The following is a 56,077-nucleotide window of genomic DNA, read 5'->3' as shown; positions in this document are numbered from 1 at the left end:
TCCTCCTGAAGGGAAATCAATCGACTTCACTCTGTGAAGGTGTTTATTAGGGTGAAAACAGAGATGGGATCCCAGTGAGGAGATTGTCCTGTATAACTGGTCATCCATCCATGGAAACTGTCAGTCCTCCTTCACTGCCCCTGCCCGGTGTTGACCTTTTGTTCTACCTTTGTTCTTATAGCCAAACCAGCCCGCTTGTCCGTCTCTCTTCTGGGATCACTGCACACTTCCAGCTATGATTATGAACATATTAAAAAAAGGTAAATATTAAAAAACAATGTTATACAATGCATAAACTTTAGCTGAATACTTTGTTAGTACCCCAGAAGAACAAACGCCTTAACCACTAGCCTACCAGGGACGGCTTAACAGCACTGTAATCTACATAGGCTACATAAATCAGGGCGACGAGAGATTTAATCTCGGTGGTCTTTAGTGGATACGGAAGATCCATCTTCCCACACGAGATGTCCATTTCCCTTGACACAGCTGACAATGCCAGCTCAATTGCCAAACGAGACATTTAGAGGCAGATGGTGTCTGTCAGAGAGTGGATTCCTCCTTTGGAAACGAAATAAGTGTTACGTCCGTGTCCCGGGCCGTCCCCAGCACATCGTCAGTTGGCACAGGTGGCAGTGCATTCCAGGCGGCGATGCACACCTGCTTCCAATGATTAGAGTAGTACTTAAGGAAAGCGTTACCAGATCATCTCTGCGGTAACGTTGATTCTATGTGATTGGACCGCTTTTCTGTTATTGAGCCTGACCTTATGTTTTTGCATTGCATGCCCTCCGTTTGTGATTACTTTCTCGTGATGCTTGCCCTTCTTGTTTTGTTGCGAAGGGTCGCCTTATGTTTGAACTGTGTTTCCCCGGACCGCGTTGGCCTCGACCATTTTTGTTTTTTCTCAGCTCAGTTTGGTGCCTACCGATTACTCTCTCTCATTCTCATCCTCTGCTCTTATTCAGCAGGCTGCGCCTCTCCTTCAGCCCCAGGTTACATCGCTAGCAGTCCCGAGATCGGCTGAAAAGACCGGCTCTGTCCACATGTCATTTCCGTAACTCATTAAAATACATTTACCTTGTCAAGCCTGCGTTTCTCTGAGTCCGAAGTAGCACAAATGTATGGTTCACCATTTCTCAAAGCTTTCTAAAGCTGGTGCCTCACATTTCTGGGTATTGTTTCATATATAGTCAAGTGAGATTAAGATTTCTTTTAGGTGAGGCCTTAACTGTAAAGCAGTATTTGTGAAGGTTTCAGATCAAGCACAATTTGGGCTACAAACAGTAAAAGCACAAATTCAAAGTAATTACCAGTAGAAATCCATTTTTGAATAAGAGGTAAGAGGAAACAGAAAGGGACCGAATTTTACAGCGCAAGATATTTTTTTGCACAGATGGCAACTCACTGTGATAGACCCCAAACAGCTGGCACATAACTTGTCCTTCCTCAGATAAGCTGTAATGTTGTTGGCGAATTTCCTATCGTAGGCATTATTCTGAAGGTTATTAGTTTAAATGAGGTTATTAGTGCATCAAGTTTTGGATGCATTTTGTGGAGTATTCACCCTGTGGGCTGCCTTTTGCATTGAACATTTGAAATCTTGTATTAGGGCGGCGCGGTGGGCATCGCTTCCCACCGGTGGCCCGGTGATAGCGCAGTTGTTGGAGAGTGAGAAGGTTTCGGGTTCGGTTTCGGCTGCTCCCCGTTACTCCCCACTCAATAAATACAGTGCAGAACAGGAATAAAATGGTCAGAGTCAACAAGTTGGAAACGCACCATTAAATAAACACCACAAGTCAATTAATCACAAATCAACAAACCATTGCCTCACAGCGAGAAGGTTCTGGGTTCGGGCCCCACCTGGGACCTTTCTGTGTGGAGTTTGCATGTTCTCCCCGTGCTTGCGTGGGTTCTCTCCGGGTACTCCGGCTTCCTCCCACAGTCCAAAGACATGCAGTTTAGGTTGATTGGTGTCTCTAAATTGCAAATAGGAGTGCGTGTGCGGGCGTGTGTGTGGTTGTTCGTCTATGTGTTAGCCCTGCGATGGATTGGCGACCTGTCCAGGGTGTACCCCGCCTTCGCCCGATTGGCTCCGGCCTCCCCCGTGACCCCCTTCAGGGACTAAGCGGTAGAAAATGAATGAATCAACAAACCAAATACAAAAGGGTCTTGTCTCCCTGTACATAAAACCATTCACAAACCATAAAATTGACTAAACTCCAGTGACGTGCGGTCAGGTGAGGCAGAGCCTCCCCTGTCAATCTTGAAAATAAAAAAAAGTTAACCATAACATATAATAAATGTTAATATTTGTCGGCTGGTGTGTGTTGTAGGCCCTTTTGCCCTTCGAATCCGATGTTGAAGGATTTTTTTTTTCAATAAAGAATAGAATTCCCGTATGTCCCGTTCAAATACATGGAGGAGATGTGCGATGAGGCAGCACTTTGCTGTGCCCCAGTAAAAAAGTTACTCGGTGAGGCAAACAGTACGCCTGCCTCAAGGCAGAGTGCGCTAGTGAGCCCACAGATTCTTGCGCTACCTACAATCTTCTTCGTGCTTGTTTATATTTCCTTTACAATCCCCTTATCAAAATGGAAGATTACATTTGCAAGCAGAGAAAATTCGCAAATCTGGACTTTCAATCAAAACATTTTAGACAGTCTGGACATTTTTGTCCAGAAGGATCTTCTTTATTGAAAACATTTGTTTTAATATTGGATTCGAACGGTAAAAGGGTTTGTAATACATACCAGCTGACAAATGGATTTCGTGTACAAGTAAAGGTAAGACCATAAAATTTTATTATTTCTAGTTAGAAATAAGCTTAATTAGAATAAATTTTAACCTCAAATTAAATACGGGTCACGTTTGTGTGAAGAATGCTGATATGAGATATAAAACATAACGCATTGTCTGTTAACAGACAATTTGTATTTGTAAATCTGACTGTAAAAGAGTCAGTGCCTCACCAGCTGTCAACCTCACCGCACGTCACTGCCTACAATGTGCACAACATAAAAACTACATAAATACACAAAATGTGCAGTACATTACAGTAACGTTAACGTGTCTAACCTTCACAAAATATACTAACGTTAATGCTATGAAGCTCCATTATTTGGTTCACACATGAACACAGAGATCACTCATTATTATAACGTTTATTAGTTATAGACAGACCCAGGATTATTAGCCATGTACCTGGCAGCAGCAATAAAAACAATGATCATGTTGCTCTCACAATGTAAGCACAAACTGTAATGACAGCACGCCACCGTATTTATAAATCTGTATGAAAGTACAGTACATTACAGTGACAACGTTAACGTGTCTAACCTTCGTCAAATATACCATCTTAATACATAATGAAAACACAGAATAAAAGAACAGTGTAGCCTACCTGAAAGACTTGGCTCGATGCTTACTTGTCACAAAAGCTAAGTAAAGGAACAGGTCTGTAATTTGTACATGCCACAATGCACAAACCAATATTCAAAATTTTGTGCCCAGTAGCTGTGGATGCGCCCATTCACACAGTGGGCACAGCAAATAGGTATAGCTGCATTTGGAGCTCGGCCCCTCTCACATTGAGGGTTTATGGCACACTGGCATAAAAAACATGAGTTTCTAGTTTGGTGAAACTGCCCTGCTCCTCAGACATCCACATGTGAGGCACTTCATAGTGGTAATGCTGGCATGCATTAGAGGGCCCAGGTTGAAGAGCATGTGGTAGAAGGCACGGACAGACAGGCCCCCAGTTTCATCAGCATATTTGAGCGCTACAATGGGCGAATACAAGGGGTTGGTCAGATTACGGAAACGTGGCTTGCTTGCTTCAATTACTTTCTTGGTGCACTGCAGAGAATGGGAGGATGGACAGAAACAACAAAAGATTTGTAGTCAGATCTACAAGATTAATCATAAATACAGACAAACGGATAAGCCATGGTGAGATTTACAGGCTCCATGAGAACTTACTCTGGCAATGTCATCAGGTGTTTGGCCCAGTATCTCAAAAATGTTGAGAGAAGAAGTCAGATAGACGTTCTTGAAGTAATGCACAGTCTCAGGATCCGCTCCAGGACACTCCTTCTGCTTCACCTCCTGAATCATCTTGGCCTCAAATTCTGTGTGCACTGGGCCTGGCTCAATCAGTGACAATCTGAGGAAAGAGATGCAAAAAAAGGTAAACATATGAAGACTGGACCTTAGCAGCAGAGCTTGGTTAAATTGAGGAAGAGTTCTATGGGCAAATGATTAACACCAGAGCTGAAATCATCAATCAATTGATTATTCAACAACATATTAATCAATAACAATTTAGATCATAGAATAATCCATTAGCAGCAGTCTGTTAAAATTCTACATAGTACACAGGCAGAACAGTGGCAGCATTTTGATCAAACTGAGGTGAAGTGCCAGTTCACTTTAACTGACTGAAAATATGGGAGGAATGCTAAACAATGTGTCGATTCCAGCTAGAGAAGAGCTACTAATAATGTTTCATCTAGTGCTAACATCAGGCCAAAATTTAAACTTGGTCCAAATTTTGTTTTATGACCTAATACCTGAAAAACTAATGACATTGTCATCAGCCTCACCTGTACTTTGTATTTAGTGACAATTAGCATTAGCATGCTAACACACTAAACTAAGATGGTTACCAAAGTAAACATTCTACCAGCTAAACATCAGAGTGTTAGCATTTAGCTCATGTAGCTTTGTCACTAGCATGGCTGTAGACTCTTAGGCTTGTATAACTGATGTCCAGACAAAAAATAAAAAAAAAAAAATGACGCACTGCACTTTGGGTTCTGGAAACTATTTTCTGACATAAACTACCCTAACAATTAATTGATTGAAACACTTAAATAATCAATGTAAAAATCACTAATGAAACAAAGGATTTTATGTCTAACCCTTGATAAAACTGTAAGGATCAGTCAGAACTGAAGAGGACATCAGTTAGCACAGTATTTAGACATGGTGTTAAATGTAAGACTTTTTATGTGTTATTGCTTTGATGGAAACAGTATAGTGAAGCTAACATGACATTAAACTTGAGGAGCTGCACAGCCAAACTCTCACAGAAGCCCTCCATGGCAAACTTGGAAGCTGCATACACATCATTGAACACCACACCTGAAAAGACAGAATACATGTTTAAATTCTACTTTCCAAGAACATAAAAAAAAGACATGCACTAGTGCTCCTTTAGTTGTCCTTAACCTTCTCCCACTCTTCCATTTGTCCATCATCCACCCATGTATCTATCATACTGAGGCAGGCAAACCTGTCATTCTCCCTGTAAAATTTAAGGTCCTACCCTGCCTTCATTCATCCCAGCACACCTCTGTCTCTGCTCACCTTGCAGTCCCATCACACTACTGACCACGATGATGTGTCCTCCTTTTCTTTTCTTCATATCGGGCATCACCTCTTTTATCATGCGAATCACCCCAAAGAAATTGGTCTCAAACACTTTCTTCATCTCTTCAATGGAGATGCTCTCCACTGGACCCACCAGGCCAATACCTGCATTATTGACTGGTTCAGAGAAGAACAGGTAATCAAAGAAGACAGGGAGAAAATGTATGATCGGTTCAGTGTGTTGAGGATGCATCCACTTACTAAGGACATCCACATGTCGACCTTTGATGCCATTAATACACTGTTTGACGGATTCATCGCTGCAGACATCCAGTACAGCCAGAGAAAGAGTTTTGCCATATGCATCCCCGGCAGCTTCGACCAGCTTATCTTTACGTTTCAGATCACGCATCGTGGCTATGACTGTGGACAGTTGGGTGACAAGAAGAAAAAAGGACCTGAGGACTTTGAAAGAGTCCATTTGACATGTATCTACTGTATTGTTTGACTTGTCTTGTCATTTATTTAGCCATTACTGTTGTTTTAAACTCCTGAGGTGTTCATATTTTACTGCCTAGTACAGTAGTAGACAGACATCCTTGTAGCTTAAGAACAGTTGTGCACTTTTCCACTAGCAACTCCATGACATTGACATTTGTGGTTTTAAGTGAATATTGTGCCAACTGCGTGTGCACAGCCATGAAATATGGTGCAGGAACATTTATGTCCCCCTCAGGATGAATTGTGAAATTTTGATATCCCCTGACTTGTTACAATTTTTTGTGTCCATTGTGTCCATTCACACGAAGGAAAATGTGTTCATGTACAACCCTCTTGGCTTAAACCATTGGTTGTTTTGTCTTGATTGCACCTTGTGAATAACTGAAATTCAATGACACACCAGTGGAAAAGCTTGTGCTAAAGATAGTCACAGCTACAACAACCAGGTTACTTATCAGCATTAGCTTATTACTGTGGTGTTCACGTCACCTGTCTGCTCCAGGAAAAGCCTTTCCCAGCCTGTCATCCACAGCGGAGACACACAGAAGGTTTCTGCCATGTTTTCCACATTACAATAAAGAACAATCACAGAGTTTTAACTCTCCACAGTGCATCATGGAAGTCTGATAGTTTTATTCCTTTATAAACCTAATTTAATGAGTTCAGTGAACTCTCAGCAGTTCATTATCTCTACTCATCATTTCAAGTGGAAACATCCCAAGTCACAACAACTCATGGTTATACTTTCTAAAATGACCTGAAAATTAAAACTAGACAACCTAATTAAACTCAAATGAATGTGAATAACAAATTTACACAATAAAAACAGCACAGACATTTCTTACATTGATTTCCTTTATTTATGCACTACCATAAATTCTACTACCATGTTGAACAGATTTATGCAAATGCCCCTTAAACTATAAACATTTACAACCTCTCAGTCTCACTTTATGGCTGAGAGGAGCAATTAATATTTTGTTGGTGTGCTGGAATTTCTTTTAAAAAAGCTAACTTGTCTTGATCATGTAGCCAAGTTGTAATCTTTAAATGTAGTCTAAATGGAACACGAATAAAAGCCCTACTGGATGTTTGTAGTATTCTCCATTTGTCTTGAAAGCTTTGAATGTTACAGTCTATTAAGTAAAAATGTTATTGCACATATAAAAAGCCTTTTAATGTGGCCACTGAGGTCCTAACTCACTTTTTTGTGGCTGAACCCCCAAAAAGCTCTGCCTCTTTCTCTTCAGTAGAGAGCACAGCCTTTAATTTACTCCAGTGTCTCCATGCATTTATTTCAGTTCATTTTCTAGGATCAGTTATGTTGTGGATTCCAAATTGTATCCAGATCAGTTCCTCATTTACTGTCTTGTGGTTCATAATTTTAGTATTTAAACCACTGTTCCAGTCAGAACTCTACTGCTCTGTGTTAGAAACAGTGACTGTGGCTTTAATCTCCATAATCTCCATGTGGACCAGTATATAATACCCTTATTGACACTCCAGTCACGATATAAACACCTTAGGCTTGGTGTAAACTATGTAATAGAAGTAGAGTGATTGTGGCAGTGTGTTTGTGAGATGTTTAGCAAATCGTGGAATTTCATGAAAATAAAGTAACTTTATTAAAAGTTTAATCTGTCTGTTAAACTGTGTTTGTTTACATTGTGCTTTGACAACACAAATGTAACATGCAAATTAACAAGCAAAATTAAACTGCAATTAAAAATTAATTTTCTCTTTTTCTTTCTCTCTGTCACACACACTCCTACCGTGATAGGGCTTCCGTTCATCCTTGGCCAGTATAACAGCCATCCTCAGACCGATACCGGAGGAGCAGCCGGTAATCAGCACCACTTTCTGTCCAGGACTTGCCATGACTCTGGCTCTGTTGCCTGTCTGCTCTGTGGGCAAACTGAGACAACAGCAGACAACCCGCTCTGCAGGATGAGAGGTGATAAAGGTGAGAGCCACTGTAAGAGGATAAGGGAGACAGAGAAAGTCACATGGACAGGGCACACAGCCGCAACCCAACAAGACTAAGATTATAAGGGCTTGTCTAATGGAGAAGTATAGAAATGGTCAGAAGGAGCTGCATTGTGTCTTTGTGGATTTAGAGAAAGCGTACGACAGAGTGCCAAGAGAGGAGCTATGGTACTGTATGAGGATGTCAGGAGTGGCAGAGAAGTACGTCAGAGTAGTTCAGGATATGTATGAGAAGAGTACGACAGTAGTGAGATGTGCTGTAGGTCAGACAGAGGAGTTCAAGGTGGAGGTGGGGCTACATCAAGGATCGGCTTTGAGTCCCTTCTTGTTTGCTATGGTGATGGACAGGTTGACAGATGAGGTCAGACAGGAATCTCCGTGGACAGTGAGGTTTGTGGATGACATTGTGATCTGTAGTGAGAGCAGAGAGCAGGTGGAGGAACCCCTGGAAAGGTGGAGGTCTGCTCTGGAAAGAAGAGGAATGAAAGTCAGTCGTAAAAACGAATACATGTGTATGAATGAGAGGGAGGGAAGTGGAACAGTGAGGTTACAGGGGGCTGAGGTCAAGAAGGTGCAGGAGTTTAAGTATTTGGGGTCAACAGTCCAGTGTGATGGGGAGTGTAGGAAAGAGGTGAAGAGGCGAGTGCAGGCAGGTTGGAGTGGGTGGAGAAAGGTGTCAGGAGTGTTGTGTGACAGAAGAGTGGCAGCAAGAATCAAAGGAAAGGTGTACAAGACAGTAGTGAGACCAGCTATGCTGTATGGGTTAGAGACTGTAGCAGTGAGGAAAAGACAAGAGGCAGAGATGGAGGTAGCAGAGATGAGGATGTTGAGGTTCTCTTTAGGAGGGACCAGGATGGACAGGATTAGGAATGAGCACATCAGAGGGACAGCTCAGGTTGGCTGTTTTGGGGACAAAGTCAGAGAGGCCAGATTGAGATGGTTTGGACATGTGCAGAGGAGGGATAGTGGTTATATTGGTAGAAGGATGTTGGAGATGGAGCTGCCAGACAAGAGGTCAAGAGGAAGGCCAAAGAGGAGATATATGGATGTGCTAAAAGAGGACATGAAGTTAACTGGGGTGAGAGTAGAGGATGCTGAGGATAGAGTTAGGTGGAAACAGATGATTCGCTGTGGTGACCCCCAACGGAAACAGCCGAAAGAAGAAGAAGAAGAAGAAGTCTGTAATTTCGAACTTTATTTTAATCCTTACCAGGAAAAGAAAACAAACTTCGGGCATAACTGTAAAATCTTCATCACTCTCAGTGACGTTTAGTTTCTGACCAGTAATATAGACTTAATATTTTAAAGCACCAATGGATAAGAAACACTGATATCGGTAGATAGAAGTCGGCCTTTGTAAACCTCTGTGAAGAGATTTGGCGCCACCCAGTGTTCAATGAGATAACAGTTCTCTGTAACTGTATGAACAGGATGTTTTCCCGTTATCCCAAGGCAACAGTAATTTGACTACATTATACATTATGATGCCTGAGGATGTTTTCTTTCTTTTTGTCAATAGGAGAGCCTGAAACATTATAATTAAAACTGGTGGAACAGACTAAACAAATCCTACACACAGACAAATGCAAAATTCTCTCTCTCTCTCTCTCTCTCTCTCTCTCACTCACTCACTCGCACATACACACTGGCACACAAGAGTATAGCTGCTGGTCATAAGTTAAAGACAGCCTACCTGGAGCTGAAGGTTGGGCCTTTGGAATTATGCCAGGACTCTACTTTTTTGTTCACCCAAAACAAAAAGTCAGTATGTAGCCTGCTGTATGTGCCTGGATGTCACTTACTTCTGTTACCAAAATGCGATTTTCTAATAATTATTGTGCACTGCATAAATACATTTGGTTATGACTTGAATACACACTTTTATTTAAAGTCTGACACAATTTACGTGCAATCACATATAAATTTATCCTTACTTAATACAGACTAATGGGGGCCTGAGGCCCATATAGACAGTCGTGCACATATGCATGTGTCTGCATGAGCTGAGCTCAGATTCTGTCTACCTTTTTCTGGCATATATGTCTCCTAAATGGGTTCTGATACCACCCAGTGAGCTGTTTTCTCCTTTTGACTTTCTTATATTAGAGATAAAGAAGGATAAAGCCTTGAAAAAAACGTAGGTAGGGAGGACATTTTGCTTTTCATTATGCCTATAGGAAGACTGGTGTGTGCATTTGAGGAGAGTGTGGGTGGGCAAAGACAGACAGGCACTGGAATTTGGAATCTGGAGCAGCATATTTTTATTAGTTGGGCAGCACAGATGTCCTGTCCTAGCATGCTTTGTGAGTGCTTTACAGAGAGAGAGAGAGCACTGTGAATGAAATGTGCCACAAGCCTTTATTGTTCATGATGTATATTTTGTATTAGGTCCTATAGAGAGAACAGTCCCTTGTTAGGTTCATATTCAGGCAATGAAATTTATTGCACATGTTCCCAGGCATTTGTCGGTGACAGAGTTGTAATGCGTGAGTGCTGGTGTAATGAGTGCCTGCATGCGCCAGAGGGACAGGCAGAGAGACACCACATAGTTCCTTAAATGAGACAATAAAGATGCCAATAAGGGCAGTGTCATTATTTTTGTTTCTGCACAGCCCCACAAGTCTCAGGAGTCTCCGGGGAGGGAGGGGTCACCCCAGAGAGGAGAGGAGGAGAGAGGGAGGTGGGAGAGAAGGGAAAGTTCTCTGAGGGTTAGGGAGGAAAGGCCACTCGAGATTACGGGATTTTTTAAACTGGTCTCGCGAAAAACCGTAAACACTGGAGGACATGGACTGCTGAATATAACCTATCATCGGTTAAACCAGCTTTTGAGCGCGCATTCTTGATTGTCAGGTGGCGGGGTGCGCGTAAAGACGCACAGGCGTGACTTCGCGTGTGCAGAGCCGAAGAGCCTTTGTCTGCAGGTGTCCCACAGAGCCCAGGGGAGCCACGGGGGAGTTACTGGCCGCGGCATCGATAGCTTCAAATGCAATATGATGGATCGATGGAGCGCAGTGCGCGAGACGTGGCTGCTGTTAGTGCTTGTTGCAGCGTTTTACACCTCAAGGGCAGGTATGCTATAATTGTTTATTGTTGTGCAAATCATTTACTATCTGAGCTCAGATGGTTAATTATATTCACTTGTAAAGGTTTAGATAGCCCACGGTTCCTGGCTCCTCTCTTGACCTGTATCACATCACTTGGCACCACCTGCCCTCCAGGCCCTCATGAGCTAATGAGGTTTAAATGTTGTCCCTAACCCTTAACATCATTGTCCTCCACATTTGTGTGTCTAGCCAATTTTTGTTTCTTTCATATAAGCTTGACTTGATATGGATAGGCCAGTTTCTCTCTATACTACATCCCCACACCCTTTCTCCTTCAGTGAAAACGTCTAGTAATTTTCCACATAACTTGCAGAAATATGACAGATGATTTTGTCATGCCAGGTCACGCAGCATAAAGCACACCAAAACGCCTCATTGTGGGCTCCTTGGGCCTACCTTAGACTATGGAAAGACATCGTTTAGACTTGTTCTGCCATACGTGCTGCATCAGTTTGTGCTGTCCTGCAGAGGAATAGAGGATATTTAACTGTCTAGTACTGGGGAGCACACGGAGGCTAATTAAAGTGAGCTGTGCTGAACTGTGGGGGCTCCCACAAGGGGCTGCAGCAGTGGCGCACAGCGCATGGAGGCAGTTAAGGCATCTGTATATCCCTTAGCAGGCATTGCTGCAAATACGTGTCAAAACTTAGTGAACGCTTTGTGGGAATGTTATTATCTCCGATCCCCATCGCCATACGTGCTGCATCAGTTTGTGCTGTCCTGCAGAGGAATAGAGGATATTTAACTGTCTAGTACTGGGGAGCACACGGAGGCTAATTAAAGTGAGCTGTGCTGAACTGTGGGGGCTCCCACAAGGGGCTGCAGCAGTGGCGCACAGCGCATGGAGGCAGTTAAGGCATCTGTATATCCCTTAGCAGGCATTGCTGCAAATACGTGTCAAAACTTAGTGAACGCTTTGTGGGAATGTTATTGTCTCCGATCCCCATCCCCAGTAAACGCCAGTAAACCCGTCTGGTGTCGGGGTAATTGAGACGGAGTTGTCAGTATACATCTGTGGTTAATTGCAAGCAGGAACTGCTGATAGCAAATTCAGCTAACTTGAGTTTTCCGAGTGTAAACAAGTGAAGCCTGAAAACTGTGACTCAAGGCAGTTAGTACGCGCGCCTGCGTGCGCACTGAGCTATCAGTTAATTAGGTACTTAGCTAAAACTAGCGCAGTCATCCAGCAGTAAATCAGCACCTCCATGAACATGATGATGTTCATGGAGGTGCTGATTTAACTGTATGATCAGTTTGTACTTTGTGCTGCTGTTGAACTGTACTGCATCATACAGAAATTTGTTTCTGTCATTTACCATATCTTCAATGATAAAAATAGGTTGGACAAAATAATAGAAACACCTGTCAGTATAAGGCAGTACAAGTCACATAATCACAAACTACACATCCCAGAAAACCCAAACAGTTGATTATTCAAATCTGGCAACACTGGGAACAGCAGCTTAGGTTTTACAAAATCAATAATTCATATAGTTATCTACAACAATATATGAAATAACACCACATTTCTTTATGAAAATAAAAAGGCAAACTGTTGTTGGGGTGCCAGATATTTTTCTTCAGGCATCAAGACAGATCATATGTGCCAGGATATTTGTTAAAGGTATATAGAGTAAAACTGACTTGACTTGACAGGACTATTCAGAAATTTATTATGAAAGAATCAGTGAGCAGGTGACTTGGCAGAGTCTCCACCATGTTGCCTCCACCTGCTCTGTATGAGAGGATGCTGAGAAAGCTTCAAAGTATTTATTATGCCTCGTTAACCTCTAAGCCATTATTAACTTATCTTTGTACTAAAGACTAAGGGAAAAACCTGTCTGCCAGCTGTCAGTCATAGTTTATCACATGTCAGTGATGTAAGAGTATAACAATTTGATTCCAAGTGTGTTTCAAAGGTTGTGGTATTATTACTAAACTACCCTCTGTCTCTGATGGCCATTACTACAGTGACTAATATGACCTCTGCAGCTTTAGGATCATCTGGGGTCAAACTAGGTGAGGGTGTGACCCCTGTAGCATCTCACATCTGGTGGTGTTAGAACACATTCCTGTAAAGAGAAACACAGACACACATAAAGTGAAGATAACACATATACTGTGCATAGATTGTACACCTTTGTGGATCCAAACAGTATAATGTGTTCTTCTGTTTTGCCTTTATCCTCTTCTTAATAACGCCTGTTATTAAACTTTCTTCAGTTACATGTCAATCTTAATTTTTTTATGTTTTCTTTATGTATTTAATTTTTGCTTACTGACAAATGCCATCACTTCATCTGGCTGTCAGCAAGTTAGGTGTGAATTATGATCAAAGACACCTGAGCAATGTGGTCAAGTTAAGGTCAAGCCCGTGATCTCGCCTTAGGTGTTTCAGTCATTTCCCTGGCTCCATGCCTGTCACTTTTGTGTTGAAGTAGTTATTAGTTGACCTAAGCTGTTTATTGCTTTTGAGGTATTCGGAGTATTCGGTGCTCAAAAACCGATTTTAAAACCCATGTAAAGAAGGACAAATTTCTTTAATTTACAGTCTTCCTACTACATTCTGAACAAGTTGCTTCCAAAATGACAGGAGTTGAGATATAATCAGAAGCCCAGTCTCAAATGCAGATGAACCCAATTTATGTCTTGCAGTGTGTCAATGCAGGAAGTGGTGTGAGGTTCACAGTAGATCATCAGACTTGGTTAAGGATCTGAGCCCTATATCTGGTGAGGTCTTCAGTCGGGTTGATATGTGGCATTACCTTTTCCAGTGTGTTTTATTTTGTTGTCTGGCATTAACAAAAACGTCAGCACAACATTAGGAGACTACAAGGAATCAAAATCTGTGGCTTTACAGGTCTGCAAAGATTGAATCTGTATAAAATGGTGCTTCTCTGCTCACACCCCAATCACTGCTGTTTAAACAGGTGTTTTTGATTTGACAGACAATGGGAAACACCTGCTTTTATTTCAGACTGGGGTATGGCCAGAAGCACAACATTAAATTTTGCTGTTTCAAAGCAGTTGTGCCACATGTGATGCAGTGTGGAAATTGTCTTTTTAGATATTTTTAACCAGACGTTGTCGATGTGCCCACCACTTTGGCCTCGACTGGAAACTTTCAACAACTGTTCAATGGATCACCAGGGAATTTCAGTAGCCTCGAGATATTCACGTTTTCCCACAAAATGAATCATAATACCTTGTCATCATGTTCCTTTTCATCAAACACTAATGACAGTCACATCAGCCTAAGCTGTACTTTGTTTTTGTTTGTGCTAATTATAAAATGTTAGCATGCTAACATGCTAAACTAAAGTGCTGCCCTCTTGTTTTAACACTTTAAGTGGTTTCTCACCAATTTCAAATGTCAAGTCAGTTTTTATTTGTATAACCCCAAATCACAAATTTACAACAAGGAGCTTGAATGGCCACTTATGCTTTACTCATCCTTTGCCACTGATAATTCCACTGTCAGCCTGTGTACACATCTCGCCTGCTAGCAAAGAGCTTCGCAACAAGGGCATAATGTGTGCAGGGGTTTATGAATTTCCATGCAGGTGCCCTGCCATCACTGTCCGTTGTTAGCGGTGTCTAAATTGGTTTCTATGTTTTGCTGATGGAGTCAGTTAAAAAAAAGTTATGAAAATGTTAATAAGTGAACCTTGTAGTTGAGTCCCAGTGACAAGAGGGATACCACTAGCCGTAATACAACCCGGGTTCTAGTGGTTAAGTGCTTAGCATCGGCTTCCTTTAAGATAATGTATGCATCCATTTATGTATTCATGTCTGTCTAGGTGCTGTGGAAGACAAAGAATTTGTGTCTGTTTTTGTCTTTGTGTGTTTAGGAAAGAGCAAACTGTAGGTAAAAGACAACAACAGTCAACTGTTTGTTTTCTTGTCAGGCTGTACAAAGGCAAAACAACGTGTGGAGCTACCTGCTCAAATGACAGATTTGGAAATGTTTTTATGCATTGATGGATGAGAGGGGTACTTATAATTGACATCTTGAGCAGAATTGTTTAAATTAGGTTTTTAGGTCAGTTGTAGCAGCGTGGAATGTCTGAAGGTGTTCTTCACAACAACCTGTTGTTGAAATGAGGGCCAGATATTTGAACTACAACAGTGTGTGTGGGCACTGGTGCAATGTGAGCCTTTGTCATGGTTTACAATGTTTCTGTTACAGCGGAGCAGCAACATTTTAGTGCAGTCCAGTTTGTGTATGGTTTCTCACCAATTTCAAAGTCAGTTTTTATTTGTATAACCCCAAATCACAAATTTACAACAAGGAGCTTGAATGGCCACTTATGCTTTACTCATCCTTTGCCACTGATAATTCCACTGTCAGCCTGTGTACACATCTCGCCTGCTAGCAAAGAGCTTCGCAACAAGGGCATAATGTGTGCAGGGGTTTATGAATTTCCATGCAGGTGCCCTGCCATCACTGTCCGTTGTTAGCGGTGTCTAAATTGGTTTCTATGTTTTGCTGATGGAGTCAGTTAAAAAAAAGTTATGAAAATGTTAATAAGTGAACCTTGTAGTTGAGTCCCAGTGACAAGAGGGATACCACTAGCCGTAATACAACCCGGGTTCTAGTGGTTAAGTGCTTAGCATCGGCTTCCTTTAAGATAATGTATGCATCCATTTATGTATTCATGTCTGTCTAGGTGCTGTTTTTGTCTTTGTGTGTTTAGGAAAGAGCAAACTGTAGGTAAAAGACAACAACAGTCAACTGTTTGTTTTCTTGTCAGGCTGTACAAAGGCAAAACAACGTGTGGAGCTACCTGCTCAAATGACAGATTTGGAAATGTTTTTATGCATTGATGGATGAGAGGGGTACTTATAATTGACATCTTGAGCAGAATTGTTTAAATTAGGTTTTTAGGTCAGTTGTAGCAGCGTGGAATGTCTGAAGGTGTTCTTCACAACAACCTGTTGTTGAAATGAGGGCCAGATATTTGAACTACAACAGTGTGTGTGGGCACTGGTGCAATTGGAGCCTTTGTCATGGTTTACAATGTTTCTGTTACAGCGGAGCAGCAACATTTTAGTGCAGTCCAGTGTTTAGTTTGTGTGTGCTGTGTAGCTCTTGGTTAAGCTTTTGTTAGAAATGACACAACCTTGCTGCAGTTCTACTGATTCATATTGATAGTTGTGGAGTAGTTCAACACAACCTTTTCCCTCAGTTCCAACCATGACATTGACATTTGCAGCCTGATTGAAATGTTTTAAGTATTCACATATTGGATGGGAACTTTGCTCTAGATGTTCATGTTCCCCACAGGACACATTCTAAGAACTTAACCTTTTCCTTCTGAGCCATCATCAGGTCAGCATTTTAACATTTCCACTACCTTTATGATACCTTTTTAGTAATGGCTAATCAGAGCAGTTCCTCTCACTGTCACTGTCTTGATGGGTGATCTGGAGAGACTCCATCAGAGAAAGTTTTCACATGAGGACTCTGATATAGTCATCCATGAGTGCAATGTCACCATGACCACATCTACGAAAATATATGAGATCCAGTGATGAAAGATTACCAATTATGTACTCCATTCCTAAACTATGAGGAGAAAAATATTCATCGTAGAAGTATTGTACATAAATGTCGGCTCAGTAGTCTGCTAATATGATTGACCAGCTTTTGTGCGTGGAAACAAGAAGGACTGGTCCTGTACTGTACTCGGCAGCAGTTACAGGGTGTAATGGACTCACAGATAGTGAGTAAGATAGTCGGTGCATCATGAAGTGTGCCAACCCTGTTTGACCATATTCATATCTGTAGCCATATGCTGCCAACTGGCTTATTAATCGTAACTGAAAATCCTCTTTCTAAATTTTCATACATATTTCATATATGGTTCATTTCACACTGAATTTTCCACAGTGAATTCCAGCAGATCAGTGGTGGATCTAAGGGATTATTTTAAGTTGTTGTGGCCATTAAAGTATATTTGGATACCTGTTTTCATGCTTCCTAGCCTAGACTCAGGAAAACTGCCATGCACCTGCGTTTGCGATGTGAAAAGGTTTTAATGCAATCACATGGCCTCAGTTGCACCTCTCCTCCCACGTCCATGTAAGAGCAGTCATTCATGGCAGGAAAATACCAAATATACCAATGCAAAAAAAACAAAACAAAAAAAAAAGCAGCTGAGGCCAAGAAAAGCTGCATTTGAAGCTATGCCTGCTTTGGGCTGTTGGGAAGAGAGAGGCCGTACTCCTCTTCTGACACATTAGACTTTAGAGTTAGTACTATCTATAAAACAGCTTTTTCTGTATTGTTACCTTTTAAAATTGAAGTCAGATTTGTCCTAGTTTACACCAGATGCAGTTGATTCTGGTTAATGTCTTGACTCTGCTCTTCCCTGTCCCAGTCGGAAAGCCATTTCAATTAGCCGTCTCTTTAGGGCAAAAACAAGAATTAGTTTGTTTTTTTTACCGATGATGCTCAGAGTTTCACATGATCCTTAAACATTCTGTATTGCACGTGCAGTGTTTTATTTTGAAATATTTGTTCAGTCACTGAAAAAGACTTTAACAAAAGGGTACCAGCATGGAACAAGCAGGTCTTTTACTTTTTGGCCAACTAACTGCAAGTATAAAATGTGTCTTTGTAGCATGTGATTGGCTGCTTGGTTGATTTTGAGCCTACAGTCATAACAAGCACCACTCTATTTTGCACAAGCAGCTCTTACTGTATGTGATAACATTAGACTCTAAACTGATTCCTTTGTTCAAGTAAAGGCACTGTCTGCTACACATGGTAACTTCTAGTTCGCCTACGAATCAGTCCTCTAAGTACATTATGTTGTGATGGTAACCATGATTTGATGTGAAGATGTTGGTTGTAACAGAGAATATTGACTGGCCTCATGCAGAACACAAAAATGCACATAACTAAAATGCTGGTGATAATCATTTGTGTCATTATATTGTACTCTTTACAAGTGTAGTACAGTGGGTCTCTGTGCTATAAATGTTTCTTGTGATTGAAAATAGGCTCACTCTTTGTTCTCCAAAATCAAAGTCACTGTATGATGCAACATCCAACAATAATAGAGCCCAGAGCCACATAAAGCAGTGTGAAGCTGCCCAGAAAGACGTGGGACCCTGTGAATGACAAATATTGATGCAGTCTTTGATCTGTGTTTGAGAGGAACTGTGAATGAATGTTCGAGCTGTGATTTCAACACGAGTGCCACAGATTCCTAGAAGGATATCCATGTCTGTTTGTCTGTCTGTCTGCAGACCTCTCACTCCCTTTCTCTGTAAGAAATATTAGCGATTCATCTAAGTAAATGCATGTGTGTGCTGTATGCACAGACTAGTGTGTCTGTGTGTGTGTCAGACAGCAGGATACTGTAGAGTGTGTTTCTTTGATCAGAGCCAGCTAAACTGGGAGGAAAGAAAACATGTGGGCCCTCCGTCCTGTTCTTCCCTCAGCACTCTAGTCACCTCTTCAGTCTGATTTTCATCTTCCTCTTTTTCTCATTTGCCTGGTTTCTTCCCTGAGAAGAGCCATGTCACATGCTTGAGTGTAGGAGGAGGAAGAGTAAAAGAGGTAACGGAGTGGAATGACAGGGTCTTTGGGCACATCCTCTGTGGGGGTTTCAGTCTCGGTGTGTGTGTGTGTGTATGTTTTTGTGCAGTGGTTTAGGAGGCTCGATTAAACATTGCATATTGTTTCTGTTATTGCATGTTTTTACATTCTTTACCATTACTGAAATAATGACAGACTAATCACAAACACACACGTACACAAAAAGCCATTTAGCCGGTCTTCAGTCATACACACACAAACACAGACACACATCTGTTTTTCAGAAAATCCATAGTCTTTGCAATGTGGTGCCCATTAAGTTGTCTCTGGGTATGCGTGTGTGTGCGCGCCAGTGTGTTGTTTGTGCCGTGAGTCTGCTGAAGCAACTCACTTATTTGTACGTCCATTGTATAAAAATGTGGAACCTTAGCCACAGTGGCCTCTACTTCACTGCTTCTCTTTTTTTGGAACACATCTTCTAAGTTAAACATTTGTATTGTCCATAGTTTGGATGCAGACATTATTACACAGATCAGGTATTGGCCATAAGTGACAGATCCACAGCACATTTAGTTTTTCAGTGTCTTTATAGAGGAATAGGTTCATGACAGGTAAAACTGGAAGTGGGTACACCTGAAATTTATGTAGAAATCCCTCAAGGTGAAAGGGGAAACAGGAAATTGGGTCTGTAAACTTTGATGGATGTTTTCTACCAAATAACTTTGGTCAAATGGTGACTTAAAAATGCATTCCCATGTCCCAGCAAAGATACAGTGTTACTATTACCTATAGGAATTATGGCTGAAATGAGCAGTAAAGCAGAATTATCTGGTTGTGCTGTCTCCCTGTCTGTTTTAGTGGTGTACCTGAATAGTTTGCTCTTGTTGTGGATATTCCTGTTCAAACTGTGGCTGTTCTGCTTTATGTTGAGGCTTCCATCCGACATGCTCTGCAAGTGTGTGCATGTTGATCATGGTGCCCCTCACACCAGAGTTTAGAGCCTCGGGATACTAGCAGTAACTGATGGAGACCAGCACACCACCTGGCTATGTGCAGCACAGTATATGTACAGTGTGAGTGTGTGTGTGTATGCATGCATCTGTGCACATCATGTGGATGCTATTTTGGGCTTGTATGTAGTCATGCATCAACAGCATTGGTAAACTATACCTAATGTGTTTAAGTGTATATGGAGTGAGAGCAAAGGCAGCATGTCTCATCTTGTCCTCTGTTGCATTCAGATGTCAGCGCTGCCGATCATTTCTTGGTATGTGGAATCGAAACAACTCTTCTTGTTCACACTGCTTATATATCAGGAGAAGTGTCCCATCAAGACTGGCCATTGTCTCTTAACAGGTGTGAACTGCTGCTTTGTAGCCTTTCTGTGGCAAAAAAGGAAAACAGATTGGGAGCTAATGATGAACAAAGAAAAAGAGAAAGCCCTTATATAATGTAATGCAACATTACAGAGCCCCTCCAGGGGGGATGGAGTAGGAATAAGGGTATAATGAAAATGTATCCACACAGATTAATAACCCATGCACACAGGTTAGCAATCAATGTGTGTGAAATACTAAAGTCAAAATGTGTTTATTGGTAAAGACTTCCAAATGGAGCTCTGTCATTGCACTAAGAATAAAGTGGGCAGGACAGTTTTAAAGGAGTAGTTTAGTGGTTTGTATAAAGCAACAGCCAGTAGCCAGCAGATTATCTTAGTTTAGCATAAACGGTGGAAGCAGAGGAAAGCATCTCTTTTGGCTCTGTACGCAGCTGCTCTGTACAGGTGCTTCTATTTTTCTGGCCACTCAGAGTTTGTTTGTGTGACTATACCTTGTATGGATCGAATGCTTCTTATTGCCTTGTTATATGTTACTATTGCTCGAAATAAATAAATAAATTCATGACAGTATAATTTACTCACAGCTGCATCCTGTAAGGGCAGGTGGTGAGTCATGGTGCAGGTCGACCCTACTTGACCTGATTTATATCTACAGTCACATTCTGAGGACTAATTCATTTAACCTATTTGATAATGATCTTTGGTCACACACATTTCACCATTTAGATAATCTCATAGGGGGCAGCATGGTGAGCAGTGGTTAGCACTGTCGTCTCACAACAAGAAGGTTCCAGGTTCGAGCCCCGACCGACCTGATACCTTTCTGTGCGGAGTTTGCATGTTTTCCCTGCGTGGGCTCTCTCCAGGTACTCCGGCTTCCTCTCACAGTCCAAAGACATGCATCTTAGGTTGATTGTTAACTCTAAATTGCCCGTGGGAGTGAATGTGGGTGTGGGTGGTTGTGTGTCTCTAAGTGTCAGCCCTGTGATAGACTGGCAACCTGTCCAGGGTGTACGCCGCCTCTCGCCAGTGATAGCTGGGATTGTTTCCAGCCCCCCGAGACCCTCTTCAAGATAAGCGGTATAGATAACGGATATGGATAATTTCATAATAAATCATTCACATTTTAGCAGATCATTTGTAGATTTAAGGGTTTATGTGAAACTTGTGTGGTTGTTAAATTTGGGCTCCTGTTCTCACAGAAAAACAAATCATCTCCTAAATGTCAACTTTTTACAGATGTTTCTCAGCTCTTAAAGTAACAAAAATGGGATTTTTACAGTATGAGTAGGTCACCATATCACTGGACGTTTAAATTGAGCATTATTAGCTGCATCAATACATAAGATTATGCCAAGCACATGAAACAATTAAGGCTGACAGACAGACAGATGTGCAAACTGAAAAAAATGAAAAAATAACAACTACTCGGTGAACTCAGACTCAGATATTATGTCAACCTTTTGTGCACATGCACATGTATGTGTGTGTGTGTGTGTGTGTGTTGAAAGGTGCTCGGCAGATGGAGGGTTTACGTAAGCCTTAGAAATACGTGAAAAAAGCCCCACCAGTAGAGACTTGCCCTCCTCTCCCCTGCCATCTATTATTTCTTCTATTTCTCGCTTTACCCCTTTTTTCCCATTTCACCTTCAATATGTTGCACATTCCTCTGCTGTGTTCTCCAGCAGTCACAGTGGAATGCGTGTATATGAAAGAAATCTCATGTGTGTGACACATATGTTGAGCATTTCTGCCTGATCTACAGCTGTGGCCATATCTTTCAAACATCTCTCTTATTTTTTTGTGTTTCTTGTGCCTGTAATTGTCACAACACATCTTTATATTTTTGACCTCTGGTATTGTTCGTCGTTGTGTGATGCAGACTTTATGTGGTGAGTGTGTCAGTGCCAAGATGTGTGTTAGCATGTGATTACGTTAAGCTTCTACAGCAAGTATGTGTCCTGGAAAGCGAGACAGACACAGCACATGGCCAGACTGATAAAATATTTAATTAGTTTCTTTACCAGGTAGCTTACAGTACTTATAGAGGCAGCATCAACCACATATGTCAGAGCTAACCTCACACAAAAATAGCAAACTTTGTATTGCTAGAGAAAATACTTTAATGCTCATCTGCTTTTGGTGCTGAGTAGGAAATGCATAGTGGATCTATCAGAGCTTGTTTATAGCTAAAAGTGGTCACCAATAGAATATTTTGAGTCAGAAATGCACAGAATGAAGCTTAAAATCTCTGAAGTGTTTGATTGATGATTAGTATAAATGCTATTGATTAGTGCAGCTTTAAAAACAGGACACCTACAGTAAAAATGGCTTCTAGACAAAGGTTACAGATCCTTCGCTTTTATTCAGTTATCTTAGTCAACAATATTTTTAAGAAAGCAACGTAAAACCTTCTTTTACTTTTTTGCTGTTTGAGGTGTGACAGTGTGTATGATGGGAGTTGTATCTTTGTTTATATGCTGTGTCAGGACAGCGGGCTGATGCTGGACTGGCAGTGGCGATCCAGGACTCCTACAAAGAAGACCGGCCATCAGTAACTCACTGAGTGCTCTATAGCAGCACCGAGTAAAGGCTTTTTGAAACTGTGTGGCAGGTCCAACTTAGGCAGCGTGCCACTGCAGTCAAATTGTAGAGACACCTGCGTGACTGGACTGAACAGTCACAGATCAGCTCGCCGTCAGACTCTCCTGTCCTCTCATTCATACTGTTTCATGTCTTTTGGCAGCCAATCCCATTGATGTCCTGAAGGTCCTGGAGCTGTCAGAGGACATGGAAGGTGTGTCGCTGGAGGCAGGTTTGTGCACCAGCAGAGAAGGCAGAGAGGAGACGGACCTCTCATTTAAAATCAACAAGAAGATACAACTGAGTGTGCCTACTAGGCAACTCTTCCCTGGTAAGTCCTCATTCAGTTTTTTTTTATTTTCAATTCAGTTCAGTTTTATTTGTATAGCACCAAATCACAACAAAAGTTGTCTCAGGACACTTTGCAAAGTGAGGTCTGGACTTTACTATTACTAATATTATAGAGGAAAACACAACAAATCCCCCCTGAGCAGCACTTGGTGACAGTAGGCAGGAAAAACTCCCTTTTAACACAAGATACCTCCGACAGACCCTCAGACTCTTGGTGGGCGGCCTTCTGCCTCAACCAGTTGGGGTAAGTGGACAGAGGAGTGAGCTCTATGAGGTCTTTAAGATAGATGGAGCCTTGTCATTAAGGGCTTTGTATATGTTAGTACAAGGATTTTAAATTCTATTCTGGATTTTTTGTGAGCCAGTGGAGAGAAGCTAATAAGAGAGAGATTCTCTCTCGCTAGTTTCTGGTTGCAGCATTTTGGATTAACTCGAGGCTTTTTAGGGACATTTATTGGGACATCCTGATAGTAAAGAGTAAGGTCAGTGAAAACAAACAGAACCCGTGACGAGTGTTACTTGTCATTACATGTTTCAGTAGGTTTCTATAACAGAAAAACCCCTTACTATACTTGGGAGGATTAGCAGCATCTCAATGAGATACTACTTTCCTCAAGACAGTTTCATTGTTCAGCCAAAGAAGTGCTCTGTTGTGCAACAAGAGGCCATCTCAGCAGGCGATAGGTTCCATTTAGCTTAGGAGAGAAGGTAAAATAAAAATCACTGGAATAAGGGGATCTGGTAACTTGACACGAGTTTGCAGCTTTCATTAGTCCCCACCCCCCTAATTGCTACAACTTAAATAATTGTTATTTTCCTAGGATTAATGACATTGTGAAATAATTTCTGTGGACTCTAGGAACCACAAGTAAACCTGCACTCTGAGAGCAAAGTGCTCTGTTAGGATGATAAGGCTCTACGAGGTCTTTAAGATACGATGGAGCCTTGTCATTAACATTACTCTGGCTGCAGCATTTTGGATTAACTGGAGGCTTTTTAGGGAATTATTGGGACATCCTGATAGTAAAGAGTTACAGTAGTCCAGCCTGGAAGTAACAAATGCATGGACCAATGCAAATCTCTGTGTGGGCTTGTTTGATGCAGTAATGAACTAAGTGTGGGTATGTATGTATGTATGTGTATTCCCTCCAGATTCGTCATTCCCAGTGAATTTCTCAGTGATGACAACAGTCAGAGCTGTAAAAAGCTCACAGGTCTTTCTTCTCTCCCTGTATGATTCGCAGGTATGCATCATACACCAAGAAACCAAGCATCATGCTGAATTATTAACAATTCAGCTTTCTGTCACTTGGCATGTTCTGTCTTTTAAATGTATCCACTATAAATTGTTATAAAAAACAGGGAACCTCTGCCTATATTCAGATAATTCAGCCAAATTAACCAACCCGCTAGACTGAGATTGTGCAGGAGGCATTCCTACTTGGATCAGCATCACAGGTCATCCCCAGAATGGGAATATGTTTTATCAGTTTTGCTAAATTTATTAAATATTTGCCAAAGACTGAATCTTCATGGAAATATTGTGTAAATGCTGCATCCCATTTACACTAACCAGCATACAGTTGGTTAATGCACTGTAAATGGCTAAACATAAAGAACACACTAGATGGAAATTGTTAATACTAGTCTGACATGATGATCTTATCCCAACATCCCACTTTCCTTCCTTCCTTCTCTCTGTATCTCAGGGCACACAGCAGCTGGGTATAGAGATCGCTCGTTCTCCTGTCTTCCTGTATGAGGACCATGAGGGTCAACCACCTCCAGAACTTTACCCCACCTTTAGAAAGATCAACCTGGCTGATGGCAAGTGGGTAACAGGCACCCATACACACACTTTTGACATCCAGCGGGAAGTACATTCCATTTGGATTTATTCCTTTATTGGTTCATTTAACAGGAACGGTGTACATTAATAGACATTGCTGTAAATGCAACAGGGTTAGCCAAGAGGCTGTTTTTCCATCTGTGGTCCCTGGACAGGTGTTACAGAAATGGAGTATAAGAATAGAAAATTATCATTGAAAAGTTACTGTGGTGATGCAGAGAAGCATGCACAACAAAAAAGAAGAGAATGAGTGAACTTCTAACTCTCTCCTTCCTGCCAGGTGGCACAGGGTAGCATACAGGGTGGAGGGCCAGTCAGTGACTCTTTACCTGGACTGTGACGAGGTGGACACCCTGGACCTGCTCAGAGGTCATGACCCCCACATTAGCACTGAGGGTGTTACTGTGTTTGGAACTCGCCTGCTGGATGAAGGCGTGTTTGAGGTAGGGATATCAGCGTGTGCATTGACTGTATGTGTGTGTTTATGTGTTTGTATGAGACACTGAGTGGGGTTAAAGACAAAGGATGAAGTGAGTGGAGCTGGTGGTCAGCCCACTTTATTCATGCCAAGCCAGGCGGGCACTGGTTGGCCTGTGTTTCTACCATGCTGACCTGGGAGCAGCTCAGCACGGCCCCACTGCGCACGCCTTGGCTCTACAGGAATGACCTGTGCTGATAGGGAAAAACTAGGATCCAAACCATTCACCTTGTTACAGTAACAGTAATTCTGACTTTGATAAAAACTAAAATGTCTTGGCAAAAATACAAAGAATGAAATCACATAATAAGTTCCTTGTGCATGTGAGGAAATGTCTGTGCTTGTTGCTTCTTGTTTCATTTAGCCAACAACCTGAAAAATGAATAAAGCCTTGTCTCACTACACTGCCCTCCAGTGGTTGTGAGCTTGTACTCCACCTTTCCCTGCTGCTCTGAGCCTGGTACGGCACAGCTGAAGAGGATTTAAATGTATTATCAGATAAATCTGATGACAAATAATTATGCAAGTAAATATCGTACAATATGAACCTTTATTATCTGAGCACTGTCTTGATTAAACTCACAAAATCCTGCAAGTTATTCACAATAACACTGGAAAAATGTTTTCCAAATGAGTTGTGTTTCTGTTGTGGCCCCGGGTCATTTGAGGTCATTTCAACAGATCTTAAGTGTGAACTCTGACATTCGCAGCTGTGTCAAGTGGTCCATCTGTTAAAGTGAACAACTCCTAGCTTGTATGTGGCTTGGACGCCCTTCCATGTATGTGAATATGTGTGTGATGTTTATGTGTAAAACACAGTGAAAGGGGGCAAGAGTTTGTGTCTGTCTGTGTGCTGGCACCACTGAAGCTGGCACCGACTTTGGAGATGATTAGCTGCAGAGCAATGACAAAAACAGCCTGTTTAGTAACTTTGATGTGAATAAATGAACACATGCATTAAAAGGTAAAGACATGGGAGACACTTGGAGCAGTGTTGACATCTACAATGTGGTAGTTTTAGTAATTTAGAATCACAGATTTGCTCATTTTTGTTTGTGTGTGCTGTTGTGACACAGGGAGACATCCAGCAGCTGCTGATCATCAGTGACCCTGGGGCTGCAGAGACATACTGTCAGGACTACATCCCAGACTGTGATGCACCTTTGCCCTACGACAGCATATTACCAGTGGATGAGGAGGCAAGTCCTATTTGAACAGGCAACCAGAAAAGCAGAGAGACAGTTGAACCACATGTCTAGTCGAAGACATGAAGAGCACATGGATCCCAGTCAGAAAGCAGCCACGTGGAATACCTGGCCCAGTCCTCACATACTGTAGCACTCACTGTGAAACATCTCAGGTGTTGAATGACTGTTGTTTAAAAAGTAAAGGAACCCTACAGGTTTTATTTGTCACAGGAAAACTGGGCATTTATGGACAGTTTAGAAGGTGGCTGTGGCCACTATATGTGTGGTTTAATTGTTTTGAGTAATATATGTACTGGGTACTATGAATCGTTGTGGGCTGTGGAGGAGTTTTCACTGTGTGGGGGTTTGGACAAGTGTTTGTTGCTGTTGCACATATTTGCATGTGCAAACACACAGTTTCAAAAGCATTCAGATGCCTCCAGCTGTTTGTTTCCTTGCACTTGATATACTTCATAAATCAGTGTGCACTGAGCTTTTACCTTCTCTCGTTTCTCTGTATCCTTCTTAGTAAAACACTGCATGGTTTTGGGATCCTGTGTAGTTTGCCGGATTCTGTGTGGCACTGCTTTTCAAACCCTCTTTCACTGCTGCTGCTTAATGTATCATCTGGCTTACAGCTCAAACACACTCCAGGATTCTGGGTTTATTGGGCTCAGTTGTTTTAGTGTATCAGCACCAACAGTGAACTCAGCATGGAGAAAAACATGGAACTGAGGCAGCAATGAAGCCGTCATGCTGAATTGTGCTAGCCTGAAGAAGCCAAAATAAAGCAGCCAGCTGAAGCTGTGCCTTGAGGGGACTATGCCAAGCTTTTCTTGGATTTTTCATGGTATTTTTAATGCAGGAGATCACTCAGCCAGACAGCCTGGTAGAGGAAGTATTTCTCATTTATGTCCTAAAAGTTATCACTCTGACATCTCTGTTCATTTTATCAGTTCTGTTCATCTATTTTAGTGCTCTGGGTATGTGCTGCTACATGTGCTGACATCCTACCTCAACTTTGTTGTTGGGCTCTGTCATGTATTGTGGTTATTTTATGGTCTTCAGGTGGAGAGAGTGCCTAAGAAACATGTGGTCGAAGAGTTTGAGGAGTTTGACTATAGCGACCCCTATGACGACACCTCTGTTTCTATGGTGACCGCAGGTCCTAATGTCACTGAGTATGAGGTGAGACTGCACAAAGGACAGCAGCATGAGCTTTTGTGTATTTGTGTTATATCTCATCTTTTGTCTCTGTGTGCATTGTTGTTTGACAGATAGTAGAGTACGAATACTATGACAACACTACAGATTACAACAACGAGTATGAATATGAGGAAGAATACGATGAACGCTATGGGCCAGCAGAGAGAGAACGGGAATACACCATCGCTGCACAGGTACCATCCAAACTTTTGCAGTCAAGGAATTTTTTTTCTGGTTTACATGAAGAAATCCAGTGTAGAGAATAGAAAACTACCCCTTTGTTCCTCTCAGTCATCTACATTAATGTCGTTCCTATCTCTGAACCATATCCTCTTGTTAGGACATACCAGAGAAAGGACAGAAAGGTGAACCAGGCTATTTAGGAGCGGTGAGAAAACACAAACACACATCTACACTAGGGCTGAACTTGCCATGGGTAAGGTTGTGGTGTTGTCAAGATATTTCATGGTCTAAATCAGGAAAATCAGTAGAATGACAATTTATAGACTGTTCAGGTGAATAGCTCTTACAGCTACTTGTGTTAACACAATAATTGATTGAGAACTATATATTGACAACACTTACTGACAAGTTTATTTCTCAACAGCTAAATGTTCTGCTCTGCACATATCTTGGTCTCAATTCTTCAATAACCAAATCCTTAACAGAATACCTTTTCATGTTATGTGAAAACCTGGCTACAACAGTATTTGTCAGGTGGAGGATGGTATTGTTACTGGAACTCTGGTATTCTATTTTTGACACTAGTCTCCAGTGGTCAAACAATATTCAGCCCTAAATCTCATAGAAAAGGTTGATTTTTGTGAAATTTCTGCAGGGAACCCTGATCACAGGACCACATGGGCCTCCAGGACCCGAGGTTGGTGAATTTTTGATGCATGAGTAAGAAAAGTAAGAAAAGACCTCTTTAGCACAAATGAACCTGCAGTGTCTTTTAATATAAAAATGGAAGCTTGTAAGTAAATAGATTATATCACTTGCAAATGACTGTGTTTTATTTGTGGCTGCAGGGACAACAGGGACCTCCTGGACTCACAGGTCCAGTAGGACCTCGAGGAGACCCCGGGGAGCTGGTACGAACTGCCCTCTGTTTGCTGTGTGAGTAACGGAGTCCACTATATGTTGGCATCTCTCCATTACTATCTTCTTCTGTCTCCTCTCAGGGCCCTCCAGGGCGACCAGGTCTTAATGGAGCTGATGGGATCCAAGGACCCCCAGGAAACATCATGCTCATACCGGTAACATGATGATATTTCTGTTGCTTGAGGCCTCAGAAACTGCAGTGATGTTGCTGTGACAGTTATTCGGTACCATTGACCCTCAACAGAGCCTCAGGGCTAAGGAAAATATTTGAATGTTGTAATTGATAATGAGCTGGCTCAAGGCTGCTACACGTATTAACCATTTCTTTGACATTGTTATTAAGCCCTTGAACCATTTAGTGACCCCTCCTGCTCTGTGTCATGTTTCACTACTCATTCATTCAGGCTTTTCCTTTAATTTTACTCCTCTGAACATTGCTGTACATGCATTAAGTAGCAATGCCACATATTGACCACTGGGTGGGGTAGTGAGATTCACTAAAAACTTTGCATGTGTGAATGTGTGTACAGTTTCAGTCAGGTGGTGATCCAAGGACAGGCACTGGGGTCTCAGCACAGGAGGCGCAGGCTCAGGCCATCCTGCAGCAGACCAAGGTACATAGACCATCACCATTACATTTTAAACACACACAGAGCTGCTGTGGAACTTGACATTTGGCTTGTTCCTCCTCCTTCTCCCTCCTCTTCTAGCTGGCTATGAAAGGACCTCCAGGGCCACTTGGCCTTAGGGGAAGACCTGGACCACTGGTGAGTGAAATCAGTTCACGTTGCCATTTCTGTGTTTCATGAAAATGCAGGTGGAGGGTGAATAATTGCCTGCAGAACAGACTGTGGATAGTAGCCAAGCAGCAACCTCTGAAGCTGAGAAATGAAGCCAGTGCCAAAACCTGCAGTTCCTCGAATGGCCACCTGAGGTTGGCTCCAAAACGGAGTTAATCACCATAGACTCCCATGTTAAACTGCCCAACTTTACAGCAGAAATAAAGATGTTTACAGCCTGGAACAAAAACAGTTTTGGTCTCTACAGCTAATTTCCCCTTCCATGACAGCTGTATGGGGGTGAATTTTTATATAGCTCGCCTGTTTAAATTATATTGAGACTAAAAGTTGTGCATAATTATGGGTGTAGCCGCTTTGAGTGAACAGCATGAGGGTCCCGCCACTGCTGTTTAGCTTCATTCTGCCTATTCAGCCCAGCTCAGCTACACTCAAGCGCTGCCTCTTTGTCCATTTCTGCATTAGACATAGCAGGTGGAGTAAAGCCCTATCAATATGGCGACAGCCAGACTTCAAAACCCAGTGGGTGACATCATGATGGGTTTGTCCAGCATTTATATACAGTCGATGGTAGCATCAGAGTTATTTCTTTCATTCGAGATTAAGTACAAGAAAGCAACATAGCATTTGGTCACACTACTTCACAACGTACTGGAAAAAGCAGATGACTACACGTAGTGTTATAAGATGTTAAAACTAGAGAGGCAACCTCAGCATTACTGAGAAATGTAATTAAAATGGCAGTGGACTCTCCAACATGAAAAACAATGTACAGTTTAGACTGACGAATGTACAACAAGGCAGCAGAACACACATCTGATATCCTGTATCAATATGTTACCTGTTTTAATACACTTCATTGCAGTGTTTAGCATTGCAAATGACCTGTTACGCTTACCTCCTGAGCTGTGCCAGAACCTGGGTTCAAGAACTCACCCCCAAAGCAGGTAGAGGACATTCATTCATTCATTTTCTACCGCTTAGTCCCTGAACGGGGTCACGGGGGGAGCCAATCCCGGGCAGCAATCGGGCGAAGGCGGGGTACACCCTGGACAGGTCGCCAATCCATCGCAGGGTTAACACATAGACGAACAACCATACACACGCATGCACTCCTATGGGCAATTTAGAGACACCAGTCAACCTAAGCTGCATGTCGTTGGACTGTGGGAGGAAGCCGGAGTACCCGGAGAGAACCCACGCAAGCACGGGGAGAACATGCAAACTCCACACAGAAAGGTCCCAGGTGGGGCCCGAACCCACCCTAGGTAGAGGACAGTGAAAGCAAAAGCATTAGCTACATGTTAAGTTACAGGATATTCACTAACATGTGCTGACAGTGGTTCCGAAAGCAGACAAGTGAATGTTGTAAACTTTGTTTCTAGGGTGCACCAGGTCCTTCTGGGCTGAAGGGGTCGACTGGAGATACGGGGCCACCGGTGAGTTAGCTGGTTGTCATGGCAGCACACTCAGTACCTCACTCCGTTGTATAACATTTGAACTCATTTGTGAACCAGCTCAACTGTCTCATGCTCTCTTTCCTCTTTTTCATCCCAGGGTCCTCCAGGACTTACAGGTATTCCAGGTCAGAATGGACGACATGGGAAAAGGGTGAGACTGTTCACCGCAGGCTTTTCTGTAAATCTCTTCTATTGTCTGTTGTTACCTTCTCATTCCAGAGAATGACCATGGAGTAGTTTTTCCTCAGTGACTTAAACATTTACAGTATGTCAGTGAGGAATCTACCATGTCTAATGCTTGTGTGTTCATTAGGGTCGAGCGGGTGCAGATGGTGTCCGTGGTGCAATAGGAGAGCCTGGAGCAAAGGTGAGGAAGAACTGGCGTTCGCTTACTGACAGCTCTGCCTTCTCAAAATATTAACTCATCTGCCTGTTTATCCAAATTCCAGGGGGATCGAGGGTTTGATGGCTTGCCTGGGCTCCCTGGACACAAAGGGCATAAAGTAAGTTATCTGGCTCAGTGAGGTGGTGTGAAGCTAATACGTCGGTATACTGATGACCAACTTCTGTGGGCATTTTCTCAGGGGGACAGGGGAAAGCCAGGCCCTGTAGGTCCTCCAGGAGAACCAGGAGAAAAGGTGAGAGGTCATTGCCGTTGCAGGTATTCGTGTTTATGAATGTCTGTGTTTCTCTATGTACAATATAATGTTTGTGTTTTTCACAGGGCTCAGAGGGCCCACCTGGGCCAAGAGGACAACCAGGTGATGCTGTGAGTGTTTTCATGCAAGCGCACACACACATATGGGCCACTCCTCCAATTTTATATTTGAAAATCGGTTTACTCATCATGGTTAGCACTACTCAGGCTATGAAAACAGTTGTATAATGTCTTTTATGGCTTCAGAGAAATCTTCTAAAATCTGAGAAAAGAGCCCCAGTGATGCCATCACGGCTGTCCTGGATTGAGACTAGAACAGAAAGCCTGTGTTATAAACTGGGGTCATGGAGTTTGTGAAATGCAGGTGTTTATCTCTCATGTAAATCTGCTGAAAGATACTATCTCATTATAGATTACTAGACATAATAGATTACTTTCCCTTAACCTTAATCTAAATTTAATTTCAACTTTAACCATAAAGCCAAATCTTGGTCCTCAGACAACCCACTGAAAAAGTTTTAGATGCACATGCAAACATGCTTTTGTATTTAAATGTGTGTAACTCTGATAATGTATTTCAGGGTCTGAGAGGCCTGACTGGCTCCAGAGGTCGTTCTGGTCCCCTAGGCCAGTCTGTAAGTATGAACTTCTAAACACACACACACACAACATTCAGAGACACACACATTAATCTCTTCCTCAGACCTCTGTTTATCCGTGTAGCAAAAACACAATTGTAACTGTGCCTAACCACGATGTTATAATAGTTCTTCATCTGTTAAACATGATGTTATGCAATTCCTGTCTGAGGAAATGTCCACTTCTCTGCCAAATACAGTATCACTTGAAGCAGTTTGCATAACTTGCACTTTTAACAACACGTTAGCTCTTGTTATTTTCTGACTGCACACAGAAAAAGCACTTTTTCATTTGATTAATATTTGCAGTCCTTGGTTAATTAATTATTAAATGCCCCAAGCAAGGCCATGGTATAGCCAAATCAAATGGGTAGGTGGTTTTAGTTCAGTTAATCATAGTCCCAGTAGGCTCATGTAGCAGTCCTCAGGAACATTTCTATTAAAGACACAGTAGAAGGCAACTGACCTTGTGTCTTTTCTCTTTAGTCAGAGAGGAAGAACTGTGAAATATGTGTTTTAGGAATAGAGAGTGTATGTGACAGAAAAGCCACTTCTACATTTAAAAAACCCTTAGGGGAATTAATCCATGTAGTACTGGAATAGCAGCATCACAGTCTGCTTTTAAAATGAATACAACTTCCTCCAGTGTTTTAGTATTTTGTAATCAGAAAGCTCCTGTTCTTTCCTGGGTGTTTTGATACACAAGAACATGAAGAAATAAAAATGAGTCCCTTTAACTGTTTTCTTTCTTTCCTCACAGGGAATTCGAGGAATTGATGGGGCTCAAGGTTCAAAGGGAAACATAGTGAGTATTAAAACTAGTAGACAATAGAGTTTGATGACAAATCACTCCCTATGACATCATTTTTTGCTGATAACAGGGACCACCAGGAGAAATTGGAGCACCTGGACAGCAAGGCAACCCTGGAATACTGGTACAAGCAGAGAACAGATACTCACAAAAATAACCTGTTTGCATAAATGCATACACAGAAATTCTAATGCCACATCTGTCCGATAGGGTTTCCCTGGTCCTCAGGGGTTAGTGGGGCTGCCAGGAGAGAAGGTATGACTTTTTCAGTTGGATTTTACACTTTGGGTGTGGAAGTAATGATTGACTGACAGCTCTTTATTGTCTAATAGGGGCCTCAAGGGAAGAAAGGGATGCAGGGCTTACCTGGGAATGATGGGCCCCCAGTAAGTAGATGTATTTTTTTCTATACTTCAGAGGGCTCTTAATGACCCAGTGCATTCCCTAGCCCCAAATCCTAACAGCTACACACGTAAACAGCAGATTTTCCATATTGTCTGCAGGGTCATTCTGGAAGGGAAGGTACGCCAGGTGAAAAGGGAGTGCCAGTAAGTCTGGTGTGCAGTATGCATTTATGTGTGTCTTGTATTGCTGCTGTTACAGTTGATGAGTAGGTGTCAGGCATCTTAATGTGTGTGTGTTTTCATTTGTAGGGTCCTCCTGGAGTGCAGGGTCCTGTTGGATACCCTGGACAACGAGGAGTTAAGGTTTGTTTGTTAGACTTCAGGTTTATGTGCATCAGGTAAAATAACAAGATATTAAGACAGTGAGGTTGATCTTGTTTTGGGTGTTTTTGTTTTGTGACTTGCTGGTTTGTGGGTGTTGAAAGTTTTATGCCTGATAATAAGATTGAATTTTCTCTTAGTTTCACTTTGAAAAATTGAAGATGCTGGGGATATCAAGTTTAATGGCAAAGCATGCTAACAGTTTGATATGATTGCAACCTTATGCCGGTGTCATGAACAGCCAGTGAAATTATGTTGTGTTTTCGGTTTTCTTGTTCACTTCCACTTTGGTTTTTCTAATCTTTTTGTCAGGGAGCAGACGGCATCAGAGGATTAAAGGGAAGCAAAGGCGAGAAGGTGAGTGAGGGAAAGTGGCATATTCAGGATGTTTTGCTGTTGAAAATATATTAGCCACAGTGTGATATACCCTGTTTCACTGCCATTTGTGATTTAATCATGTCTATTACACTGGACTTTTTTTGCTCTGTCCTGCTGTCTCTTTCATTTTGTTCTGTCTGCAGGGGGAGGATGGTTTCCCTGGGTCCAAGGGGGAGATGGGAGCAAAGGGGGATGTTGGAGACAATGGTCCTCCAGGCGGCAGAGGAGAAGATGGGCCTGAGGGGCCAAAAGGTCAATTGGGTCCTCTAGGAGAAACTGGCCCTTCTGGTTCACCTGGAGAGAAGGTATAAAGCTAAATGAGCAGATAGAATGCTAATCATAATTGATAAAAAATATTCCTAGCTCATCTTTATGAACAAATAAACGTGTACTAGGTGAGTCACAATGTGTCTCTTTCTTAGGGGAAACTGGGAGTTCCTGGGTTGCCAGGATATCCGGGGCGACAAGGGTCGAAGGTAAAATAAATGGAAGAATCAGTGTTTGAATTAATGTAAACAAGCTACAGATGTAGTAGAAATCATTTATTTATACAAAGTTAATGTGTGCCTTCCTCTTCCCCAGGGTTCTGAAGGTTTTCCTGGTGCAGTGGGAGCTACAGGAGAGAAAGGGAAAAAAGTAAATGGAGAGTTTAAATTGTGAGGATATTATATCAAGAACAGACTTGTTCCATTGATGTCCTGTCTTTTGTGCTATTACTCAGGGTCCTGCAGGACAGCCAGGCGCCGCAGGCCAGAGGGGTCCAAATGTGAGTGCTGTGTCTCAAAACATTGCCTGGTTCAGGAGGTCATGAATTGCACAGAAGGTTTTACTGCAAGCAGATCAGTTTCCCTAGGACGTTTCTAGAATGCACTTTGAAAATCAGGTGAAACAGGTGACTGGGAATAGAGAGCTGGCCAAAGTCCTGCCCCCTTTTCCTAGCTATTCTCTCTTCCATTAGTTTGTGTAGCTCATGGATCTTCCTGTAGAAGGTCACTTCAAGTAGAAAAGATCAAACAGCTCCACAAATTGTGAGCTACATTATGGTAAAACTGCACTGGCAAGGAAAGTATGCACATCCTGTCATTTCATCAAAGATAGAGGACTACTTTGTTGGCCTGCAGCTTCCGTGAGGATTTTACAGCATAACAAAGACTTATGGGATACAGTATATTTTGAATCTTAATTGTCATTTATCTTGATTAAAATGTGCTTAGGAAGAGGCAGTGCATTAATTTCCTTTAATTTAGATATGGACATTCATGGATTCATAGAGAGCACTGAGTAGCCTTGTGTGTTTTGCTACACCCACAAACACAACTGCAATAGTAGCTGCACATTATTTATTTATAAACGTATATCTTTAAGTGAAATATCTGTGTCCTTTGGATGCACTGCCACAAACTGTTATACAGACAATTGTGTCCTTTGGATGCACTGCCACAAACTGTTATACACACAATCCTTTCTTTGGTGATTACGTAGCATTCCATCTAGTACCATCATCAGTTAAAATTTTTAATTTGTCCAGTACATTGGTTTGTTCTATGTGTTTAGGGCTAATAATCGAATGCTAACATGCCAACACTCTAGATTAAGATGCTGAACATGGCAAACATTACATCTAATAAACATCAGCACGTTAGCATTGTCACTGTGTGAGTATGTCAACGTGCTGATGTTATTTATTAGTTCACAGCAACACTGTGCTTAAGTAAAGCCACATGGGGCCACTAGCATGGCCGTAGACTCATGGACTAAGATTTTTCACCGTGCACTTAACTTCAGGAAAATCTGTTGTTGATGTTAGCCTTCGTCATTGTAATGCACCACCTCAGAATCATATTGATCACTTACTGCACTTTTACTACTAAATAAGTCCTTGAAAGTTCAATACTCAGTGAGTCACTGCTTAATGAGCTGTGAATCTGTCTGAACCACTCTGTCTAAAGTCAGTAAACATTCATGGCCATCTCTGCTTCAGTCTCACTCATGTTTCTCTCATAACAGGGTGCCCGCGGTGCCAGGGGGGCTAGAGGCCCGACAGGGAAATCAGGAGAAAAGGTCAGCCGACTCTTGTCAGTAGTAACACCCCATCACTCATTACTGATGGATACAGTGAATACACCTGCATTACTAATTGTGCCTGACCAGTTTTTATCCATCACTGCCTCCACGTAGGGTGCATCAGGTCATGATGGGCCCCCGGGCTCTCCTGGGGAAAGGGTAAGAAAAACACTGTTAACATGTAGAGAGTGTGAAGTTGTCATCACGCTGTGTTGAATTATGGGTAAATGTGCAATTCTGTGAGATCAGACTCATTATCAGTCATAGAGATATACACTGCATACATCTATAAGTTCATTTAAAAAATAATTACTCTCTCATACAGCTACATGAAGTAGCAGATGCTTCAACCACATCTAAACATCCACTTTAGTGTTCAGTTTGAGCACAGACAGAATGGAAATTGGTTCATCTGCGGTGTTTGTGTTACATGCTGACAGCTGTTAGCTAGCGTTAGCTCCCAACCTACAGTCAGTAAATTCAGATCTAAACATTTTAAACAACCTTTAGTAAAACAAAACAGGAATTTATGCAGGTAAACACAGCATGTACCTCCCAAAATGGCGCCCCAGCCACATTCTCTATGTGATATTCATTTATTATCAGATTGGTTGACTGACTGATTAACTGTTAATTTGGTTGAATTTTGTGTCTTTTAGGGACCTCAGGGCCTTCAAGGAAGAAACGGAGAGCCGGGACCTAAAGGATCAAGTGTGAGTGACAAAAGAGAATTGCACATATATATTTATTAGTTTATATTAAAATACAAAAACAAAAAGTTCTAAAATTTCACTGGTATATACAGAAAAATCAATCCAAAAATATTCATCCACAAGCTTTCATGGTGAAAAAAACAATCTTCAGAAGATATATTTTACAAAGGTGCCTAACCTTAGCAAACAGGTGAGTATCTGATTTTCTTCAGTCCTAGAAAGTTACCAGGCTCCTGAGTCATTTCAAATAGTGCTGTTATAGAAAAACTGTTTGTGTTTTATAATGTGACTTGGGTGGTGGTGGTGTTTTGAGGTAATGCTAGCTGCTTGTTTCCAACATTTTGCACTGTATCAGGTGGAAAACTGATCATTTTCTCATCAGTGCTGTTCTGTTTATCCATCTGGGAATGCACTGAAAGAGGTTCTAGTCCTATGCTATCAGGCATGTGCACAGACAGGTGGTGCTCAAGCACCTGCCCTTTTACCCTCTGACTTCATAAGCGGCCTTGTTGCAAGATACATTTTTTCAAACTATTTTAATTGTAAGTTTTAGTTCTTAAACATTGTGGTTAACTGCACAAAGTTTGAACTAAAAACATGCTGTTACTGTGCCTGATAACAATAGCTATTAGGGTAAAAGTTAAGCTATGGCTCATAGGCCTGCATCAAGAAGGAACTGTGTAAATATGTGATTTCTGCACTATTTACATGTCTGCACGTACTGAATACAGCAAAATCTTATATATAATATATATATAAAATGTTTGAAAGGGCCATGTTTGAAAGTTTAACCATTCATTTGATCTTGCTGTAGTTACATGTTAATATTTTTCCTCAAATCATATGCAGACTTACAGTGCTAATGCAAAGATGTGATACTGCAGGTAATGTTTTTTTAAATTAATAATTGTTGCTGTTGTTAGCTTGAGCACCTGACCCCCAAAATGTCTGTGTGCACGGCCCTGTATTCAATCACCTAAGGCAGTCATATGGAATCAAAGGAACCTGTGATTACTAAGACTATTCCCCCCCCCCACTCAGCTTTAATTTCATGGACATTACATGAATTCTAGAGGCCAGATTTGTATCAGGATCCCCTTTAATTTCTCACTTTGTGTGTGTGTAGGGTCTAGCTGGGAAGGATGGACTTCCAGGTCACCCAGGTCAAAGAGGAGAGCCGGTGAGTGAGTTCACTAGAGGTCATCAGTTACTGCACTCTTTCTTTAACCCCTCCACCCTAACCCCACACATATGTTTTATACCTGTCTTTTTTGTAACTACAGGGATTCCAAGGGAAGACGGGACCCACTGGACCCTCGGGTGTTGTGGGGCCACAGGTGAGTTCAGCAATGTGAATCAGTTCTGTGGTTTATTATTTCTCCTGTATTTTGCTGTAAGTGACCCAATCACTTGTGTGCATTTCAGGGAAAATCAGGAGAGTCTGGCCCAACAGGCGACCGAGGTCACCCAGGGGTACCAGGGGTACCCGGAGAGCATGGTTTACCTGGGGTTGCTGGGAAGGAAGGTGGAAAGGTGAGTTCACACAGCTGAGTAACACAGATCATCACCTCATCATTTTTGTTCTGGTTGTATAATATTTATACTTTTTTGTGTTTCTCAGGGTGATCCAGGTTTACCTGGGACATCTGGGAAGAATGGTCCTCCAGGACTGAAAGGATTCAGGGGCAGCAGAGGAGCCCCTGGAGCCATGGTAGCACACACACAAATACAGAGTCCATACAAATTATTTTATTTCTTATTATGCTAAGTAATATAAGCTATATGGTACAAAATATATGTAATCTTTTCAGGGACCTCCAGGCCTGAAAGGAGGGTCAGGACCTACTGGATCCTCAGGACCCATAGTGAGTTACAGATCAGCAATTTATTTACTGTAGTTCATATTCAGTTTGCTTTCTAAAATGTGTTTGTTTGTTAAATGAAACCATATGTCTTCAGTTGTGTATTTGTTTTAGAGCTCTATTTCATTTCTTTTGAACAAATTCACATAGAAAATTTTATTTTTTTGAATAATTTGTTAAAATTGAAACTACAAAAAGACATTTTGAATAAATCCAAGTTTAGCTTTTAATGCCTCATTAGTTTTGTCTGTCAATAAGTTCCACAACTGGTACTTCCTGCCTGTAGGGGCCGACAGGAGAAAGGGGCCCTCCAGGTGCAGCTGGTGCCATCGGACAGCCCGGTCGGAGCGGACCGATTGGAGGACCTGGACCAATGGGAGAGAAGGGCGAGCCTGTAAGTACATCTAACTCTTTTCTTCTGTGCTTCTTTGATTTGTGTTTCTTTTATTATGTCTTCCCATTAATTTTCAGTGACATGGCATTTCACTGGCTTATTTATACTTTCAGAATATGAAGTACAAACCCATATTCACTATGGAAGGAAAGAAAGCCGTGTATAAAATACCCATGTGATCAGTTGTATCTCTGTGTCTTTTTTAGTATGTATGGAGAATAGCACATGTTGAATGTGTGTATTTGTGTCCCAGGGAGACAAGGGTCCTGTTGGACCAGCAGGTCAGGATGGAGACCAGGGACCTGTAGGGATGCTTGGAGCTACAGGCCCTGCAGGACCCTCGGGAGATGACGGGGATAAGGTAATCTGTGTGTCTCTGGGAATCAGCGAGGCAGATAGAGACTGTGTGTTTGTGCCATTGCAATAAATTGTGTGTCCTCTCTGTGTGTGTGTCCACAGGGAGAGCAGGGACAACCTGGACAGAAAGGCAGCAAAGGAGACAAAGGGGAAGCAGTGAGTGTGCAGCTGGAGCCCATCAACATGGACTGTACTCCATAATCAGAGCAGTTGTGATCATTTCTGAATGTCTCCTCCTGTCTTATCTGTCTGTCTCCCTCTCTCTCACACACACTTTCCACAGGGCCCTCCAGGCCCCACTGGCATTCAAGGGCCCGTCGGTCAGCCAGGGCTCCCGGTGAGTCTGTTCTTCTCTTTGTATTTTTTCTGTTTTTGTCAAGTGTCTTGAAAACTGAAAGACTTCAAATCACACTGTCACACAGAGTTGATGAGAAAATCCCAAAGTTAAAGTTTTGTGCATTGAAAAATTAAATTGCTTTAGACTGTTCACACTTAGTCAGTACATTTAGATGCACTCAAGAAACCAGGTTACTCATTAAAAAGGGGAAACGAGTGTACATACACTGTAGTAACCTGGTTACTGTGGATCTGTGTATACACACAGCAGGTCAGTAGTTAGAGTTCTCCCTTACCCCATGGCTTTCTTTTACCCATATCAGTGATAGAAGACATTTAATCCTGATTTTTATTTATTTATTGACAGTGTTTCTGTTTACATTGAGTTTAAGAAATCAGCTTTAACAGAAAGCAGCACCAGTATACTGTACCCTATGTCAAAGCAGCCACAGCATCTTCTGCACGTAGAAAACAGAAGTAGACAGCACACGCTTGAGAAAGATGTGGCCGGTGACCAGGTTATTACAGTTCTTAAAAACACAGTGCAGTGAGATTAAAGCCATTACTGGAAATGAGATTCAGATCTACTAAATATGAACTGAACCTGAATCTGATCCCCTCATGACAAAGTCTCCCTCTCAATCACTGACTGGTCCATCATCTCAACAGCTGTTTTTGCAGGAATTAATATCACATTAAAGAATAAATGGACCGTTTCAGTCATTTCAAAGTTGTAACAAATTTCTCTTTGTGTTTATTCTTCTGACACTCTGTGTTGTAGGGTCTGGATGGACAGCCAGGTCCCCGCGGCCAGCAGGGCATGTACGGTCCAAAAGGAGATGAGGGATTCCGTGGTTTCAAGGGCTCCACAGGGCCAGTGGGATTACAGGTGAGGTTTGTGCACACGTCAGGGTGCAGACCGCTGAAGTGATGACTTCTGAAAAAATGGAGTGAGCATCAAGGTCTACACTGAAATCCTGTGTGTGTATTCGTAGGGTATGCCTGGCCTGCCCGGAGAAAAGGGTGAGAGCGGCCATGTGGGACTAATGGTGAGTTTATATACTGTTTAAACATCCGTTCTTTATGTCCATAACATTTTTCTTTATTTATACAAATTAATTAGTGATTGTTTTTTCACCCACTTCACATACCTGGTTTTAGGGCCCACCTGGGCAACAAGGTCCCGCTGGTGCTCAGGGGCCTATTGGGGGACAGGTAAGTCTCACAGAAATATTTATGCAGTCTCATTCAGCCAAACACTCACAGTGCATTTTGAGGAAACTCTGATATTTGTACTGTACAGGGTCCGACAGGTCGAACAGGGATGGTAGGACAGCCAGGTATTGTTGGAGAGAAGGTACAGAAACTGACAATAACACCTTTGGAATGAACAACTTACATCTCTTCCTTCATTTTATACACTGAGTATCATTCTGTCTTAGGGGGAGGATGGTGAAGCAGGTGACCCTGGACCAGTTGGTGTTTCAGGAAAGCCAGTGAGTTTGTTTGCTTGATCAAAAACATCTTCAGACCCGCTCCCACCATCTTCAGTTTCTAGGTTACACTTGCACTTCTCCTCTGCCTCATTCCTCTTAACTGTTTATGCTGCTCCTCCATTACTTAAGGGGGGAAAAGGAGATCAGGGGGAGAAGGGAGACACAGGCTCTTCAGGCGCAGCTGGTCCTTCGGGAGCCAGGGGCCCACCAGGGGAGGACGGACCCAAGGGCAATGCTGTGAGAAACACTCATACCAAAAACCAGATCTTATATTGCTAATATAAGATGGGTGACTTAGCTATTATCATATTGGATGTTCTAGTGGCCCTGGAATTCTAACACTGTTACTTGGAGTGGATTACACCAAACAAAGTTTTACTGTGTTTTTGTGCAATGATAATAAACTGTCTATCTAAATGGGGCACCATCTAATTCCAGCAATCCAACTAGCTAAAACCCTGCTAAAGCTAACTAGCTTACACATAGCAAATCTTCATATCTACCCTCTCAGCTTTGGATTCTTGATTTGGTATGGTAAAGTTACCTTTAAATCACATATTTACATAAACCAATACCTTTCCTTTTGAATTCAGTGAACATCCAAAGGCAGAGTGCAGTATCCACATTTTTTGATATTATATGGCAATTATTTGGGGTTAATATGATCAGCATTAAAGGCATAAAATGAAAGCATTACATTTTATGTGTTCCATGGTTTGTTGACCAAACAGACTTTGTAGGGCAGTACGTGATTCAGAACACATTTATAGCCTACTGCTCTCAGCTATACAGTACATGCAATATACAGTCATGCTTCACTAGCTCAGTCTCTTTCTCTCACTCTCCTCAGGGTCCTATAGGTCTCACTGGGGACATCGGGCAGCAGGGAGAGTCTGGACCCAATGTGCGTGCCCATTCTTTCTGTTTGTCTTCCTCTTTCCTTTTTTTTCTTTATTTCAAATTCTTTTTTTTTTTCAATTTTAGAAATATCTTGTCCAATTAACAGAGCAAACGCCAACCAAAAAGATCTTCTGAGATAAAAATGTGTTTTTGTAATTCTATTCTATTCTATTTATACAGCACCAAATCACAACAAAAGTCATCTAAGGACACTTTACATAGTAAGGTCTAGACCTTACAGCCGTCCTTTTGTAATGACATTTTAGGTCGAAATATTACTTTCATTTCCACATGTACAGAGACTATTTGAAAGAGTTTAGTTGTTGTAGTCTATGTAGTGAAGTTCTACATCATGACACAATGTTACAGAAGGTCTTGGTTGTTGTTTTCTAGTGTGTTGTATGACCATACAGGCTGAAGATGCCTAGCATAGATCAATCAAATAACCCATCCTCTTCTGTGTTGCTTACTTACTTCTTTATTTATTGGCTTTCATTTACCTTTAAGACATAGTAAAAACATAGTATCGTTTTCCTATGCCCACTATTTTTCTTTCCTTCAGGGTTTGGATGGTCTGCCCGGATCTAAAGGAGACACAGGAGAGCCTGGAAAATCTGTGAGCTCCACACCACACACTATGACAATCCATCATAGTTTAATTTATAAACACTAATGATGGTGTCACCTTACAACATGACTGGTCATGTGACCCATTTCTTTAAATTTCTCAGGGCCCACCAGGAGCACCAGGAGAACCTGGACCACCTGGACCTCCTGGACGAAGGGTATGTGTGTTTCTCTGTTTATGTATCAGTGTCAGCATGCCCCTGTTAGGGTGAATTCTGGGGTATTTTTCTTAATGCATTCTCTCAGTATGTGTGTACATTTGTGCATTTGTATAACAGTACTTTCAAATTATGTTGTTCAGGGCCACTTGGGTAAACCAGGAAAGGAAGGAAAGTCAGGTCTGAAAGGATCAAAGGTGAGCTTTAAAAACAAAATTAAATAGCCTCTGAATACTCACAGCTTCCAAAGGTCACCTTTTTTCTGCCTGGTGCAGGGTACTCCCGGGTTAGAAGGTCTCGTTGGGAAAAAGGGGCCTGTGGGTGGTCAGGGGCACCCTGGGAAGCCAGGCCCTCAAGGTTTAAGAGGAATCCCTGGCCCTGCAGTAAGTCAGTTATATTAAGAGAAGAGAATCTGGAAAAGAACGGTTGTAATGAAGCATGAATAAAATGGAGGCTAAGAAAGCAGATCTGTCTCTGTCTTTCACTCAGGGTGAGCAAGGTTTAAATGGACCACCGGGCCAGACAGGACCACCAGGTCCCATGGTAAGATGATACTTCAAATCAAGAATATAATGCAGAAAATTAATCACCATTCAAAATTACTTTTGGTGTAAATACTCTATAGAGTTTATAAACAGGCCAAAACAAATGAAATCTGGAGGCTTTCTAGCATGATTACTCTTATCATCACTTATCTCTCTGTCAAAACAAAGAATGTTTTTTTATATTTACTGGCCACATATGAACTTGTTTTTGATCTTCTCAGGGTCCTCCAGGATTACCAGGGCTGAAAGGAGACCCTGGCAGGAAGGGAGACAAGGTGCGCTCATACTGCACACACATAAACATTTACTCTGATGTCACTGTGACTTTGATGTCATTTGTGATCTCTGTGCAGGGTCACGGTGGTCTAATAGGCTTGATAGGGCCACCAGGAGACATTGGAGAGAAGGGCGACAGAGGACTGCCAGGAAACCAGGGGCTACCTGGTCCAAAAGGAGATGAGGTCCTGAAAACATCCACACATCCCCCTGCACTTTGCCAGTGCAACGTTAATGTTACACAAACATCCCATTTCATTCACACCTTTTAGTTCAGCATTCTACAAAAGCAGCAAACAGTGAGGTTACTTGTCATCAGCTCACTGCCGTACTGTCGGATTGCTGCAGTGTGCATTTACTGAGCCTAATCAAACTTCTGACAAACGTCTAACTTGATTGCTACAGAGCAACCAGAAACACAAAATGGACTATGAAAACCAGCAGTGAGAATGTACGAGTGAATGGAAGCAGGAATTTAATTGGCTAGAATATAATACATCTAATGATGTAACGTATTGTGATCTACACACTACTGATGCATGGTAGATGCTGGGAGGGAGGGAGAGAGTGTGTATATCAAGCACAGGAATGCATGGTGGTTGTGAAAAAGGTGAACTGAGATGATGTATATCATGTTTTCAATTCAAAATACTGTAATTTAAAAAATATATTCTTTCTGCCCATGTATTTTGAGAAGGAAGGCTACAGGTATGTATTATAGGTTTCTGTCGCAGACATAGCGGACTCGGGCACAGTGCTGGGAGGGAAGGAGCAAAAGAGAGGGGATATGAGGCAGAGACATGGAGGGCTGAAAAAATGTGACAGTGAACTAAGAGAATATATGTGTTTACAAATGAGCTTGAGTTTCCAGTTTAAACATAGTCACACATTTTCATGCTTTTCTTGTATTGAAGTGTCACAGTTAGGCTGTGTTACGTTGCGCTAAATAGCTTTTTCTGCATTGATTGTACATACATTTGGGCCACCAAATTTAGAGGTTTGCCCATGGGGACAGTTCTTAAAATTATTAACCTCTATCCCTGCCCTTCAGTACCTGAGGGGTTTGGGCTGGGTTTGGACAGAGATTGAGAAATCATGTTCGGGCCTGGGTTGGTTTCGGTCACATTGGTCAAACTTTAGGCCAGACCTGTGAAGCACTCAAATGTCAGTACAAATTCAACTGCGTCGGCCTTGGGTCAGGTTCAGACATTATATACTATAAGCTTGTCAGGAGTGGGTCAAGTTCAGACACCACACTCTTGGGCACGGGGCGGGTTCGAACAGAAATATGCAGCCCCAATCCATGCCTAAAAAAATATGCTGACAATTAAAGGAAGCAAATCTGCGAAGATGCACAGAGAAAACTTACTACTTAGTCTTGGAAACTTATAGTTTAGTATGTTTGTCATGTGGCTGTTTCCAGACAAAACTTTCTTCATTTGGGTTAAATATTATCTATGCATGATCACACTGTCCTACAGAGTATAGGCTGGGCCAACCTGACCAGCATGATGAAGTTATCAGGAAACAGCAGACACATTGCCAAAACATTATAGATGAAATGTGAATTTTTGAATTTACATTTTTTGAGGTTGCTGACACATAGGGTATAATTAGACTTTATTAGGGTATTAAGTTATAGTAAGTAGTAACCAAATTTTAAATCCAGCAGCGGTGTTTTGTGCTTACATGGTGCCAAAAACAGCAGGATGACACAGCGAACGCGGAGCCAAGTATTCCACCATAAGGATACTTAATGTTGTCTGGGAGAGAATATAAATTGAGGATAATCCTACTTTAGTCTCATCACATAAAAATAACTTTGATTCAGATACAGTGTTAGTTTTGGTCTTTTCATGAGATTTGATATGTAAAATAGTCTTTTCAGCCTTACCCTTTACAGACTCATTCTTTTTAGTAGGGACCTCCAGCAGATACATTTGTTCTCTTCACCTGACAGTTTTGTCTCTTTCCTGTTTAATTTCAGGGTCCAGTCGGCCCCGCAGGTCTACCCGGTCCCCCTGGCCTCACGGGTTTGTCTGTGAGTAAACAGGACCATCTTGACAATACATGGCCTGCAAATATACGGCACTATTTTTAGCAAGAAGACTGCTGAACAGCATTCATCCTATGTCTGTCTCTCCTCTTTCAACTCCTTGCCTCTCTCACAGGGTGCTATTGGTCTAAAGGGCTCTAAAGGAAGCCAGGTAACTGTGATGCTCATTGTTTTATTGGGTTGAATTATCCATTCCTACCCAAAACTAATCATTTTGCTCTGTGTGTGTTTAGGGTCCGATTGGCCCCAGAGGAGACACTGGGCCAGCAGGGCCTCCAGGACCACCAGTGAGTATTACCTACAGAAATGTAGTAACTTTATAGCCCTTATTTACAGTACTTTCCTATTTACATGTGACATCACCCCACTGTCCCTAACCTCACCTTTTTCATTTGTATCTGTACTATTTCATCAACTTCACTCTTTTCTTTTTGTTGCCTTTCTCTTACCTCTCCACTCCTCTCCTATCATTAGGGAATACCAGCGGCTGTGATAGCCCCGCTGCCAGAGCGAGGAAGGAGAAGAAGAACACACAACTTGGTGGATGGTGCTGGCCATGAAGAGGAGAAGGAGGATGCAGTAGATGGAGGAGAGGAAGAATGGATGCAAGGAGACCAGGCGGAGCAGAACAGCTGGGCGAAGGAGAAAAAAGGCCGAGGCATGGAGGAAGTGTTTGCATCTCTGTCCTCTATGAAACTGGAAGTTGAGGGTCTGCGCAACCCTCAAGGGACATACCACAGCCCCGCCCGCACCTGCAAGGAGCTCTGGCTCCTCCACCCAGAGCTCCCCAATGGTAATTTGATCATTTTCTCTCCCTGCCTTTCTCTCTCCAGTCCTCCGTGTATCCTCCTCTCCATTTAATATCATTGTGTATGTGTGATTTGGTTCTGTTTGTTGTTGACAGTAGCATTGGTACTTGCGTTTTCAACCTCTCTGACCACCTCTCCCCCCTTCTCTCTCTCCAGGTGAGTACTGGATAGATCCCAACCAGGGCTGCTATAGAGACTCCTTCAAGGTGTTTTGTAACTTCACAGCACAGGGAGAGACATGTCTGTATCCTGACAAGAAGTTGCAGTCGGTTAGTTTACATGAAGACATACACACACACACTCATAGTTTTTATTTTGAGCATCTGATAAGCTGTTCAATGCTAACATGAGCCTTTGCCAAAAGCCAAATGACTTAGAGAGAGATTAAACATTATTGAGACATCATCTGTTTGTTGATTCAATGAATCAAAGCTGATTTTCTCTTTGCTTGCCCCCAGGTAAAGTTAGCAGCCTGGAAAGGGGAAAAGCCCAGCACCTGGTACAGTAAATTCAGGAAAGGAAAACAGGTATAGTGTGATGATTTTGCATGCCATCAATTTTTTTATCCAACACGTCTTGGAAAAGTTTTGTGAAATACGCTGTTTCAAATGTGCAGTGTCTTTGGTTGAATGCCCCTTAGAAGCATTTGTTAAAGAGGCACTCTTCATTTTATTAAGGTTTTTAGAACAGCTTTTGTTCTAAACATCTTTATCTCAACACCTGCTGGATGGATTACCATGTAATATGGTACAGACATGCAGGCTCCTCTAAACTGCAATAACTTTGATGATCCTCTAATTTTTCATTATGCATTGCCAGCAGGTCAAAGTCACAGTCAGCACAATAAACCCCTCATAGACCAGGTGATTATAAACTGTGTTGCTTTATTTTTTAACCATCAGGTTGGTTTGGTGATGCCATCAGTTTTGTACCCCTATACTCTGTACAGTTCATTTTTCATATCCGCTTAATGAAGACTTGAAAGTGCCAGAACATCAGTGTAGTGAAAATCTAGTACTTCCATTACTGAATCTGTTTTCTTGCATCTGGCCTTTACTGATTGTGCACAAAACTGCCTGTCAGTGTACTTCATTTTGTCTGCTTTATTTGTTCACAACATAATACGTGTGTAAATGTTTGTACTTTTATGGCTATACTGCATATTGTGAGTTTTATACCATAGAAGTGATTACATTTGGCTGGTCCTAATATACACACACCCGTTCAATGAGCTGTTTGAGGGTTAAGACTTGGTTTTAGGTTAGAATTAATTTTAGGTCAGGGTTATAGTAAGGGTGGGTGTTAGGCATTTAGCTGTGATTTTTAAGGTTAGGGTTAAGGGCCTAGGGAATGCATTATGTAACTTATTGTCTTCTTATTCTGCACAATTTCATTCCATTTCATCCCATTGCACTAGTGTTTTATAAGCTTAATGTACTTTGTTCATTACTTGTAATTTAAATCCATAAAGTCTGTTGTATATTGTACATCACCTTACATACAGTATCTTACTGTAAATATCAATTGCACGTATCTACCAGTAAATTAGTTCTGACTGTACAGACTGTAGATACTGTGCACTCTGCACTGATGTTATTGTACTTCTGGTTAGATGCTAAACTGCATTTTGTTGCCTTGTACTTGTACATGTGTAATGACAATAAAGTTGAATCTAATCTAATTATATCAATGAGTGTCCTCAGAGAGGAAGCTGAACAAACATGTATGAATATGTGGTTCTGGTGTTCTCCTACAGTTTACCTACTTCGGGTCAGATGGCGTTCCACTCCACATTGTCCAGTTGACCTTCCTGAAGCTGCTCAGTGCGACAGCCAAACAGACCTTCACCTACCACTGCCTCAACTCTGCCGCCTGGCTGCACTCCGCCTCCCACAGCCATGAATACGCACTGCGCTTCAGAGGCAGCAACGGGGACGAGCTGACGCATGAAAACACACACTACATCATTGCACTGTATGACGGGTGTCAGGTGAGTAAGGCAGACATACTGTAAATCTGAGTGTGAACACACATACCTACACGTGTTTCCTGATTGTGTTTCTTCCCTGCAGACACGCTCAGGGCAGGAGAGGACGGTGTTGGAATTTGATGCTCCTCTGTCCAACACACTCCCCATCATTGATGTGGCTGTGTCCGATTTTGGAAACGGAAACCAGAAATTTGGTTTTCAAGTTGGCCCAATCTGCTTCAATGGTTAACTGAACCGGGGGAGCTTACAGTGGGGGTAATTGTGTAGGAAAAGGAGCCATGGACGCTTTTTACATGCAGGGAGTAAACTACATTCAAGACTTACCTGGTGCCTCATATTTATAAGTCAACTTACCTACATCAGTGTTCTTTCATCTGAACATTTGTTCTTGTATACATCCATCCATTCATTCACTCAGGCTCTCCTTCATTCATTCATTCACCTCTCACAGCTGACTCAGATTGCTTTCAACACACATACTCTACATTTATTCATGTTGACCACGTCCTCCATTACACACATTTTTTCTTATCACTCCTCTTTTGAAGGAGTGAGTGGTGCTCTCACAGTTTCATGCAGTTATTCAGTAATTAATAATCAGTGATCTTTGCACTCAATTCCCATCTACTGTATACCTAATCATACACAGGTCTAGCCCCAGTGTGTGACTCTCATCTATTACATATACTCCAGTCGCAGAGATAATCCTCAATTAATCTGCAAAACTGAGACTTGCCGACCCTTTTAACCTTACACCGTCAAATCAAAATCAAGATGTTCCGGTCCTGGAAATATTTCGCTTTTGTCAGTTTTTCAGGTAAACCAACTTCTTTTCATTTATGCAAAGATGGTGACAGGAATTGATGTAGTCTCACTCACCTTCTTTGTGAAACTTGAGCCCAGTCGGTGGTCGAGTCTCTTTCACACAAAGCCAGAGCGATGATGCCATTTCCTGTCACCAGCGTTGTTTAAATGAGAGGAATGCATATAGCCGCAAAACTGATTAATATGATATTTTTCTTGCATCGGACAGAATTATTTTTGATTCCGCATCATTATAAGAGTCTATGAGGGTTTGGGAAGTGTGAGTGGGTTGGCATGGGGTTAAAAACAGTTAGCAAATCTCCATTTTGCCAGTTGATGGAAGATTATCACTGTGATTTGAGTCTGTGTAATACATGAGAGTCACAAGCTGGAGCAAACAGAGGTCCCCAACATTATTATCAGTGAATCATCTTCAAAAAATACTAAAACGGCACACCCACCTTGTTGTTCTGTGTTATCAAACCTCAATTTGTTGTGTTGTTTTTGTTTGTTGTAATGTTATAATGATGTATATTGGAGTGCAAGTCATCATGGTGCTATTATTTAGCTCCTTGCGGAGTACATTTCTTTGTAAAAGGGAACTGGGGCAGTGAATTTTTATATATTGTGATGTTTTTTTTAACAAACCAAACTGTGGTACATGATCGCCTCAAGGTCTTTGTATGCATATTTGTTTGGAGAATGACTGAGTAACATATTTTAATAAAGGTACATAGTGTACATTTAAGTTAATATGATGAGATTTAGTTTTATTGAATGCATTTGCTAAACAAAGCCAACTGAGTTAAGGTTAGAGGAGCAGATGCTGGTGATACCTTACTTTTCCTTTAACACCCTTTAGTCTCAACAACTAAGATCGATTACCGTGAAACTTGCCGCAGATATCCATGACCCAGAGGAAGAATCTTACTGGCTTTGGTGATCCTCTGACTTTTCTTCTAGCGCCACCAGCAGGCTGATGTTTGTGGTTTAAATATCTTGTATTTGGTATAGATTCCCATGAAGTTTGACACAACATTCTTGTTTCCCTGAGGATTAATTGGAATATCTCTGATGATCCATTATTTTTGGATTGAGCACCATCCAGAAGTGAATATTTTGAAATTGTCCAGTATTTTTGGTTTTTGGTCTAATAACTGTAAAGCAAAATAAATAAATCCCTAAAATTGCTAGCAAATGTTAATGTTAGCTTATGCAAAGTCAAGATAGTGAACATGGTCTTGTTAGGGCTGTATTTGATCTGTTACTGCTGCTGATTAAACATTTTATTGATGGTTATGTATGGCGTGCTTGATAACCACATATTATTCTTATCAATTAAAAGTAACTTTAAAACCTTAAGCATCCTTATAACTAGGCTGGAGACAATCAATTTAATATCACTTAATTGGTCAGTAAAGTATTAAACTACATTGTAAAGGCAGTTAGACGGATGGTTTAATGTGCGTAATGTGCTCGGAGTTCCAGTTAAAAACCTAGCGACTGTATTTTGCAGTGACACCAAAGAGCTTTTGTCAGCACAGAATATGGGAAATTTAAATAGTGGTGTTGGGTTGAAATAAAGGCATGAATAACTTTCTTTAGATCAGCAATAAACATAACCAGCAAAAAACAATAACCCCTTGTACTTTCTTTTCAAACTTAAAATTTGAAACAATGATTCCTAAGTTTACGGCAGCGGGCTGCCTTTGGGTTTAAGCAAGGTTTTTAATTAGATTCCAAGCGAAGTTGTATTTAATGGGATTGCGTTTATAAAGCAGTAGTATTTTGTACTTGGTGTACACTGCACCTTGAGTATGCATCATTCGTAGTTGTCTCCCTGTCTCAGTCTTGCCTCAATCACCCTTTTTGGTGACCCTCATCTCTCCCCAGTCTTTTGTCTCTCTCTCTCTCTCTCTCTCTCTCTCTCCTGACATCTAACAGGGACATTTACAGTGATGCTGAAACTTTAATGAGATGAAGAAGATGAACACAGTGTAAGTGCTAATTTTCAGCAATGACATGAGAAGTCCAGCCCAGTGTGGGCTGGATCCATTTATTAGTTTTATTAGTGCTTTTTTATGTTTTGATACATCAGTTGTTAACTGATATATTATGGCTCCGTTTCATATCTCGGACTCATTTACCTATATTCCATTTATTTATTTATTTTGTGAGTATTCCAGCTAATTTCAATACTATTTTGATAGTGTGTGTCCATCACCTACCAGTGAATAATGAAATACTTAGATTCATATTCATCTGTTTATTTTTGTTCTGATAGTTCAGGCTTTAAGTCATAATTTTGCTAGTTTTAGATTGTTTTATTTAAGCTTTCTGCAGACAGCTGTTTGTTAAAAAATAGCATCTTATGAGTAATAGAGAAAAATTAGTTTAGGAGAAAATTGTGTTTGCATTCCTGTAACAAATTGAAAAGATGAGGGTCTACCATCCTACCATCAGAAATGTGGAACTGCAACTAATTTTCATTATCAATTAACATGCCAATGTGTTTTCTTAATTAATCAATTGTGTGATGTGTAAAATGTCAGAAAATGGGGGAAATGCTTGTTTGTTTGACCAACAGACCAAAACCCCAAATATAATTTATAGATTATCACATAAGGCAAAGGGCTGTAAGTACAATCAGTACTGTTTGATATTTGATTTTGATTTGATTTGATTATCACCATCGAGCTAGTGGAGCCAGGGGAGTTACGGTTCACTGGGACTCCAAGGTTAGTTAAACAGAGATTAGATCTGGAGGCTAGTGGAGGAGAAAGCTTCAAAGGTAGGAACATTATGCACCCACACACACAGGCAGAACAGTTTTAATTAGTGAAACAGAAAGCAATGCCTAATATGGAGCAGTTAGCAGTTACTAGGAAATTGACTTAAACTACTATTAAGAATATAGTTGGTGATAAAAAAAAAGTTCTTTTAGCCACCAACAGTGTTATCTATATGCAATCTGTCACTCACAAATAAGTCTACCCAGCCATTATCTAACCGTGTGTCTACTGTCTGTGTGGACATAAAGGAAAATCATCCTTCTCTCCTCCTTCCCTACATCCCCTCTTTCATCCTTTCCAAGACAGTTGGTGCCTGAGTGGCTCCTCCTCACCCAGCTGACACCAGGACTGTGTTCTTCTTCCACAGCCAGAGGGGATTCAGTCACTCCAGCTCAGTCACCACAGAGGTCCATAACCCCGAGGCAACAAAGGGAGGTGTACAGTCCTCAGTGGTACCTGATGAGAATGTCAGAATCTCCCAAGTGTTCTGAAGGGTCACACTGTGTGTGTTGTCTTTATGTCTGAGCCAAAGCTCGATCAACACCAGGGGGACTTGAAGGAGAGGAAAAGATGGAGATGGGTCTACCTGAAGTCCTTTGGGTGATGCAGCTGCTGTTTACTGTCTGCTCATGTAAGCTAAGAAGAGACACTGTGCCCTCTCCCCCAACTCGGAAGCCAAATTCTTGCTTTTTGTGAATCAGACATTCGCAGAGAAAGCTGAAGGAGAGATAAGGTCCTGTTAATTTTAATTCTGAAAATCGGTGCTGGGCTTGATAGCACAATTTAGTTTAGAGAGGCACTCTTTAGGGGCAGCACAGGCGGTTACACTCACTAAGTGTGAGTCAGACGTTTTGATTCTTTTCCCTTATTTGAATCAAGGGTCTAAGGAAAGATATGTACACATTGTAAAGGCCCTTGATGCAAGTTTGTGATTTGCGATATTGGGCTATACAAATAAAAAGTGTCTTGACTTCTGTTCTGTGCCAGATTTACCAACTATCTCTTTCTGATCTGGAGTCCCCTGTCCAGATAGACACAAACACAGAAGTGGTATCTTGGCTAGATTTTATTTTGGGAGTTGCTTTCATGGAAATGCTGTAGACACAGATCAAATAAAGCAGCTTCTGAACATCTTGCACTTTCTCTCCAGCTTTGATCACATCTGGCGTGAACCAGCTTGCATACTGAGTTCAATGTTGGGAAGCACCAGAGGCCACATGGTGTCAGTGTTGCATCGATTTCCAATGCCTGTGAAGCACAAATGCACACACACACAAACACACACACACACACACACACACACACACACACACACACACACACACACACACACACAGACTGAGAGCAGGTCAGTCAGGAGCACTGTGTTTTCATGGAGGCATTTGCATTTAGTCAATACTCAATATATATTATTCAATTCAATATTTCAATGTCTTGAGTGCAATGAAGATGAAATTAGACAGGAAAATAAGGAGAATATGATTATAGGTACGAAAAGAAATGACAAAAGCAAGAAAAAAAGTGTTGAATAGGAATAGGTGAGAGCATGAGTGAGAGGGAGAGATGGAGGAGTGTGTTTGAGAGAGGGAGGGAGGGAGGAGGAGGCAGAGAGTTAGTGGATAAATGAGAGCGCAGGGCTGGCTCAGCCACAGCGTCTTACTGCCAGGCGAAGGAAGGAGTCCAGAATACACACACACACAGCTCAGTGGGCCCAAGCCAGCTGTTCCCAGGAGCATCTCCTACAGCCTGAGCTGGATGCTTGGACTTGATGCGTCTTCATATTGAAGCATCTGGAGTGTCTTATGCTCCAGGATTTATTCTCTAATCTGTGGCAGTGTAGAAGTGGAGACAGGGGGACAGTCCCAGCCTTGCTCGTATCAGAAATCACTGACTTTGGATTCTTAGCTACAAACTGTTGAGTGTGAACGTTTTACCTGTAGCATCATGTCATGTACCTGCTGTTTTTAGCATGACTACTGCCAGCAGTTTGGACTGTGTGTGAGAGCCAACCAGAGGTTCCTTGTGTGTGTGTGTGTTGTGACTGAATGTGAGTGTATGAGGATGAGTGTGCCCATGTTGAAGATTGGCGCTGTGCTCAGCACCATGGCTATGGTCACTAACTGGATGTCCCAGACTCTGCCGTCACTGGTCGGACTCAACGGAACCATCATCTCCTCTGAGGGTACACATGAGCGCTTCGTCAGTGTATGTATACTGTATACACATTATATACACACAAACAAAATGTGTTTTTTGTCACAGTTGTTTTCACATTCTGTAAAATCTGTAGTCAGCTGATTAAAAAGTACTAAAGATTTTTTTGGTTGATTTATAACAAAAGTTATCTTAATGTACTTTAGTCAACTATTTTAAACACGCTAACACCCAGTCTCTGTACATATTATTGCGTAAGCTTTGTAATGTAACTTTTTTTTTTTTGCATTTAATAAGATAAATTGCTGCTTTTTAAATGAAAAATGCAAGACACCATGAACATTTAAAATTTGAGAGTGAAACTGTGGAATCAACACAATCAAGAACATTTACTGTAGCATGCACCTAGCAAAGATTTGATCGCTTCACTGGTGCAAAAATGGATCAAAGAAGGTACAAAAATAGAGAAGGAAAGAGGCGCAGTAGAAGGGATTTAGAACCAAATTTGAAAAAAGAGCACAATGAAAAGAACAGTATGTACAGTGTGCCTACACACACACATTGAGGGGTAATAGGATTGCTCTTTCTCTGACCAACGAGGGTGATATTTCTCCTGGGGAAGGCTGACTCACCCATGGGACAGCCAGTGATTTGTTGCCTTAGCAACACCCTGGCAAACCCTATGTACTGTAGATGCTCGACCACTGCAGGTCTCTGTATAGTGTATATACTGTGTGTCGGTGCGTGTGTGTGTGTGTGTGTGTGTGTGTGTGTGTGTGAGTGTGTGCTTGCATGATTTAGCTGTTTGGCTTGAGAGGCACCTCACAGCTGCTGTGTGGCTGTACTTTGCAAGTTCAGCAAAGTGCTTACAGTCTCATGCAAGTAGACACCTGCGCACAACCACAAGCACACACAGAAGCACACACACCAGAAGTAGGTGAGCACAGATGGAGATGTTAAAGTTCCAGTGTTTTTACTTCAAAGACAGTAAACATAAAATCCCTGAAACCTTCAGCTGTTATGTTTCTGTAAATCAATTTGATGGTGTGTGAATATAATTATGAGCACGATTCTCAGACTTTTTTGTCTAATGTTTCCCCACAGCCCCATCAAATAAGTCAACTTCATCAAAATGCACCAAGTTCCACAGTTGAAAAGATTTTTAAATGGATATTTTTAAACAACTGATCATATATCAAGGACATTGTTACAAGATTTGGTTCATACAATTGAACTGTCAACGTTTGGGTCAGTGTGATCAACGTTGCATTCATACTGCTACAGTTTGCTTTGGCAGAAGCTGAAAGCTCCCACCATTTATTGATTACTTTCATTTTATCAATTTATTTGTTGTTTTAGTGATCAACAATATTTTAGACATTGACAGTATCATTATATTTAGCTAATGATTTAAACTGTAACTGTTAAGACTTCCCTACTTGATTGCTAAATACTTTTTACACACTCTCAGTTACAAAGTGTACTGCTCAGGTGTTGCTGACTCAGTATAATGGTTCTACATACTCCTTGGCACCTGTAGAGATACTCCTGATATACAAGTACCCCTGGTTGGGAATCATGAGCCAACTGACAACATTTAGATTTTTGTGAGTAATGTAAGGTGTTACGCACATTTCTCTGAGTATGGTATGTTACCTGCCTACCTG

The 56,077-nt window shown here is 41.7% G+C and overlaps 3 protein-coding genes across 6 annotated transcripts in view; 2 read left to right on the top strand and 1 right to left on the bottom strand.

Annotated features, from left to right (window-relative positions):
* Window positions 1-3,630: 3,630 nt before the first annotated feature.
* LOC109973309 (retinol dehydrogenase 8) lies at window positions 3,631-7,760 on the bottom strand. The gene is made up of 6 exons (XM_020622800.1): window positions 7,647-7,760; window positions 5,635-5,796; window positions 5,371-5,550; window positions 5,052-5,145; window positions 3,982-4,165; window positions 3,631-3,858 (listed from the first exon to the last, which is right to left on the bottom strand). The coding sequence occupies exons 1-6, from the start codon at window positions 7,750-7,752 to the stop codon at window positions 3,631-3,633; spliced, it is 954 nt and encodes a 317-aa protein (XP_020478456.1). The 5' UTR covers window positions 7,753-7,760.
* A 5-nt stretch (window positions 7,761-7,765) lies between these two features.
* LOC109973308 (collagen alpha-1(XI) chain-like) lies at window positions 7,766-50,731 on the top strand. Of its 4 annotated transcripts, none has more exons than XM_020622798.1 (66): window positions 7,766-7,837; window positions 22,599-22,766; window positions 23,939-24,030; window positions 24,496-24,617; window positions 24,916-25,078; window positions 26,190-26,312; window positions 27,369-27,488; window positions 27,578-27,700; window positions 27,847-27,894; window positions 28,345-28,386; window positions 28,538-28,600; window positions 28,691-28,765; window positions 29,141-29,224; window positions 29,321-29,377; window positions 30,793-30,846; window positions 30,965-31,018; window positions 31,181-31,234; window positions 31,317-31,370; window positions 31,452-31,505; window positions 31,592-31,636; window positions 32,107-32,160; window positions 32,924-32,968; window positions 33,045-33,098; window positions 33,185-33,229; window positions 33,307-33,360; window positions 33,478-33,522; window positions 33,628-33,681; window positions 34,012-34,056; window positions 34,221-34,382; window positions 34,500-34,553; window positions 34,660-34,713; window positions 34,799-34,843; window positions 36,085-36,138; window positions 36,256-36,300; window positions 36,801-36,854; window positions 37,981-38,034; window positions 38,138-38,191; window positions 38,280-38,387; window positions 38,476-38,565; window positions 38,666-38,719; window positions 39,003-39,110; window positions 39,364-39,471; window positions 39,570-39,623; window positions 39,751-39,804; window positions 40,585-40,692; window positions 40,799-40,852; window positions 40,965-41,018; window positions 41,107-41,160; window positions 41,246-41,299; window positions 41,429-41,536; window positions 42,150-42,203; window positions 42,762-42,815; window positions 42,931-42,984; window positions 43,128-43,181; window positions 43,260-43,367; window positions 43,474-43,527; window positions 43,751-43,804; window positions 43,883-43,990; window positions 45,793-45,846; window positions 45,977-46,012; window positions 46,095-46,148; window positions 46,336-46,654; window positions 46,827-46,939; window positions 47,129-47,197; window positions 48,427-48,660; window positions 48,743-50,731. In XM_020622798.1, the coding sequence occupies exons 1-66, from the start codon at window positions 7,822-7,824 to the stop codon at window positions 48,887-48,889; spliced, it is 5,157 nt and encodes a 1,718-aa protein (XP_020478454.1). In that variant the 5' UTR covers window positions 7,766-7,821; the 3' UTR covers window positions 48,890-50,731. The 4 variants fall into 4 exon arrangements, with proteins under 4 accessions (XP_020478454.1, XP_020478451.1, XP_020478453.1 ...); XM_020622795.1 differs by lacking the exon at window positions 7,766-7,837 and adding an exon at window positions 10,615-10,929; XM_020622797.1 differs by lacking the exons at window positions 7,766-7,837; window positions 48,743-50,731 and adding exons at window positions 10,615-10,929; window positions 47,493-47,533 and having other exon boundaries at window positions 48,427-48,502.
* Window positions 50,732-53,922: 3,191 nt separating this feature from the next.
* LOC109973303 (noelin-2-like) overlaps window positions 53,923-56,077 on the top strand; it is a gene marked incomplete at its 3' end in the record, with an annotated part of 26,359 nt that continues 24,204 nt past the window's right edge. The window contains exon 1 of the mRNA XM_020622789.1: window positions 53,923-54,461. Coding sequence (XP_020478445.1) covers window positions 54,312-54,461 — 150 coding nt within the window. The remainder of the gene's footprint in view (window positions 54,462-56,077) is intronic.

The sequence above is a fragment of the Monopterus albus genome, unplaced genomic scaffold (genome assembly GCF_001952655.1).
Source record: "Monopterus albus unplaced genomic scaffold, M_albus_1.0 scaffold288.1, whole genome shotgun sequence".
Taxonomy (NCBI): domain Eukaryota; kingdom Metazoa; phylum Chordata; class Actinopteri; order Synbranchiformes; family Synbranchidae; genus Monopterus; species Monopterus albus.
Note: the sequence above shows the minus strand (reverse complement) of the source record. Positions and strands in the feature narration are given on the sequence as shown.

Coding starts and splice junctions, on each gene's coding strand:
- LOC109973308 (XM_020622795.1), top strand. CDS start 10,851: ATGATGGATCGATGGAGCGCAGTGCGCGAGACGTGGCTGCTGTTAGTG. Junction 30,847..30,964: donor CTGGAGATACGGGGCCACCG/GTGAGTTAGCTG, acceptor TTTTCATCCCAG/GGTCCTCCAGGACTTACAGG. Junction 42,204..42,761: donor AGGGAGAGTCTGGACCCAAT/GTGCGTGCCCAT, acceptor TCTTTCCTTCAG/GGTTTGGATGGTCTGCCCGG.
- LOC109973309 (XM_020622800.1), bottom strand. CDS start 7,752: ATGGCAAGTCCTGGACAGAAAGTGGTGCTGATTACCGGCTGCTCCTCC. Junction 4,166..5,051: donor CTCCTCAAGTTTAATGTCAT/GTTAGCTTCACT, acceptor CTCTTTCCTCAG/ATTGTCACTGATTGAGCCAG. Junction 3,859..3,981: donor CACCTGATGACATTGCCAGA/GTAAGTTCTCAT, acceptor CATTCTCTGCAG/TGCACCAAGAAAGTAATTGA.